General features: G+C 46.5%; 5 protein-coding genes and 1 pseudogene across 11 annotated transcripts in view; all 6 read left to right on the plus strand.

The window, feature by feature from the left end:
* The first annotated feature begins 9,091 nt into the window (after positions 1-9,091).
* Positions 9,092-14,210, plus strand: LOC120658698. Its single transcript, XM_039936936.1, has 3 exons — positions 9,092-9,814; positions 9,895-10,183; positions 14,191-14,210. Exons 1-3 carry the CDS (start codon positions 9,092-9,094, stop codon positions 14,208-14,210), a joined length of 1,032 nt encoding a protein of 343 aa, XP_039792870.1.
* A 4,134-nt stretch (positions 14,211-18,344) lies between these two features.
* LOC120659610 lies at positions 18,345-40,159 on the plus strand. Of its 3 annotated transcripts, XR_005669117.1 has the most exons (3): positions 18,345-18,538; positions 36,662-37,757; positions 39,682-40,159. XR_005669117.1 is itself a non-coding variant. In XM_039937806.1 (2 exons), the coding sequence occupies exons 1-2, from the start codon at positions 37,106-37,108 to the stop codon at positions 39,726-39,728; spliced, it is 699 nt and encodes a 232-aa protein (XP_039793740.1). In that variant the 5' UTR covers positions 36,662-37,105; the 3' UTR covers positions 39,729-40,159. The 3 variants fall into 3 exon arrangements, 2 of the variants coding, with proteins under 2 accessions (XP_039793740.1, XP_039793741.1); XM_039937806.1 differs by lacking the exon at positions 18,345-18,538; XM_039937807.1 differs by lacking the exon at positions 18,345-18,538 and having other exon boundaries at positions 39,703-39,790.
* LOC120659609 lies at positions 18,467-22,347 on the plus strand. Its single transcript, XM_039937805.1, has 2 exons — positions 18,467-19,647; positions 21,929-22,347. Exons 1-2 carry the CDS (start codon positions 18,561-18,563, stop codon positions 21,973-21,975), a joined length of 1,134 nt encoding a protein of 377 aa, XP_039793739.1. The 5' UTR covers positions 18,467-18,560; the 3' UTR covers positions 21,976-22,347.
* Positions 23,078-24,466, plus strand: LOC120662328 (annotated as a pseudogene).
* A 1,976-nt stretch (positions 40,160-42,135) lies between the features above and the next one.
* Positions 42,136-55,004, plus strand: LOC120659608 (tRNA ligase 1-like). Of its 4 annotated transcripts, XM_039937801.1 has the most exons (27): positions 42,136-42,338; positions 42,429-42,809; positions 43,513-43,563; positions 43,682-43,764; positions 43,842-43,941; positions 45,525-45,603; positions 46,195-46,318; positions 47,011-47,117; positions 47,212-47,340; positions 47,577-47,641; positions 47,737-47,901; positions 48,043-48,203; positions 48,278-48,309; positions 48,378-48,559; positions 48,887-48,966; positions 49,497-49,562; positions 49,641-49,930; positions 50,391-50,498; positions 51,752-51,849; positions 51,959-52,019; positions 52,524-52,600; positions 52,688-52,759; positions 52,831-52,907; positions 53,123-53,203; positions 53,475-53,577; positions 53,946-54,104; positions 54,314-55,004. In XM_039937801.1, the coding sequence occupies exons 1-27, from the start codon at positions 42,195-42,197 to the stop codon at positions 54,704-54,706; spliced, it is 3,468 nt and encodes a 1,155-aa protein (XP_039793735.1). In that variant the 5' UTR covers positions 42,136-42,194; the 3' UTR covers positions 54,707-55,004. The 4 variants fall into 4 exon arrangements, with proteins under 4 accessions (XP_039793735.1, XP_039793736.1, XP_039793737.1 ...); XM_039937802.1 differs by lacking the exon at positions 43,513-43,563; XM_039937803.1 differs by lacking the exons at positions 43,513-43,563; positions 43,682-43,764; positions 43,842-43,941.
* A 5,206-nt stretch (positions 55,005-60,210) lies between these two features.
* The window catches only part of LOC120659612, a 20,943-nt gene continuing 11,474 nt past the window's right edge, over positions 60,211-69,679 (plus strand). Inside the window, exons 1-7 of one of the 2 annotated variants that reach the window (XM_039937808.1) lie at positions 60,211-60,536; positions 61,041-61,213; positions 61,325-61,607; positions 68,412-68,637; positions 68,740-68,891; positions 68,981-69,195; positions 69,344-69,679. The exon at positions 69,344-69,679 is cut by the window's right edge and continues 66 nt beyond it. In XM_039937808.1, the coding sequence (XP_039793742.1) occupies positions 61,043-61,213; positions 61,325-61,607; positions 68,412-68,637; positions 68,740-68,891; positions 68,981-69,195; positions 69,344-69,679 (1,383 nt within the window). In that variant the 5' untranslated portion in view covers positions 60,211-60,536; positions 61,041-61,042. Of the gene's footprint in view, positions 60,537-61,040; positions 61,214-61,276; positions 61,608-68,411; positions 68,638-68,739; positions 68,892-68,980; positions 69,196-69,343 lie in introns of those variants that run through there. The other variant, XM_039937809.1, reaches the window with a different exon arrangement.

Below are 69,679 nucleotides of genomic sequence, written 5' to 3' on the forward strand. Positions count from 1 at the left end.
CCGCGATCCCCGACGGCGCGGCCGAGCACCACGCCCAGCCCAGCCCCGCACCCCGCTCTGCTGCGCCTCCCGGCCGGCCGCGATCCACGACGGCGGCGCCACACCGCGCCGTGCAGCCGCCCCATGCACCCCGCCCAGCCCCGCACCCTGCTCTGCTACGCCTCTCGGCCGGCCGCGATCCGCGACGGCGGCGCGACGTGCAGCCGCCCTACGCCCTGCTGGAGGGCTGCAGAGGAGAGACCCTCGCCGCTATCCCGCGACGAGTATTTGGCTACCTAGGAGATCGGCAGCGCGAAGCAATCATTGGGTGGCGTGAAACCCGAGCGCCCAGGCAGGGAACCGCCTACGTTGCACCGGCAAGGCTTACAAGATCACCAAGGTGAGTCCTGCAACCATTGATATGATAAGATGTAGTTTCATGTGCTATGTCAGCAGGAGTGTCGTGGCAAACGCATGAATTTTTATGGTAATACTCAATTGACATGTATTAGATCTGTAAAATCAATTGTGGTGCACCGGTGCCCATCGCCAGCCCCGCTCCTCCCAGACGACAGTCCACACCTTGACGCTGTGCTGTTTGCCCGGCACCCGTCCCTCCCGTTCGCGCTACCATCACTGGACCAAGTGATATGCAGCGGCAAGGGGTGGCCTTCGACGGTGGCGGCAGCGACAGCGATGAAGACGACGCCAGTGCCGCGCCGCAATCCCCGGACCAAGGCCATGCGCTGGAAAGGGCCTGGCCGGCGGCAGCGCCGGCGCCGGTGGCGGCGGTGGCGCGATGAGGCTTCCATTGTGTATTGACTGATGAATGAAAGGATAAAAGAACATAAGAGAATGAGAAGTACTAAAATACTCTTAAGATGTTTTTCATAAGTGATTTCTGGCCCACAAAATAATAGTTCTTGGCCCACATATTTGGTTCTTCATAACTGATTCCTGGTTCTTCATAACTGGTTCTTTCTATTTTTAAACCATTAGATCTGGAGCTCTCAACGGTCCATAAAAACTCCAAGCACTGTAAAATTTCTCATATAATGTTGGCTTACCAGCTGGCTTGTGCTTTGCAATATGCCAGCATGGCCACAGATGATCATGGCCGGGATGGTGTTGCAGGGGCGTTAGCTGGTGCAGTGGTGGAGCCAGCAATGGGATTCTGCAGAGGTGGCGTAGAGGCCGCTGTCGAGGTCCGTTAAGAGTTGGAGGGAGCCACAGGGAAGAAAGCGCGCCGGCGTGTGTGGCACTGGCCTGGCACCCGGGGAAGCAGGGGTGACAGATCGAGGACAGCTCACGCAGGCTGCGTTGCAGCTTGCAGGTGAGGATGTATCCAGCAGGGCAAGTTTGACGGTGACGTAGCTAACGGCGACGTGGATACCGTTTCGATCTGATACGTGGCACTTTGTCATTGGAAGCCCTTGGAGACACATGGACCATCCTAATTCCCATGCACTACTTAGTTCGTACACGGTTGAGATGAAAAAAATGGTAGCACCAAAGACATTGGTGACTGTAAAAAAAAACAAGTATTATAGAAGAATGAAGAAACAAAAAATGACTGAGGTCAATCCTCCACAAATTCTGCGATTGCATGATATTATTGTTCCTACTGGGCAGAAATAACCAATAAATTTATTGTGTGTGGTTTTTAATTTAACCTAAATGTTGGGTTACTCATCAATCCATATTATTGCAAATTTATTCACTAGATACACTAATTTAATATGGTCCACGAGGGCCCCTCCGTGTGCTACCAACAGGAGGAACACGTGCATTTCAATACCTACTTGTGGATGGAGCTTTTATTTGCGACGGTGACATATGTTGAGCGTGGAGGGAAAGTCGCATTGTTCAATACAAACACCAGGAATAATAAAACAAATTACTTTTTGTACTAATATTTGAGTCCAAATTAAATTCTTGACGTATATACAGTGAAGAACCAACGAGTTTTAAATTTTTAATATCATGTGTGCGGTGGGCTGGATTTGATCTCAGCACATCTAAGCACAAAAGATATATAACGGCGCCGCGCCAGGCAGACAAGTTTTTTTTTTTTCTGCAAACCTTGCGGAGAACTGTAACTTAAAAGCTTCACGGGCACGAACATATGTCAAGCAATATTGATGCCCCAGCTCATCCGATCAGCTAGCACAGTTTTCAGCCAGCACGCACATACTCAGTTTTCTAGCAAAGCACACAAAACTCTACTAGCTAGGGTGAAAGACTCTCTCTGATTAAAAAGGCAATGAACTTACCACTAACACTATACATGATAGGAGGGGATCGAACCCCTCGTTGTGGGTGGGTGGGGGGGGGGGGCTTGAAGGGGTTACGACTAAACGGAAGGCGAAAAACAGGAAGGACCTTTTTCACAAAAGAAGATTTTACGACGGAAGAGTGGTTCCTCTGCGGTTACTAGAAAGGACTCATCCCACTTGCGTGTAGGCCTGTTTTTTTTTTGCCAAGGTGAAGAAAGGGATGAGAACGTGGTCGGTACCAGGGTGTGTATTGTTTTGCGGATCTAATCTTGAGTGTGTAATTAATTTTTGCTCTTTATATGTTTTCTTTCTTGCATATCATTATTTCTTGTCTAGGCTCTCCTCGCGAAGTAATAAAATAAAATCAGAAAATAGCCTGCATGTTCATTTATAAAAGCACAGATCGTACAGTTTAATTGGCCCCCCCGCTATAACCCAAGCAAAAAAAATCAAATATTTCTTTTTTTTAAAGGAAAATCAAATCAAATATTTCTTCACCAAAACTTTACTAATTGCATGATGAAGACATCAATCTACAAAAAGATCTGCGGTGCAGCACAATCATTTGAATTTGCCATCATGACAACACCAAAGCTAAGGTTGCAAAACTTAAGTATCTTTGCAAAGCATAGGCAACTGAAACATATATTGAGCCATGGTTACATCCTAACAAAGATTACAGAAGCTGGAGCATGTAAGAATAATGTCTGGCCGGTTACATATTAAAGAGAGCAAACTACAGAGGTGGCGAAACTTTTGTAACTTACAACAAGATGAAAGCAGAAATACTACTACTCCTACTACATTCAAACTTGATTGATTTGGTGGCCATCCTCTAGAGAGGGTACAGTCTGTGCCTTCAACCTTTTCCTCACTCATCAGGTTCGAAGGACAATGCTTCATCATCAGTTTCTTCATCTTCAGTTTCGGAGCACGAAGATTCATCAGATTCGGAGTCGGATGATTCGTCCAAGCCCATCTCCCTGACTTCCATTTCGTACAGTTCGGAATAGTGGACAGACCTGCAGTAATCCGCCAGGACTTGAATGAGGGTGACCGGACGACGAAAGCAACCTTCCGGAGGACACCATCCGGAAGCAACATGGAAAACGGTCATGGTTGGAGGCTTGTAGTCGTCGCCTCGAAGCAGGAGTGGTTCCACGAAGTAGATGCAGCCACCTTTGATGCCCCGGAACTTGTCGGCGTCAATGGAGAGGCACCTGACAGGGCCGGCGAAGATAGTGCGGTTGCCGATGCTGCTGACAGGCTCGAGCACTTTCCTCTCAGTGTCTACCCTATGAACCACTACCGGCAGGTGATTGGTACTAGCAAAGTATGGTGGTCTGGTCACAAGCAACAGATCTCCCCCAAACTCCACGAGGTAGTATTTGCCGGTCCGTAGCCATGCTAGGTGACTTGTGTCAAGGCTGGTGTCAAGACAAGGAGTCATGGTGTCCATCGAGATCGTTAGCGCGGAGTGGCGCCTTTGTTCCCCGGCAGTGGCACTAGAAACAGCCGACATGATGACTGCTCCTTGCTGATCCGTGGCATAAACTCGGCCGGCAAAGGACGTCAAGCACGTAGGGCTGTTGTAGAGACTGCTCAAGTAGTACTTGAAGCAGTCACTATTTTGACCCGCCCACATGATCTCACCACAATCACCAGATATGAAGACCATCAATGGTAGTGGCGCCTTCATCACCGCGACCGCCCTCACGCCTACCATAGGCATGGGCGCCTTGAAGTGGGCGATCGAGCCTGTGAAGGGGTTGAGCACGCGAGCATGGTGGGGCTCCATGGCCTCCGCGAGGAGGAGGAGGCCGCCTCCTGTGGCGCCGATGAAGAAGTACCTGCGGAGAAGTGGGATGCTCTTACGGAGGAACCGGCCGGTGTCGACGTTCACGAGCGTGATGAGGTCGCCCCGTTGGTCAAGTAACACCCACTTGGTGGGCTGGAAGCAGGTGGGGTCGGAGTAGTCCGCCTTCACTGGGTAGTCCTTGGTGGCAGAGCGCCAGTTGTGTGAGGTGGCGCGGAAGGCCATGTAGTAGTCGATGTCGTCGTCGGCGAGGAGGCGTTCGCCAACGTTGTTGTAGATGTCGAAGGGGAGCGAGGTCCAGTCGCGGCTCGCCTCCCTCTTTTGTGTGGGGAGTGTGGAAGGCATGGTGACCACTGTTCTTGGTTCTAGATCTCCTTATGCTTCTACTTCTGCTTGAGTGGTGTGGAGTACTTCACGGCGCAGTTGGTGGCTATATATAGGCGTGAATAGCCCTAGGTCTGCACAAGAAACTTTAGGAGTCTCTGGGTAATTTATGTGAAAATAAACCAGGTGCTGTGCAGCTGTAAATGAATGGGCGGTGACGTGCATTGCTTCCAATTCTCACCCTCAACTTTCATCTATATGCATGCATTCATTTCTATCTAAAAGAATGGCATCATGCCCCGGGCAGCCTTAGTGACTTTAGCAAGAATTTATTACTGTATTTGAGTTTGATTTCTTTATGCTGCACCTCTCTAGTCATTCTTTAAATTTGGTTGGTGGCAATTAAAGATGGCTTATTTTTTGAAACATGCATGCGGCTTTAAATGGATGTGTGCAGGCATGGAAAACAAATAGGAAATATCAATAAGACCTAGAACATGCATGCTTGCTTGTTCTCCTGTATATGCCCTGCATTTTGAGGCCTAAATCTGGCTCGGCCATTGAATACCATGAGCAAATTATTACTTCTTCCGACTCAGAATATAAGTAATTTAGAATGTTCTGCAGTAGAGACTTTGGCCACTAATTTCAATTACAGTATGTCATCTTAAAGATTAGTGATAGTCAAAATTTAAAAGTACAATGGAAGTTGGAGGTTAAGGATTAGTAATATCAATTTGCGTTGTGGACATCGAGTGACAAAAAAATACATTTACTTTTAACTAATGGATTACTTCGATGAAATGACAAAATACACCTAATCTAATTTGTTATTTTAAGTTCTTTTTCAAAACACAAAAGGAAAATTGCATAGGATCTAGTTTCACAAATAACATCATAACAACAATATGAAAAAAGAGAGAATGGACCACAATTCATCCAGTTCAAGCTACTCAATGAAAGAAAATGACCAGTTTATGCTCGAATCTTTAGTTGCAGAATTGGAGACCTAGTGGCGAGAGCACTACAAAACTCGACCTCGGCAATTCGAACCGGCTGGTGGAGCCGGCAGCCCCAATTGATCCACCAAGCCTCATTAAAAGATTAGAACACAAGATAAAGAAGAAAAAAATATGCACATATATGGCCCAATACGAATACATTATGAAAATCGCGTGTTATTTGGAAGGGAGGAACTAGAATGGGATGAATTGATTTCCTTGGCAGGAAATAAGAAAGATGCGAGCGCCAGCTAGTGAAAGATCAAGAGAAACGGAAGGAGAAAGCACATGACAGCTTGGGAGGAGGAAACGGAAACATCATTGGCTACTTCTTAATTTCTCCTAGTCTAAGTTAACAACTGAGGGGGACCACTGTGATCACCCACATGGAACTTTCCGATATACGCCCCCTTCCGCCCCCCCCCCCCCCCCCCTCTTGTTAGATATATACCCTTATATATTGGACCACCTCTCTGCCTATTTGTCAACTTATTTTGCTTGCTGCCATATATTTCGATAAACAAGCCAAGGAAAACAACTGCTAGAACATCAAATGAACACAACCCCCCCCCCCCCAAAAAAAACTCATAAAATGCTAAGTACCCTATTATTGATTAATATTGGGACCAAAATCTAAACATTTGTTTTTGTTTTTTCATTACCCCGTCCGGCAATAGGTTAGCTTGCCAAATAATTGGCATAAGGTCAGTCACCCCTATTTCCCATGTAGTAGTGGTGAAATTTATGTTGGTGGAAATCAGAAGCATGCATTTTTGCATAATTGTACATTCGGAAAATGAAAATAAAAGTAAAAATTAAAAGATTATAGATGCGCATTCACTACTCACTTGCTCTTGTGCCCAATATTTCTAGGATGAAGTCCCATCGGTCCACAAAACTCGTTAACCTACTTGCACAAGCATTAAAGCCTATAGGGTAATGATTGATAATGTTGTTTACAAATATAGCATTTCTCAATAGCCCGAGCATGAGTCTCTTGTTTTGATCATCTCAGCTACTATGTCTTATCCCAACAAGGTTTTGGACCAAACAAGATGTTCTTTGACCATTTCTTGTACTATATATCTTTTGCGAAATAAAAAATGACAAAAGGCAGAACAAGTTTAACTAACAAAGAATGTAAAATTGATGGAATGGTGAAGACTATGATTTAAGGATGAAACATGCAAATTGAAGAACTTCAAATACATAGACTTACATATTCACCATTAAAGAATTTGAAAATGCATTGAACTCTAGTATCATCTTAATGTTCAATCCTGTCGAAGAAATTCCTTCCAAGAAGCATCTATGTTCATGACTAATTGTTTAATAATCATTGTTCCAGGAACCATGTGTATTGTTATGAACATCAAAGACGAAAACAATCATGTAGCATAATCACAGTATTTTCACTACTTGAACCAAGTCATCCACTAGTTGATTTGACCTAATAGTTAAAGTTAAAAAGTTGTTCGACTAGTTCGATGAATGTTCTAGGAATCTATTGGTTCTAATCCAGCATATTACTCGTAGTGTTAGTCCAAGTTGAATACAAAATGTTCCATTGATTAATATCAATGTTCATCGGCATTGAGAAAAGGAAAATACAAATATTTTGACTGACAATTAAATATTGCCTTGCAAAACAAAATATAAATTTCACTTAAAAAGGAAAATGTGTAGACAATGGTAATACAAAAAAGGAACAAATAAATCAAAATTACTTTGTATGTCTCCATGCAGCCAACAATATGGAATAATATAAACAAAAAATACAACATGTAACATTTCAATATGATAGAGAGAAAAATTGAGTACAACCACTACATATAATGGGACAAATTCTACAATACCACTTTTAAGAGTATAAAGAAAAGTACATATAATCTGAATATTAAAGTATAAAAAAAGGTATTATGTTTGCTCTAGGAGAAAGAAATTACTATTTTAATGGAAAAAAGAGAAAAGAATCAACACCATAATCCAACATTCAATGTAATTTGAACCATATGGCTATGTTTACAATCTGTAGTTAAGATAAAAAAAACTATTTTAAATCTTTTGCGGCACTCTAGTTGTACAATGCATCATGCATATTCTATCTTTACTTTTGTCTAATTTTTTATCCTAATTTCTATGATCAAAGTAATTCATATGGCTAGTTTTCATTCTCTATGTAGCATGGACTTTTTGCTAAACGTTTTGATTTCCAATTCATATGAAAATAAATATGTCAAATTATTTTATAACTTTTAGTTGTCGTGGCCTCCTAGTTTAATTAATCTAGAATGTTAGATTATAGCACCCAGCATGTTTTCCAATCCAAAACAAAAAAAATAACTTTGACTTTGAATTAGGAACTATATGAATATTTTAACACATGGGAGGGATAGGAATACACAGCGTAATTGACCATGATGAGTAAAACATAAACGTGTTTAACATGTGAGATCTCTTCATTTTTTTTACCCTCTGTCATGGGTCATGGGTAGGTCATGGGGCTGAGGACCTTCAAATTGGTGATTGAGGCGTTGAAAGGGTTGAGCACACAAGGGTGATGGGGCTCGAGGAATTTTCAAAGGTGTATTGTTCTATGGTATAATTTGAAATGTTTTGTTATTGAAAATCACTTTCTCTATGGTATGTTTTTTTATTTTTCAAGTAGCTAAAATACATTTTTATGTGGTACGTTTTGCATTATTTTCTTATTTATTTTTTATTGAAACAATTATTTATTATATTTTTTCATTTGCTTGTCTGTAAGAATAATTTGTCCACAATGTAAAAACAATTGTTCTTCATATTAAAATAATTGCTCACATGTGGATCCATTTTATAGACTAATTTGTTCGTGATGTTAAATTATTAGCTCACTTCAAAAACTAAATTGTTCCATGATGTGAACTAACATGTTCATGATGCTTAGTTTTTGAATGCTGACACGCTCCAGTCTTTTTGCTTGTCATGTTTAATCTATTGTTTGTCGACAATAGATTAAGACTTGTTCCTATTGTTTTTTTTCGACGAACCAACGGGGGGCAAGATGTCCACCTGAACTTGAATTCAATCGGAAGCTGCCGAGGCAGCCAAGTTTACAAGCGGCCACTTGTATTTTGGAGCAAGCGCCGGCCACTTGTTCCTATTGTGGAAATATTTGTTTAGAGTAAAGTTAAATATCTTATATTAAAAAGTGTAAAAAGTAATTTTAAAAAAAGTCTTCCAAATATAATCAAGTGTGGTCTTATTTTGAGTTAGAATCTTGTTGCTGAAACATTATGGTGAAATTGAAATTTAATTTGGATACTCGAGCTAAGATTTATAACTTCCTTTAGTTTTCAACACCTCTTGCAGGTGGAGTAACATCATCAATTGATTTTATTTTACTTTCAGTAGCCTGTCACTTTTCATTGTCCATGCGTCAATGGTGAGCCGCTTTAGGCAACAAGAAGACAATTTGTCACCTCGCCCCAACACCTCCCAAGTCCCAACCGTCACCACCGCTCAAAACTTCCATACGCCATGTTGTGCCTCCGCTCATAATAGCCACGACGAGCGCGCAACGCCCGGAGCGCTTCCCGCCCACTTCCCACGCGGCCACGCCCACGCGCACCACCGGCCGCCGGCATCCGGCACGACCGCGACACAGGAGGACCACGCCGCGGCGCGCCGCCGCCGCCGCCGCCGCGTCGCCGATGGAGCTGTTCGAGCGCGCCCGGACGGTGCGGCTGCGGAGCCACCACGACAAGTACCTGTACGCGGACGAGGACGAGGCGCACGTGATCCAGGACCGGAACGCCGCGTCCCCGAACGCGCGGTGGGTGGTGGAGCCGGTCCCGCACTCCCCCGGCGTGCTCCGCCTCCGCAGCCGCTACGGCCGCTACCTCTCCGCCTCCAACGAGCCCTTCCTCCTCGGCGTCACCGGCCGCAAGGTGCTCCAGACCCTGCCCCACCGCCTCGACTCCTCCGTCGAGTGGGTGCCCATCCGCGACGGCGGCGGCGGCAGAGAGCGCGCGCGCGGCGCGCGCCTCCGCACCCGGTACGGCAACTTCCTCCGCGCCAACGCGGGGCTCCCGCCGTGGAGGAACTCCGTGACCCACGACACCCCGCACCGGCACGCCGGCTGGGTGGTCTGGGACGTCGAGGTCGTCCAGGCCATCTTGACCGGACCCGATCACTCCTCCGCCTCCGCCTCCGACGCCGCCGCCGCCGCCGACTACTCCTCTCCGGCGCCATCGTACAAACCTCCCTCCCGCCCATCGTCGCCGTCTCCGGCTCCCGTGCCAACATCGGCGCTGAGGCCGCCGGCGCCGCCGCCGCACCACCGGGAAGAGTACTCAGCTCCGTTCAGAGCACAGCCCCCGCCGCCGCCGCCGGGCTATATCGCGCCCCCCGCTCCTGGCCTGTACAGGCTCGAGGTCTGCTGACGAATCGGGCAAGCTGCATCGCTGGTCCATGGCGGCATGGTGACTCACTACTGCTGCTTGTGCCTGCGCAGTCGACGGAATCCTTCTCGGTGCCGCTTCACAAAGTGGAGGGGCGGGCGATCCACTACCACATCGGGGACGACGACGGGGATGTGAGCCCGGGCGAGGAGCCGAGCTACCTGACGTTCAATGGGACAAGCCTGGAGGAGCTGCTGGAGATGCTGAAGCAGGAGACGGGGCTCCAGGATGTGATCATGTGCTCGCGTAGCCCCATCAATGGAAAGCTCCTGCCACTCCGTCTGCAGCTGCCGCCAAACAACGCCGCCGTGCACATCGTGCTCGTGCGGGAGTCGTCAAAAGGTGTGCTTTCTTCACCATCGCCGGTTGATGTTTGTAACATTTGATTCGCATTCCACACTTCCTTCCATTTTTTCTTGTTTTCACGCGCCTGAATGCTGCGCTTTTTGCTTAGGCATCCTTCTGAAAATACGGGTTCAAACAGGGGGCGTCTATTCCTCGCTCGCGCGAGCTCGCGCCGAGCTGTCGCAGCTACGCTCCGCCCCCCGCTCCCCCGCCTTCCTCCGCCTCCCAGGCTCCGGCGCCGCCCTCGGTGCCTCCGCCGCCGCCCTCCGCCGCCGCCTTCCCTAACCGAGCTCGCCGCCGCGCGCCGCCGCCTTCTCCTCGCCCCCGCCGCCGGCCCCGCCCACCGGTTGTCCGGCCCCGCCCGGCCGGCGGCGCTACCGCGCCGCCGCGCCCTCCGCCGGTCGATCCGCCGCCACCGCCTGGCCGCCGCCGCCCCCGACCCCTCCTCTATTGCCGGCGGCCATGGAGCCGCCCCGCCCCCCAACAACCCGGAATGATAAGGCCGCCACCGCCCTCCACCACCCCGGCCGCCGGCGACCTCGCCGGCGGCCGCTCCGCCCACCTACCACCCCTCCCCGGCCACCCCTCCCCTTCCCCTAGCTCGCAACCCCCGCCGGCGGCCGCTCTCCCCTCCCCTGCTCGAGGAAGACGATGAACAGGGCGAGCCGGGGGCTTCTGCGATGCGGCGCGATGAAATCGCGCGCGCTATGAATAGATCTCCCGGTTCAAACAGGTCAACCGAGAGGTTTCCAGTTACTGGCATAGATGGCCAGGGTGCCGGGTTACTATGTGACTTAGAGAGAGGGCCATGAAAGGAAGGCTGCTATGGTGGAAGTGGCCACGAGGCGGTGCGGTAAGGCGGCGGGCAACACCAGACCACATATTGGCGGTGTGAGGGGGTGGGGGAGAGAGAAAGAGGATGGGCAGAGCCGGTTTAGGGCAGAGGAGGCGATAGTGTGGCATCCTTGTCCATAGATGGCCAAACAAGCCGCTCGGCCCAGCATGGCACGGGCCCATCTTGGCATGGCCCATTCATGGCACGACCCGTTGTGGTATTGGTACGTTAACAGGTCATGTTGGGCCCCCCCGACGTGCCTCTCCAATGGCCCAGGCATGGCTTGAGGGCTAGTTAATCGTGTCGGGCTGGGCCACTGAGCGCGACAGCTGAGTGGGAGAGGTCTAGCAGCTGGCCAGAGGCCGGAGGACGACGCGTGGAGGCTGGGGGGCTGCTGGCGGTGGGAGGCGGGGCACAGAGAGGGGGCCATGAAAGGAAGGCTACTATGGTGGAAGTGGCCACGAGGCGGCGGGCAACATAAGACCACCAGATTAGCAAACGGGCGATGCTAGTTTAGGGCGGAGGGGCAATGGTGGCATCCTTGTCATCCTAGATGGGGGAGACAGGCATAGATGGGGGAGACAGGCATAGCAGGGGAGCTCTGTATGTAGAAAGAGATGTCACAACATAAGGGAGGGAGATAGCACTCTACATATGAGATTAGAGGCGAGTCATGGTGTGTCCAATCTCCATCCAACTGCCAAAATTTGTTGCCTGACCAAAACACAATTTAGAAAACTTGAAGTCAACCGTTAGTCTAATATTGGCATTTAGAAAACCTCATGTGGTCCAAGCATTATTGATATGTTTTGGGAAAAATCTAAACACCACTCACGTGTTTCATCTCCTTCTCGCACTTGATTTCTCCCTTCATTTGGATGCTTTTGATTCTAACAAATTCCTCCCCAATCCCCTCTTTCCCATCGAGTATGAGGTCATCTGCGGTGAGATTAGGATTGCTGAGGTATGGTAGGAGGGGTTGCCAGGATCAAGACCAGAATTTTCAGGGCCTTTACACGATAGGTTTGGAATCCAGCAACTTAGGGTGCATTGGGCATAAGCATAACATTTGATTCTCATTCCACACTTCCCTTCCATTTTTCTCGTTTTACACCGCTCCTATTTTTGACGCACTTGAATGCCACATTTTTGCTTAGGCCTCCTTGTGGAAATGTGGGTTCAAACTTCAAACACGTCAATATAGAGGTTTCACACGCCTGAATTCTGCATTTTTTTTTGCTTAGGCATCCTTGTGAAAATACGGGTTCAAACAGGTCAACTAGGAGATTTCCGAGTTACTGAGATTGGTGGTCGGGGTGCCGGGTTACTTTGTGACTTAGAGTGAGGGGCCATGAAAGGAAGGCTGCTATGGTTGAAGTGGCCACGAGGTGCCGTGGCAAGGCGGCGAGCAACACTCAGACCACCAGATTGGCACGCTTGTCATCCTACAGCTTGTTCGGCTGACCATAACCGGCTGGGCTGGAGCTGCCGCTGGACTAGCCAACCCAGCCATCATGTCTCTCTATTGTGTGCTGCTGCAGCCCGCGCCGTGTGCTGCTGGAGACCGTGCCGAAATTTCAGCCATCCGAACATGGCCCTAGATGGGAGAGGTAGGCATATATAGCAGGGCTGCAGGGGAGCTATCAGCTCTATATGTAGAAAGAGATGTTACACCATAAGGGAGGGAGGTAGCTCTCTACTCATGAAGACGAGTCATGGTGTGTTCAATCTCCATTCAACTGCCAAAATTTGTTGCCCGATCAAAACACAATTTGACTTTTAATATGATATCGTGAAATTTTAAGTTAACAGTTAGTCTAATATTGGCATTTAGAAAACCTTATGTGGTCCAAGCATTATTGATATGTTTTTGGAAAAATCTAATCACCGCTTTGGGTGTTTCATCTCCCGCCATTTGGGTGCTTTTGATTCTGACGAACTCCTCCCCAATCCCCTCTTTCCCCCATCGAGTATGAGGTCATCTCCGGTGAGATTAGGGTTGCTGAGGTAAGGTAAGAGGGGTTGCTAGGTTCAAGACTAGAGTTTTCAGGACCTTTTACACGATAGGTTAGGAATCCAGCAACTTAGAGGTACACTATTAGGCTACCAGCCCGACGATGGTGGTGAGTGCAGGAGAGTTGACACCACCGGCTAGGGGTAGTGGATGGCGGCGATTGGGAGGGGTAGGGTTGGGGGCTTCACTAGGGGTGCAAATGGGTGATCCTTAGCTAGGTGCACCTCTAACCCTTTTTAGTTCAAATATTTGTACTGCTTCTTTAAAATAAGATCCTATTTTGGAGAAGTAATACAAATATTTAAACTAAACAGGGTTAGAGGTGCATCTAAGGATCGCCCATTGCACCCCCTAGACTTCACGGTGTGCCTGGATTAATGCTGATGGTAGTGAATCTCGTTGTATTTCTGCCACCGGAGACGCCAACTGGAGGATGAAGCGGTGGCGTCGCAAAGCAAAGTCTTGCTAAAAGTCATTTCAGGTTTGCCTAAAGAATCAACATCAGCAAGAAAATGACACCCCAATCGGTCGTGCCATATAATAATAAAGCAAATTAACGATTTAGATCAAAACAATCGAGTATTCGGATGGCTCGAAAACAGTCCTACCATATAAGCCATTTTTTCAATCTTTGAATATAACATCTTTCTTAAGTATACCTATATAATAGATTTTCAAGACTGGGTCAATTTTGCCCGACTCATGCTTGTTTGTGCTGATGAATAAATGTGTTGAGCATTAAGTAAAGGAAAAAGATAAAATACAAAGGGCACATCATGGTTCAAACCAGTGACCTCTTGATCTGTGGTGAAATGCTCTGCCATTGAGCTATGGACCCATTTTATGCTTAATAAATAGTAAAATGCTATTTTTTTTGTTACCTAAAATGATACTGGATTACTAATGGATCAAGAAGCTACTCAGTAATATTGAAAAACTACATTTTGTGACCAAGATGAACCAAAATTAGCAATAATTGGTACAGTACAATCTGTAGTGTTAATATCATTACAGTTATTTTTGGTGTTATATAAATGGGTGTTTACATTGCATTGAGTGTTTTTTTTTATCTCGGTGGTGACTGTTTCTGCACATATGCATGCGCTATGTTATGTTGCCCCCTAACATAGCTTTTTCAACCGTTGTGGTTTTCAGTGGCAAAAGCTTTCACATGACGACCTTCCAGTTTACAAAATCTGAAGATTGTGGCAACAAAGGGCTAGCTTAAATCAAATGCAGGATTTGGGCATCTGGTGTGTGTATGAATATTGGCTTTCTGGTTATACCCGGTTCCACTAGCCAAACATAAGTAGATGTTATTATTCCAATCCGCCGCCTCCCATAGTTCTCATTCTGTATTTGGTTTACATGTAGATATGTACTATATCTCATTCTCAGAAGTCAGATTGATCTTTGTAGCTGAAATTGGGACCCTTGAAAATTTCTATACCACTTAATTTCTGAATTCTTAAAAGCATCTGAAAGTTGTTGAAGGTATTGCGCTAAAAAATCTGATCTTGAGAATGTATACCAAGCTACAATTTTCCGTACCTCCTTTGGTACTTTTTGATATATACTCCCTCCTTCCCTGTTTATAAGGCATACACGTATATCAAGATTCAAACCTTGTCATCTTTGACCAATAATTTGACTATTAAATTTTTATTTTTATAATGCAAATTTCATATGATTGGATTCATAATCAAATATATTTTACAATGATTATAAGTTTATAATCAAAAGTGATATAATATATGATAAATAAATGGTCAAAGTGTTGTTTAGAAGACCGTGTCATGTTCCACCATGCCTTATAAACGGGGAAGGAGGGAGTAGACAGTAAAAAGGCCATGGTGAACAGATCCATAACTGTTACCTCGGCAGGTAACAGTTGTGTAGTGCTTCCTATGTTCCTTCTTGTGGAATAATATCAAGTACCTAAGCCAGGATGTGCCCCTGAAAAATGCATGAATAAACGAGGTGACAATTTTGTTTTGTCAAAGACAGTCATTGGAACCATAGCAATATTGCTCATCGTATTCTTTTGTTTTTATCTCCTCCTAGTTCCTATATGTCACTAAGCCACATTCATTCCTAGATTTCCCATAAACCATTCAGTAATTAATTATGACAATACATTATGTATTTAATGGTAAGCAATATGTCCATCATATCAATAGCGAGACTTGTATGATAATTTAATCAATCTCAATTCTCAAGTTGTTATGTTCCTATATTAGCGCTTGACGAGTAAAATAGAAAAAAATAAAATCCTGATCAATCGACTCGTACTATATATGTAACTACAAAATACATTTAATCTACAATATATACAATTTTATATGATAATCAATATATTTATGGATATGGCCTCCAGTACGAATGCACGGGCATATTTGCTAGTGAGTTCGAAAAAAAATGAAGTTAGCCCAAGTGGCAATAAATAACCATTTTGCCCTATTTGTTGCAAATTCCATGCTTTCGTTCAGATTTCTAAATCGCTTGCATAGTGTACTAAATCCCAAAATGTAAAATATAAAATTTTTGTAAATCGCTTGCATAGTGTACTAAATGTAGTCGAAAAATAAATCGCTTTACACAAATAGATTGTAAATCGCGAGACGAATCTAATGAGCATAATTAGGACGTGATTATACACTAAATTGATACAGTAATGCTACAGTAAATATGCTCTAATAGTGGATTAATTAGGCTCATTAGATTCGTCTCGTAGTTTACAGACCAGATCTGTAATTAGTTTTGTGATTAGTTTACATTTAATACTTCAAGTATTGAAGATTCCCTTCCAAAAATGTAAAAATGCAAAATACAAAATGAACTAAACAAGACCAAAGATTAGAAGAGAATAAACACACGTGATGCTTTATTTCACCCCACCCGGTTCGTGCAAATCAAAGCAGCAAAGCTCGTTGCCAACGGTGCCGGTGGCAGTGCACCAGCATCAGAAATAAGCGTCCTCGTTTGGATCCAAGTGCTAATGGATAAAAGTGCTAACTTTTAGCACTAACAGGAGTGTGCTTATAGGATGAGCTTAAGTTTAACTATAATTTAAAAATTTTAGTAAAAATATAAGTGCTAATAGATGCAACTTTAGCCATCCAAACAGGCTCTGACCCATCCGCGCCGGCGCTGACACGGCCGGCAGATTCGGCCTCATCGGCCGGCCGGCGCCGTCGACGATCGTTCTACATATAAACGTACGCGCACAAGCAGCTAGCAACGGGGTACTAACCTCTGTAACCGCCAGTCCTCTGCCTTTCCCGTCGCCTTCTTCGCCGCGCGCTTTCCTCCGGAGGCTCTGATCCTTCCCTTCTTCCGTCATCCGTCTGGTCAGCGTCCCTTGTGTGAGTACAGTTCACCTGCTCTAACTGAGGAACTCGGCGAGCACGGTCGATCGAGGATGAGCGACCCGAGGTACGCCGGCTACCCTTACCCAGCGCAAGGTACGTGTTGTTCTTGTTGTCGTTGCTTGTTCGTGTGCTTGTAGCTAGCTATAGCTAGCTAGCTAGCTAGCTGCTTCACTGCTCGATAAGCTACCAATTAGCAGAGATCCTAACCTCATGTGCTTGCTTTCTTGTTGTTTGCTTCCAAAAGGTTACTACCAGCAGGGACCGTACCAGGGCCCGCCGGTGATGGCGCCGCCGCAGTACCAGTACGCGCCGCCGCCGCCGCGGTCGCCGGGATTCCTCGAGGGCTGGTACGTCGTTGTTCTACAACCTTGATGATTCGATTACTTCTACTTCTCTCGGCCAACTTCAGTTCGTTAATTCTATCTCACACCGATCGTTTCCTGTGCACCTGCAATAATCCTAGCTAAATATTATTCTTTCTCGCAGCCTGGCGGCGCTGTGCTGCTGCTGCCTCCTCGACGAGTGCTGCTGCGACCCCTCCATCGTGTTCGTCTCCTGAATCGAGACCATGATCTGCATCAGCCGTGTGTGTGGTATGCGTGATTTGTGCTTCCTGGATCGACTACTCATGTCCACCACGTTCCTGCTTGGTAATTCGTAGCAGATCAGAGCTGCTGCCTGTATGGAGCTTGATGGTTTCACTTACCTGTTTATTTTCTCTCTTTTTTTTGGATCGGAACTTTCTTTGTGAAACCTGTATGTGATGCTTTCGACTTGATTTCTTTGTTGCTACAGCATCTTGTCTTGAGAGGAAGAGGTGGAATCAGTGTATGAAAATTAAGGATCAAAAGACAGGGAATAAAGCAGCAGCCGGCCATGCATTTTCATTTTCTCATGCACCAATCTTGGGGGCACTTTATTCGGAATGGAGTTCCCGGATCCAATTATCAGCACGAATTGTTCGTGCAGAGTTCGCGGGCAATATCACTGGGATCCTAGCTGTAAAAGAGATTCCGGGACAATATATATCACGGACAATATCCCCCTTCACTTAGTAGCAATGTTATCCTACGTAAACGATAAACGATAAATAGTCAGTCATCCTTGATTTAGCGTTTAAACCGTTTAAATAGTGTTTAGCCGGGTTGAATGGTTTTGTATTATATCATCAAAATATGCATGTTCATGGCTTCAAAAATAACTATTCTAACAAATATATGTATTTATGCATGTAAACGATCAAGTACAAATATATATTTATGCATGTAACAAATTAAGTATACATACTTATTAATGTAAAAACTTATGTATAAGTATATGTATGCATGTAAGAATGCATGTCGATTTGCCTATGTCTGCCTAAACAGTGTGTTAAACGGCCGTTTAGCCTGTCCAATAATGTTTATTTTCGTTCCGTTTATCCTATTTAGAGCAAATTTAATAAGCAAACATACATTAGCAGGACTCGTCGGACATGTCAAAAAAAAAAAGACATACCTGGCGGAGAGAGAAACAAACAGAGAGAAGGGACAGACGAAGCATTAAAGCGCATGAGGTGGAGCGCGCGAGACGCTGGCGAGCGGGCGTGTTTATTAGACGTGCTGTTAGACCATTAACCTCGTCTTTTGACTGTTTAAACGGTTAACTATTTAATCACCATTTATAGCCTAAACAACACAGTTTATGTTTGTTACCGTTTAGACGCTGGTTAGACCAGGTAGACGAACGCTGATTAGTGTAGTAACCACTAATTGAATTTAGTGGGGGTGTAATAATGGGAAGCAAATCCTCTACGTTGGTCCCACTGCCGTGGGGTCACTGACTAAGTAATAATGGGGGTGATTACTTTGTTATTGTTGATTGTAGCTGATCGCTCCGCGCATACCTTGATGATTTCAGCTGAGTAAAAATTAGAAGCCAATCAAGCAAAAATTAGAAGCCAATCAAGCAAAAATTAGAAGCCAATCAAGCCAAACGATTCGAGCAACTACCGTCGGACGTCGAAGCGTGGTCCCACATGACAGAGACGCTCCCCCCTCGAGCTGCTTGAACTGGACCAACTGAGCCAGCCACACTCCCCTTCCCCTCCCCCTCTCGCACCAAACCCTCGCTCGCTCCGGCCGCCGCCGGGGGTTCCGAATCCGGCCACGCATCATGGCCGCGCGGCCGCCCCCGCCGCTGCCGGACGAGATCGTGGAGGAGATCCTCGTCCGCGTCCCGCCGGACGACCCCGCGCGCCTCGTCCGCGCTGCCCTCGTGTGCAAGCGCTGGCGCCGCCTCGTCTCCGGCCCGGGCTTCCGCCGCAGGTTCCGCGAGCTCCACCCGACGCCACCCGTGCTGGGCTTCCTTCGAAGCGGCTTCGACGGCGACGGCGACGGCGGCACCGTCCGCTTCATCCCCGCCTGGTCCTCCCGCCGGCCCCGCGCCGACCGCCGCGGCTGGCGCGCGCTCGACTCCCGTAACGGCCGCGTCCTCCTCCGCAGCCACCCGTGCCCGAGCTTGCTCGAACCCGCCGGCCTCCCCGCCCTCGCCGTCTGGGATCCAGTCGCGGACGAGCTGCGGGAACTGCCCGCGCTGCCGGATTTACCAGGCAGGTACACCTTCAATGCAGCGGTGCTCTGCGCGGAATGCTGCGACCACCTCGACTGCCGCCGCGAGCCTTTCACAGTAGTGTTCGTCGCCATTCAACCTGCGGGGATGGCCGCCTACTTGTACACATCCGAAGCTGATGCCTGGAGCGAGCCAACCTCTGCTCCGCACTCTGATTTGCTTTTCTGGAGGGAGCACGGCGCTCATGTGGGGAACTCGCTCTACTTTGTCTTCAAGGCTATCACTGGGCATAAAATAATCCTCGAGTACGATTTGGGCACACGGGAAATGACTGTGATTCACCCACCTCCTATATCCAATCCGCTCATCGTGCTCATGACTGCAGAGGGTGGTGGGCTGGGATGCCTCACTATTAATAGGTCCAGACTCCACCTGTGGTTGTGGGAGGCTGATCCTAATGGAGATATGGGATGGGCACAGAGCAGAGTCATAGATCACAAGACGCTGGTCCCTGTGGGTGCCTTGGTGCGGTCATTTGGTGCTGTTGACTTTGCGGATGGTGGTGGTATGGTTTACTTGGGCACTGATAATGGATTCTATGTTGCTGATTTGAAGTCCATGCACTCCAGGAAAGCAGAAGGGGTCAATGGCCTGGATGAAATTATTCCGTACATCAGCTTCTATACTCCAGGTACACCTCTGCTGAGTCTTTGATTTCACAATATTTTTGAATCGATAGTGTTTCGGTTATAGTAACATGAAAACATGGACGATACCATATGCTGCATATATGTGAAACAGTGTTACGTGTACCTAGTTTTTATTTATGGCAGTGGAATATTACAATGTCATATTAAGCAGTGTTACCGCTACCTAGTGCCTGTTTTCTTGAACTTATTATGGACCATTCTTGAAACTGTCTGGATATCTATGCTAAACAAATGGAGGTGTTTCTCTGGAATTTTGAGTCTTCATAATTTTGCACAAGTTTTCTGTCTGTTGGAAGACAAGTTAGTGCTGTTTAGTAGTCATTAGTCAAACACGATTTGCAACAATTCACATCTCATGCCTGTGGTAGCAGCCACAAATTTTCATGGGCTGTCTCCATATGAAACAACAGCACCGCCTCCTTTTCACTTTCAACTATCAAGAAGCATCAGCATTATCATCAAATTTGTTAACTTTGGAATACCAAAGGGTATTAAATTAGTATAACCTTTTGATTCAGAAAGAAATCTACAAATGATTAATTTCATAAGGAAAATAACACTCTGAATGCATTAGTGGCACAATTCAATAATATTTGTATGTGTTTTTTATAAGTGTGCGACCCTTCCTATACATAATTTATATGTCAAGGGCAAAAGGGCATTGGATATTTTGTTGTATATTACCTTCCATCACCAAAACCTGTAGGGTGCCATATGTTTACAATATGCCACTATGTGATCGGAATTTGAACTGTCTTGGAAGCATATGAAATAAAGAAATGAGAATTTGCATATACCTTGACAACCCCTATCGGATTGTCCAGGCACATTCAAAATCCCCGACAAGTCAAAATACCCCTCATTCCTGTTGTGGAGGGGATTAACCGAACAAGCCCTGAGGGATTATTAGGGGGTATTTTGACTTGTTGGAGATTTAATCCTTCCCAGCCCCTTCCAATCCCGTTCAAACCGAGCAAGGCCTTAGGAGGTAATTAACCGAACAAGCTCTTAAGTAGCTTCCTTCTAATATGTATAGCACAATAGTGCTGCACCACCACAGAACAAACCTAGCTACACAATGAATATTGGACTTCTAATATGTATAGTGCGATAGTGCTGCACCATCACAGAAGAAGCAAACCTAGCTACACGATGAATATTGGATATATTGCCTCCATGATTAACCTCATGCAGAATGGTGATGCAGACATACTGGTTCTACTTTTCTTTAGAACAACCACACTAGTTAATTTCTCCACATCACATTATCTGCAACAGGGATTGCCCCTTAATTTTTGAATGTATCACTAACTCCAGTGATAAAGCCCCCCCTCTCCCCCACTCTAACACCTGGGTTTACGAAGTGGCTAGAGGGGGTGGTCTAAGTTGGTATCAAAGCCAGGTCCCGGGTTCGAAACCCACCGGCCACGCATTTCTTCCGCTGCGCGATTTCCCCTGCGGGGTTCGCTGAGACCAGCAGCCAGCAACCAGCAGCCAGCAGCCACAGGCGCGGCGCGGCGCGGCTCGCTCGCCGTAGGGGGAATGTTGGTCCAGTGATAAAGCCCCCCCTCTCCCCCACTCTAACACCTGGGTTTTAGGGTCGGAGTGGCTAGAGGGGGTGGTCTAAGTATCACAAATATCGGAACAATGTAATGTTGTCACTTAATGCCTTAATGGGATCTAAAATGTTCTTCTAGTCACCAATACTTTCAAATTTGAAAGCCGACTCCAGAAAATCTGAATAAAAAGTTGAAAATTTTGGCAATTGTTCACCTTTCAATAGTGCGTAGATGGCAATGTATCAGCTCGTACCGAAGGGCTTGATCATGGAGCAAAGAAATGCTATGATGGAAGTGGCATGGCAAATATTTCAGCCAACACAACCTTATAGCATCGACAAAAAGAACAAGCAAAGTTTAACAGAATAACTCTTAGCTTATTCAGATTAAAAAAGTTCCGAGACATGCAATTATTTCAGTCATGCATGTAACAGTATTTTGGACTGTTATGTGGCATACATGACAATCTTGCATTAGGCAGAAAACAAGTCCAAACATCTTAAAATTGCAACTTACCGCATGGAAACAAGAAGCATATAAGGTGCTGCGGCTCTGCCTGTCCTGGACTTGCATGCATTTCTGTCTCTTAAGTTGTCAATAGCTAGCGCCAATTCGTTGGTGCATGTTGTTACTGAGCAACATCCGTTCATTGAAACCATATCGGCTCTTTGTTTTGCTCATGTTATCTTCAAATTTTCTGCAGCATTCAGTGTGGCTTCTACAGGTGAGGATCCAAGAGTTGATGCTTAAAGTTAGTGAAAAAAATTCAAGCTGCTAGTGAAGGTCTTCTCTGTGAGGGAGTAACTTTTAGGTCCTGTAATTTTTTTTCTGCTCATGTTCTGTTGGCCTGGAGACCACAGCCTATTAGTTTATATAATTCTCGGGCTTGTCAGTGAGATGGTAATGCCAACTCTACCCCACCACTCTCTGTGAGACTGAGCACTATGAAATTAAAGCTTGCAATGACAGTCAGAATGATAGTATAGTGTTGTTCAGGATTAGCTTCTTACAAACTTGGAAAGATAGCTTGGCAACATAGTAAGCCCAGTTGTACCCTAGTTACTGTGAACTCTAAAACTTAAGCTTGCAATGGAAGTCTGGAACTAACATTATTGTCCCTGACTACGAATGTCCCTGAATCTCTAAGAGTACTCTTGTTTCTTGAAACACGGCATGGTTTCTTCAACCGAAATTTAGTAAGATCCGTGGCTTTAAAATTAGCATGTCGCGGTTCCCCGTGTAGAGCTTGCTGCAGCAGCGGTTGCGCACACCCAAAGGTCAAAGTAAGGTTCAATAAATCTATTAGTAGCAATGTTATCCTAAACTAAATAGTCAGTCATTCTTGATTTAACGTTTAAACAGATTGAATAGTGTTTAGACGGGTTGAATGGTTTTGTATTATATCATCATAATATGCATGTTCAAGGCTTCAAAAATAACTATTCTAACAAATATATGTATTATTTATGCATGTAAACGATCAAGGCATCAAGTACAAATATATATTTATGCATGTAACAAATAAATGGCCGCTTAGCCTGTCTAATAATGTTTATTTTTGTTGCGTTTACCCTATTTAGGCATTTAATCCCATCTTTTGACCGTTTAAACGGTCAACTATTTAATCACCATTTATCTCTATTCTATATCTATACTATAAAAATTGAAAATTATACAAAAAAATTTCACCCAAATCGAGCCCGACATACCCCTCATGCTCGACCCACGTGTCAGACAGAGAGGGTGAAAGGAGGCGCAGACCCATATAAATTGAATGTTAGAGGATGTTTTTGCCAAAACTTATTTTTTTCTCACCCGATGCGGTTGTACCCGGCCGCCCCTCTTTGACCGCATGGCCGCAGACGCGCCGTTCCGCTCACACCTGCGCGTCCTCGGGTGGCTGCTCGCTGAGGAGCTGGCCGCCGGCGCCGACGAGGACTGGGTGGTGGCACGAGCTGCCGGGCCCAACGAGCAGGAGTGGATCGAGGCCGTTCCGTCGCGGGGCCGAGCCCGACCCGCAAAGGAGCAGTGGGGCAGCTCGACGGCGGCGGTCACAAGGAAGCGACGCGTGGAGGCAGGGGACCTGCTCGTGGCGTCGAAGCATGGGTTGGCCTCGGTGGCCGACCGCAAGACGGAGAGGAGGACGTCGTGTCCGTGCGCGAGGCCTTCGCCACCGGTGGCGCCGGGAGGTAGCGACCATGGCTGCTCGCATGTCGCCGAGGCGTGCCGGGACCGGATGCTCGAGCTGCTCACTGAGCCACTGAGGAACTGGCCGCCGGCGCCGACAAGGATGGCCCGGTGGCGAAGCGGGAGCCCGCGGCCTGGACCGCCGCGATGGAGCGGTGCTTCATGCGGATGGACGCCGAGGTTACCTCCGCGAGGCTGGCGCGCTAGCTGCCGGTACGACGCGCACAAGTGCGACCATGTGTGCTCCACAGCCGTGGTGGCCATCGTGGAGGAGCGCTGGGTGGTGGTGGCCATCGTGGAGGAGCGCTGGGTGGTGGTGGCCCAGTACGGCAACTCCCGCGCGGTGCTCTGCCGCGGGGCCGATGACGCGGCACCCATCGCCTTGTCCTCGGACCACAAGCCCAACAAGCCCGAGGAGCAGGAGCAGACCGAGGCTGCGGGCTGGCGGTCATCTTCTTGCAGGGCGCGCGCGTGCTTGGCGTCCTGGCCATGTCCCGCGCCATTGGGGATAGGTACCTCAAGTCGTACGTGGTCGTTGATCTCTGGCGGAAGAACCATTAGCTCTTTACTTCTCAAATGGTGGCTGCGTGCGACGCCGGGCGAGAGGGACAAGGACAAGAAGTCGTACCCGCGCCCCCGCCGGCGAGCGGGACCCGTGCAAAGAAGGCCATGGCAGATGAATGCCCGTCGGAGCCACCGACCAGCATCGACAACTCTGATCCACAGAGCAAACACTCCTATGATATGAATCATGCAAGCAAGCTCAGCATTGGGGCATGGGACAATCATGGTGAGCATGATGCTGGCACACATTCGTTGACGCACTGATGCTGTTCGATCGAATGCTTTATAGCCTTATTCATTCCCTTATGGATCAAACAAATTGAATCCATATAAAAAAAATCATCTTCAATTCTTGATTTTTTTCCTGATGTTGTAACTTACATGAACTCTTTTATTTCACATCTTAATGTTTGTCTTCCTTCTTTATGGATATCAAATTTTCTTAAGTTGTAGTAAACTGATATCCGCCACTTTGGTGGTTCTTTTTTTTTCTATGATACAGTGCTGAAACACAGACTTCCACCTTGAGTATTGTCACTAAAAATCATCTTGTCCCCCCTATAATGCCTCCTCAATCTTTTACTTAACATTTCAAGGCTTGTAGCTCAGGATCACTTTTGTGGATTATAGATTTGCAAATGAACAAGTAATTTATGTCCCTCTTTTACTTCTTGAAATCTGGCTAGGCACATAAGTTGTCTGGGGGCGCCACCGTGGCGAAGTCATCCTCCCGGAGGTGCTCGGTCGCCCCATCCTGAACAAGCCAACCAAGGTGGATGTTCGGGTTCGCACTGGGGCCTACTACGAGATCTGGGCTGATGATGTCGACGGCAACAGCTTCTACTTCAAGATTCCTTTTCAGCCACTGCGTACTGATGTCCGTGGTGACCAGAGGATGCTTGTTGTCAACCTTTGCTCTGCCTCTGTTGGGTTCCTCCATCAGGTTTGCTCTGTTGGTTCCAAGTCCTGCACCACGATCTCTGTCGCTGTCGTCTGTGCTGCCGTTGATGTGGCACCTCCAGCTAACTGCACCCTGGAGGATGCTGCCATGTTGTGCGAGGGGCTCCCGCGGCCGGACCATGACACTGCCCTGGGCTGTGCCATCGCTGGCGCGGAACCTGTTCCACTGATGTCCTCCGTCGACCCTCCTTCGGTTGCTGCAATGGCCCCACCTCGTCCCGCTTCCCCGGACCTGCGCTGCGACGTGCCCATCATCGGCGACCGACTCCCCCTGGTGGATCGCCGCCGTAGCGATTGCCTCAGCTGGGTGCCAAGGAGTCCATTGCTGCTGCTGCGGTCCGCATCAAGAAGCGCAAGATGGGGTCACCTACCCCTCTGCCGCCGGCTCCGGCACCCACCCCCACCGCAGCGTCCGTTGAAGGCGACGACGGCGACATCACCCCCTTGCCTGCCCCGGCTCCCGCCCCACTGGTTCCGGCTTGGCGTATTGAGGACCTGGTGCTGCTTTGCTGTGCATGCCAGTCCTCGAGGTGGAGCTCCAGGAGCTTGCGCTCGATGGATCATGTGCCGCTGTTGTTGACATGCTGGACTGATGCTGCCTCTCAAGGATGGATTGTTCCAGTCTGCTTTTGCTTTGGCTGCTGCTTCACTGCGGAAGCGTTGATCCTTGTAATAGGGCTAACTTTTGCTGAACCCTGCCGACTCCCTGCCCCAGGGGTCGCTGCCCTGGATGTGTATTTTGTGCAGCTGCTGAACCCCGCTTGCTCATCGCTGCTTTCTGCTTTTAGGTTGACTGTATTTCTGCTGTATATATTGGGGCCTCTCATGCTGAACAATCTTAGGCCGTGTTTAGATATTTTGCAAAAAAAATTTGCGATGAAATCTTGCGAATTTAAAGTACTAAATGAAGCCTATTTACAAAACTTTTTGCACAGATGGGTTGTAAATCGCGAGACGAATCTAATGATGCTAAATAATCCATAATTAATTAATAATTAGCGGATGGTTACTGTAGCACCTAAGTAGGCTCATTAGATTCGTCTCGCGATTTACAGCCCATTTATGCAAAAAATTTTGTAAATAGACTTCATTTAGTACTCCATGCATGTGTCGAAACATTCGATATGACGTTTTTTTTTTTTTGCATTTACGGGTTTATGGAGTGGGAACTAAACAGGACCTTACTTATGGATCGAGCTAAGCTGATGATCTCCATCCTCTCCTGGAATGTGTGTGGTATGGGTGATCGAGACAAGCGTGACAGTGTTCGTCTCGCCTACCCACGACTACCACCCTTTGTAATCTGCCTCCAGGAAACTAAGCTGTCGGACATCAACCATTTCAAAGCTGCTACTTTCCTTCCAGGAATGCATTCAGCCAGCTTCTCTTCTTTGAACTCAGATGGTGCTTCTAGTGGCATCTTGACTGCTTGGAACACCTCTGTTTTGGTTCTGCTTGACTCAACCCCCCGCCAATACACCCTCACCACCTCCTTCATGCTTCCTGCCTCTGGTCTTTACTTGACCATTACAAATTGCTACGGACCTTGCCATCATGCTGCCAAAACTGCCTTCCTGGATGAACTCTGTCTCATTCATGCTGGTATCCAGGGGCCTTGGGTGGACCTTGGTCCTTGGGGACTTCAACATCACTAGAGGCCCGGAGGAACGGTCCAATGACAACTTCAATGCTGGCGAGGCTGCTCTTTTTAATGAGGCGATTCATGATATCGAGCTTGTTGAAGTTCTACTTCAGGACCGGCGCTTCACCTGGTCCAACCGCCAGAATTCCCATTCTTGTCAAGCTTGATCGGGTCCTGGTGAATGCTATTTGGAATGTGGAATTTCCAAACTCTTTAGTTACTTCAAAGTCTGCAGCTGTTTCGGACCATTGCCAGGTTCTCCTCACGGCTGCTACCACGATTCCCCGGTCCAATATTTCAGATTCAACAACAACTGGCCTCGCATTGCTGGGCTCTTTGACTGTGTCAAATCTGCTTGGTTGAGTGCTGCCGACTCTGTGGCCTACGGCACTGCCCAGCTTTGCCTCTGCCTAAAACGCACAAGATCGGACCTAAAGGTGTGGCAGAAGTCTCTCCAATACCCCACTGCTATCTTGCAAAATTGCTCACTTGTTATTGGCATGATGGACTTGCTGGAAGAGTGCCGGCCTGTGTCACATGGTGAGTTCCTTCTCACATCTCTTGTTCGGGCGGCTGCCCAAGAACAAGCTAAACAGTTATCACTATACTGGAGACAAAGAGGGAAAATCAAGGATTGCAAGCTTGGTGATGCTAACACCAAATTCTATCACCTATCTGCAACAATCAAATTGAGGAAAAATCAGATTGCCGCTTTGACCGCCGGTGATGGCTATCTGGTCATTTCACATGATGGCAAATCTGCTATCCTGTATGATTTCTACAAGTGCTTGCTAGGGACTCCTGCTTCTTGCTCGCCAGCCCGCCAAACCTCCATGAACTGGTGTCCACCTCCTCTTTGACCTCGTCGCAAGCAAGTGCCTTGGTCTCTCCTTTCTTTATGGGTGAACTGAAAAAAAGATTCTTTTCTCCATGAGAACAGATTCTGCTCCAGGCCCAGATGGCTTCTCACCCCTGTTCTTCACGAAAAATTGGGACTTGGTGGCTCCTCAACTCATGCAGCTCTTGACTGATTTCCACAATGGCACTGCTCAACTACAGCGTATCAACAAGGCATACCTAGTTCTCCTGCCTAAGAAAGTGAAAGTGATCGGGTGCTCTAGCCTAAGAGGGGGAGGGGGTGAATTAGGCACTAATAAAACTTAGACCTATGGCTCCAACTAGTTTGCACAAAATTTAAACTAAAACATGCTATCTAGATGTGCAACTAGGTTGTTCTAGTGTGAAACCCTATCCCAAAAGAATTTAGCAACCTATAGCCTTTCCTATCAAGAAACTATTCTATGAAAGTAAAGGCACACATATTGCTAGTAAGAAATGTGGAAGCTTAATGAGCGGGATAGGAGATAGCAAACTCTTGACGCGGGTGTTTATCTCGTGGTTCGGTTAGCCACAAAGGCACACCTACATCCACGTTGTTGTAGCACTCACTAAGAGTATTGCTACTTGGCCACCAAGTCTCTTCCGTGAACACAATCACGGTCACCTTGGCCCCGAGTTCCACTAAGGAGCTTCTCCACAAAGGATGGGGGTCTCCACGTCCCCTGCACAAAGTGTCGTCGCCGCTCCACACCAAGTTGGAGGGTCGATGACGTTACCGGCGAGCTTCAAAGCTCCAAGGTGCCGGTGCACCAAGCTCTTGTTTTTGGTTCACTAGAGAACCACAGCACAAAGGCTCAAGACCTTGCAATCACACTCACTAAGAGCTAACCTTTACACAACACTCTCAAAGTGTGCTAAGGGCTAAGGATATGATCTTGATGCTCTTGTATGGCTTGGAGATGTTCTTGGGTGTGTGTGGGATGTCCAGCAACTCCAGCTATCTTCAAATGGCCGGGGTGAGGCGTATATATAGGCCACCAAGTCTTGTAGCCGTTGCTTCAACGGTCAGCAGAAAATCTGCGTATCATCGGATGAACCGATGCCTCTGGCAGGGGTAGCGTCGGTTCATCCGGTCACTCTAATACCCGAAGTAGCCGTTGAACTCCTGACAACTGACACAGTGACCACCGGTTGAACCGATGCTTAGCCGTCGGTTAATCCGGTCACTCACAGCACTCAACTCTTCTACTGACGTCATTACATCGATGGTATGCACCGATGTCTCACCGGTTCAACCGGTGCTGAAGACTTGACTCTTGCTCGGCTTGCATCGTCTCTGGAACACAGTACGTCCAATGCACCGATGCCCCTTTTTTGAACCATCGGTTCATCCGGTGCCTATAAGCTGAATTGGCTTCGATTCCCTTCTGCACCAAAATACCATAGCGTCGGTTCTTCCGACTACCATCGGATGCACTGATGCTCTTGCGTCGGTTCTTCCGGTGCTACCGACCGAAGAGCTTTCAGGGCGCTGCACTGAGACCCGCGAGGGACGGCTCCCCCTCGACCCCCGTCCGCTAACCGGGTAGCGGAACCCCCGTAGGGGCAGTCCTTCAGGCCTTGCTACGCCTATCTTGTCTTTCTCTTTGTCATCACTTGAACCTAAAAGTCTGAGAATGGTCATCTTAACAATCATATTAGTCCAAGTGTTGTGTTGTCATTCGATCACCAAAATCACTCGAAATGACATAAATGGTGCCATGTTCATTTCAGAAAGAACCAGCCTTGCATCCCAAGGACTACCGGTCTATCTCATTGCAGAATTGCATCACCAGGATCTGCACTAGGGGGATGACTACAAGGCTGCAACCTTTTATCCCTTCCCTGGTTCACTGTGATCAAATAGGCTTCTTGAAAGGCAGATGTATTGCGGAAAACTTCATCTATGCTGCTGACGTTGTCCAGGCCTGCCACAAGCGTCGTGCCCCTTCCGTGGCTCTCAAGTTGGATTTCAGAAAAGCTTTTGATTCAGTCTGTTGGGAAGCCTTGGATGATATTCTTGCAGCTAAAGGTTTTCCTCCACGATGGAGACACTGGATCTCCCTCCTCAATCAATCCAGTTAGACTACAGTTCTCCAGGTGGATCCAATGTAGGAAGGGTCTGAAACAAGGTGACCCACTCTCTCCTTATCTCTTCATCATTGTGGCTGACCTCCTGCAGCGTATGATTCTTGATGCTTCTGCAAGAGGTCTTCTTGAACACCCTCTTATCCATGACCTTACATGCCCTGTCCTCCAATACGCCGATGGCACCCTTATCATTGTTAAGGCCGACGCGGTGTAGCTGTCCACTCTGAAGGACATCTTGGATCAGTTCTCTTCCTACACCTGTCTTGCTATCAACTATGAGAAGAGTACCTTTGTGCCCATTGCAGTTGAACAAGACATTGTCGAACAGCTGGCTTCAATCTTTGTGGTTGCCCAGTTGCATCCTTTCCACAAACCTATCTTGGACTGCCTCTTACTGTAACCAAGATCAAACACAGAGACTTGCAACCGATCCTCAGAGCTGTGGAGGGATACATTCCACGATGGTGTGGAAAATCTCTAACCCCGAGTGGTCCCACAACCCTTGTTAATGCCGTCCTCAGTGCCCGTGTTGTCTATCCTATGTGCTCTATCCTGTTGCCTGCAGGGACCATTGAAGCCATTGACAAAAAGAGGCGGGCTTTTCTTTGGACTGGTGACAGTACCTGCAATGGAGGGCAATGTAAGGTGGCCTGATCGACAGTTTGTCTTGACAAACCACAGGGCGGTTTAGGTGTCAAGGACTTGCGCAGACAAAACCGTGGTTTGCTGGCTAAGTTCCTGGCCAAACTGCATCTGGAACCCTTGACCTCTTGGCAGAAATGGTTCCACCGTATGTATGGGAGTGGTGCTGGGCGGGACCTTGGTGACAAGCACTACCTGGACACCCTAACCTGGAGATCTCTACTGAACCTTCTTCAGGAATTTCGGGACTGCTGATCTAACTTCCTTGGTGATGGAGCTACTACCTCCTTCTGGCATGACAGTGTGACGGAAGCACCAAATTAAAACTCTAAATTAAGTGTAATGGTCATCATTTGAACACATCGGGCACATTTAGTTTAATAGTTTAACTTGACGGTCCATTCTCAACCCACAGTCCGATCGAAACAACACCGGTAGTCTCACGCGAGGGTTAGCGCAGATGGTACGAGCACAACACAATACTTAAAAATACAAAGACCATATGCTTATGAAACATTTAGTTTACAAACCGAGTTCGAAATACATAATAATATACAAGTGTGTCTGCCATTTATACAAAGTTTGATAAATATGGAATCTGCCAACTACAATATATAAGAATGGAAATGAATTACACACTCAGCCCACGAGTGTGCAATTCCATACTCTCCAAAGCTACACGCCTGGGTCCTCGACGTTCCACCCATCCGCGTCCAGTCAAACGAACTTGGTGCAAGACGAACAGAAGTCTACGTGTGCGGGTCCTGAAATCATTTTTGCAACAAAGCCCTGAGCAACTAATACTCAGCAAGACTTACCCGGCTAATGGGTATACTTAGCCCACATATCTAGACATGCAAGACTTTCTGGCTGGTAGTTTGTTTTGCAGAAAAGCATCTAAAAGTAGATCCTTGATTTTGAGATTTTGGCTCCAAATTAAAGCAATAGATTTGCTAAATATCTATGGTTTGCATGTCTATAACAACCAATGTGAAAACATAATTGATTAAGAAACATCAACATTTATCATATCATTTCGTTTCACTTCCTTACTACGATGTGACTTGAAGATCAAGGTGCTCATGTCCGAGAGCAACTGACGGCGAATCGATCCGTTTTAACCTTGCAAGGTGGACCTAACCAACACAGCACGCATAAGCCCCGTCGGACCACACACACCAAGCATTCCCCTCCCCGTCTCGAACTACAGGACCACCCCGCCAGCGTATAGTCAGCCGAGCTCAACGTGAGACCACCAAAAGTAAATACATGCATCCCCATTTCTCCGCGACTACTCGACTACCCTAAGGGGGTGGGAAGGAGTCCTGTACTTTCGAAGCAAGGCAGTACTAGGCTTACCGGTTTCGACTACCTCCTACTCCTGGCATGCGGTTAGTACAATTCAAACATGATCAGCAGGGCCAACAACGGTACGGTCCTCAATCGACACAGATGGGGCTAAGACACCAGGAATCCTGTCCGGTTGCTATACCTATATCTCATCATCATTCCCCGTCCGGTCTCAAATTTTTATCATTTCCACATGGCTTTCTATATCTCAACACTGAAGTATAAAGATAATTATACATCTCGCGAGTAACCGGCAATTTTGGAGTTTATGGCTTAGGGAAGGGGGAGAGCTCGTGGGGGAGAAAGAGAGGAGAAGTGAACGGTGTTTTGACGTGTGGGAATAGTCACAAGGCCAAAATGCGTGATATAACACTTCAGGTCCGGACTATCCGGAAGGAAATCCGGAGTATCCGGGTTAATCCGGAGTATCCGGGTTAAAACCCGGAGCATCCGGGTCCACCCGACTCCAGAAAATGAAACTGAGTTTTGATTCGATTTGTGACTCGATTTGCAACGGAACGAATTACGTTGCTAAGTATCTAGTTAATCCCAAGTTTAACACTTGAGTGTTACAGACAGGTGGCTTGGTGATCAGCCACTCTCATCAGCCCTCCCGGCCCTCTACTCACACTACCAGCGCCCAAACATCTCCATCACCCTCTCCTTTGTCAATGGAAGCTGGAGCTTGCCGTTGCAAAACCGGCTCTCCTCTGCGGCATCAGGTGAACTGCAACTTCTTATGCCGGCCCTCCAAGCTGTCGTGCCATCTGTGGGTGTCCCAGATCGACGAGGTGTTGGAAAGCAACTCCAACCTTTCTCTTCATCGGTTTTTTACTCTTGGCATATGGAGAAGTTGCCTGTCAAACTTTTCACATCCTCCATTTGGCACAATGCAGCCATGCCGCGTGCCAAACACACTACTATAATTCTAGATTTTGCGAGGCACTTAAAAAAGGCATCTGAGGCGGGCACAAAAAATAACCGCTTCTGTTAATGCCCATCAACAACAGATGCGGTCATTTTTTATTAACAGAGGCGGTCTGTTATCGCCATAAATTAACAGGTTAATTAATGGGCCGTGAGTGAGTTGGGCTTAATGAAGAAGTTGAAGGAGGCTTACGAATTGGCTCCTGCGTGAGCATTTGGGCCATGTGGGCCATGTATCTTTAGATTTAGTTCATATTGGGTTAGAGTTCGATATGGACACATTAGTTTAGATTGTTTCCCAAGTCTCTGGACTATAAATATGTACCCTATGTTATTCGTAAAAGGAGAACGTCATCACGTTTGCAATCAACAACTCTCGGCGCACCGCCACCCCTAATTCTAGAGTTTGATCCAAGTAAGCGCCATGCTGCCCTAATCGCTTCTTGCGATCAGGGTAGCGTTGTTCTTGCTTTTACCTTGGTATTACTCGTACTGAAGCGTTTTTGATGGCGAGTAATGCTAGTTATCCTGATGTTCGTAGCATGGCTTTAGTAGATCTATTGTGCTTTTGTTGTTTATCATCTACGAATATCATGTTATCTCTGTGCAAGTCACGTTTCAATCTTATGCTAATTCTTGTTGCATAGAATTAGTCGCACGGAGATAACACCCTGCTTCTTTTATATCTAGTAGATCTAGTCCGTTATGGTTTGCTCTTATATTCAAGAGTTGGCGTAATATCTGCTAGGTTAGGCCTTGCAAACGGGTTGGATGATCCGGTGACGTATTAGATGCTTTTCTTTGATCTTAATAGGGATTGATCCGGGAATCGGCTTTTGCTTATTCTTAGGCCTCTTTTCTGGTTAAGGTTTGGTTATCTATTACGCTCATTAGGCCTAATTACGTGTAGGATGCTCCGATCTAGCAGTGAGGCTTTTACCGTCGTGGATTAGATTAGTTAGATTTAATTGAAGCAGCTTTACAGTTATTTGCTTTATTTACCAATATCCGGATACAAGCAAATCCAATCTGACACCGGGACTCGATCGGCTCTTTAAAGCCGATGCAAGAGTCGTCCCGGGGAGCCAACCACGACTCGGACTTACGTTTCCACGTGTTTGTGTATGTAGGCAAATCGTTGAAAGCACGTTCGCACCTTCCTGATCGGGTATAGGTCAGGTGGCACGCCCTGCGTCTTCCAAAGCCGCGGCGTGTGCTGGAATTGCGGACCGTTGACGAGGGAGCAATGCCTGCCAGCTCCCCGGCGACCTCCCGGCTCTTCGTGTTGCATGTCGCTACTTGCCGGTGGGTTTTGACCGACAACACGGTCATGTGTAACGTGACCGCCTCAGTTAATGGGCCGAGCCCATTAAAATCCATACCCCAGCCAAACCCTAACATATCTCTCTCCCCCCACCTCTCTCTCTCTCTCACTTCTGTCTCCCTCCCTCCCTCTCTCGCCCTCAGACTCCTGGCCCTGACGCCGCTCGGCCCCAACCCCGGACTGACTTTCGGCGGCCGCGAGGGGGTGTGCCGTGGCGGCCGTGTGGCGGCGGCGCTTGGATCCGGCGAGCAGGGGCCGGATCGGGCCTTCCCCAGCGCCTGATCCGGCCACCAGGGGGTGTGCGTCGGCGGCGCGGAGGGCGTGCGGCGACGGCGCGGAGGGCCACGCGGCGGCCGTGCGAAGGGGGCGTCCGTGCGGCGGCAGACCACCGTGGCGGCGGCAGGCGACGGCGGCTGCCACGTCCGTCGGCGGCGCGTCCCAGATGGGCTCGTCGGGCCCGTGATGGGATCGGCGGGCCTGTCACGGTTTTTCTTTTTTTATTTGATTAACTGAGGCGGGCACCAAACCGCCTCAGAAAATGCTCATTTTCTATGACCTTAGGTCTGAAGCGTTTCTTGTGCCCGTCTCAGAAAACCAATTTTGCACACCTCTGTAAAGATTAATGTAGTAGTGACACTTTATATGGCTTCTTCACCGGTGTCGTCTCCCCACCTGCCTACTACATCGGCGCCAAATTGTGGAGCTCCCGTTCTGCAGCCGCTGCATGTGTGTGGAGGATCAAAATCATTTGCTACTTCAATGTCCTAATGCCTGCAGAGTGTGGACTGCAATTGGTTGGCGATTTGTTCCCCATTTTGCATCCTTTCACGATATTTGGGGAGCACCGGAGGTGGACGGGGCGTCCCCTAAGTCAGCCTCCACGGTGATCACGGCCCTTCTGTGGAACATTTAGAAGGCTCACAATTCTCTGGTTTTCCGCAGAGAGCACCAGTCCATCGCCCAGGTCCTAAGGGCGGTTGTTGCTGGTCTCCAACTGTGGGCTTATTGCGAAGCCGGAAGACTCTCTCTACTTGCACCGCTGGGCAAACGAGTGGGGACATGTAACCTAGTTTTGCTGTAAACACACTCTCTTTCTAACCCCCCCCCCCCCCCCCCCCCCTCTCAAATTGATTGTATGCAAAACCTCGCATCAATAAAATTATTCAGGCTAGCTCCTGGCCCGCCCTAGTTTTCCCTAAAAAAACATGAGTTGTCTAAATAAAATTTGTTAATAATATTTCTCATCTTCTCATTTTTCACATTTCTTATCTTTGCTTTGATAATTTCATGGATCCTCAGTTTTTCATGAGCAACAGTGTGCCTTTCTGAATAATGTGCTTGATAGTTCAGGATTTAATTAAATTAGATTAAGATGTGATGTTATATTCCTAGATGAAGTCATCTGCTATACTCATCCACGAAAATAGAATGCTACATCTGCGGTTAATATGTCATTCTCTATATTTGATATCTTCTCTATGAAAGATCATGAGAATTTTCAGGATTGGAGTTCGGAAGATGAGTAAGAAAAGGCCACTATTACCTTCAGATTAGATCAAACGTATTACAAAGCTGCAAATAACAATTGAATAGTCTTAATTTGTTGATTTTTTCTACCTGCTAATAATAAGTCTCGTGGCCTTTTTCTTCTTATAGTTCTTACTTTGTGCAGGTTTGCAATATGAGTGAGGTTCTACTTTGGGGTAAGAGAGATTTAAGCTAGTAATCTTTGTTATCTGATTAAAGTTTTTTATCACAATAATCAAATTATAGGTTTGATCAATAGCTCATGTTCTGCCGAAATGGACGTAATTAATTATAGGTACCATGGATCCACCTGTCTCCAAAATTTTCCAAATACATGCGGCAATTTTACTAGTAGCCTAAACAACACAATTTATCTCTGTTTACCGTTTAGACAGCCGTTTAGGCCATCTAGACGAACGTTGATTAGTGTAGTAACTAGTAATTGAATTTAGTGGGGGTGTAATAATGGGGGTGATTACTTTGTTATTGTTGATTTTACTCCCTCCTTCCCCGTTTATAAGGCATGGTGGAACATGACACGGTCTTCTAAACAACACTTTGACCATTTATTTATCATATATTATATCACTTTTGATTATAAACTTATAATCATTGTAAAATATATTTGATTATGAATCCAATCATATGAAATTTGCATTATAAAAATAAAAATTTAATAGTCAAATTATTGGTCAAAGATGACAAGGTTTGAATCTTGATATACGTGTATGCCTTATAAACAGGGAAGGAGGGAGTAGCTGATTGCTCATACGATTTCAGCTGAGGCCATGTTTAGTTCCCAAAATTTTTTTACAATACCCATTACATCGAATTTTCGGACACATACATGAGCATTAAATGCAGTTGAGAAAATAACTAATTACAGAGTTTAACTGTTTTGTACTAGATGAATCTTTTAGACCTAAATAGTTCATAATTAAATATTAATTATCAAATAACAACGAAATGTGCTAGAGTAACAAAATCCGAACATTTTCGCGAACTAAACACAGTCCGAGTAAAAATTAGAAGCCAATCAAGCAATAAGCCGGCTCTGAGAATTCGGCACTGAGATCCCGTGCGGTACTGCACGTGCAGTAACTGCCGCTGACATGTGGGCCCATGTGCTGTGGGGCCCACGTGTCAGCGGCAGTCACTGCACGTGCAGTGACTGCACGGGAACTTCGTCCGAGAATTCGCAACCCCAACGATAGGAGCAACTTCCGTCTGACGTCGCAGCGTGGTCCCACATGGCAGAGACGCAGTGCGCAGCTTGCTCCCCCCTGTCTCTCTCTCTCCCCTGTCCCCACACTCGAGCACCAAACCCTCGCTCGCCGCCGGGGGTTCCGAATCCGGCCACGCATCATGGCCGCGCGGCCGCCCCCGCCGCTGCCGGACGAGATCGTGGAGGAGATCCTCGTCCGCGTCCCGCCGGACGACCCCGCACGCCTCGTCCGCGCCGCCCTCGCGTGCAAGCGCTGGCGCCGCCTCGTCTCCGGCCCGGGCTTCCGCCGCAGGTTCCGCGAGCTCCACCCGAAGCCACCCGTGCTGGGCTTTCTTCGAAGAGGCTTCGTCGGCGACATCGGCGAAGGCACCGTCCGCTTCATCCCCGCCTGGTCCTCCGGCCGGCCCCGCGCTGACCGCTCGACTCCCGCAACGGCCGTGTCCTTCTCTGCAGCGAGCCGTGCTGGCCCTGGCACGAACCTGCCGGCGTTCCTGCCTTCGCCGTCTGGGATCCCGTCGCGGACGAGCTGCGGGAACTGCCCGCGCTGCCGGATTTCGCAGACATGCACTTTTTCAATGCAGCGGTGCTCTGCGCGGAATGCTGCGACCACCTCGACTGCCGCCGCGAGCCTTTCACCGTGGTGTTCGTCGCCACTCACCCTGCGGGGACGTCCGCCTACCTGTACACATCCGAAGCTGATGCCTGGAGTGAGCCAACCTCTGCTCCACACGCTGCTTTTCTTATTGAGATGGAGCGTGGCGCTCATGTGAGGAACGCGCTCTACTTTGTCATCTCGGGTATCACTGGGCCTAGAATCCTCAAGTACGATTTGGGCACACGGGAAATGACTGTGATTCACCCACCGCCTATGTCCAAATCCAATCAGCGCATCGTGATCATGACTGCAGAGGGTGGTGGGCTGGGATGCCTCACTATCAAGAGGTCCAGACTCCACCTGTGGTTGTGGGAGGCTGATCCGAAAGGAGATATGGGATGGACACTGAGCAGAGTCATAGATCACAAGACGCTGGTCCCTGAGGGTAAATTCGCGCGGTCATTTGGTGCTGTTGGCTTTGCGGATGGTGGTGGTATGGTCTACTTGGGCACTAAAAATGGATTCTATGTTGCTGATTTGAAGTCCATGCACTTCAGGAAAGCAGAAGGGGTCAATGGCCTGGATGAAATTATTCCGTACATCAGCTTCTATACTCCAGGTACACCTCTGCTGAGTCTTTGATTTCACAATATTTTTGAATTGATAGTGTTTCAGTTATAGTAACATGAAAACATGGATGATACCATATGCTGCATATATATGAAACAGTGTTGCGTGTACCTAGTTTTTATTTATGGCAGTGGAATATTACAATGTCAAATTAAGCAGTGTTACCGCTACCTAGTGCCTGTTTTCTTCAACTTATTATGGACCATTCTTGAAATTGTCTGGATATCTATGCTAAACAAATGGAGGTGTTTCTCTGGATTTTCTGTCTGTTGGAAGACAAGTTAGTGCTGTTTAGTAGTCATTAGTCAAACACGATTTGCAACAATTCACATCTCATGCCCAATATTATGCCTTTGCGGTAGCAGCCACAAATTTTCATGGTCTATCTCCATATGAAACAACAACACCGCCTCCTTTTCACTTTCAACTATCAAGAAGCATGAGCATTATCATCAAATTCGTTAACTTTGGAATACCAAAGCGTATTAAATTAGTATAACCTTTTGATTCAGAAAGAAGTCCACAAATGATTAATTTCATAAGGAAAGTAGCACTCTGAATGCATTAGTGGCACAATTCAATAATATTTGTATGTGTTTTTTAAAAGTGTGCGACCCTTCCTATACATAATTTACATGTCAAGGGCAAAATGGCATTGGATATTTTGTCCTTGTATATTACCTTCCATCACCAAAACCTGTAGGGTGCCATATGTTTACAATGTCACTATGTGACCGGAATTTGAACTGTCTTGGAAGCATATGAAATAAAGAAATAAGAATTTGCATATACCTTGACAACCCCTATCGGATTGTCCAGGTACATTGAAAATCCCCGACAAGTCAAATTACCCCTCATTCCTGTTGTGGAGGGGATTAACCGAACAAGCCCTGAGGGATTATTAGGGGGTATTTTGACTTGTTGGAGATTTAATCCTTCCCAGCCCCCTCCAATCCCGTTCAAACCGAGCAAGGCCTTATGGAGGTGATTAACCGAACAAGCTCTTAAGTAGCTTCCTTCTAATATGTATAGCACAATAGTGCTGCACCACCAAGAAGAAACAAACCTAGCTACACAAATGAATATTGGACTTCTAATATGTATAGCGCGATAGTGCTGCACCACCACAGAAGAAGCAAACCTAGCTACACAATGAATAATGGATATAGTGCCTTCATGATTAACCTCATGCGGAATGGTGATGCAGACATACTGGTTCTACTTTTCTTTAGAACAACCACACTAGTTAATTCCTCCACATCACATTATCTGCAACAGGGATTGCCCCTTAATTTTTGAATGTATCATAAATATCGGAACAATGTAATGTTGTCACTTAATGCCTTAATGGGATCTAAAAGGTTCTTCTAATCACCAATACTTTCAAATTTGAAAGCCGACTCCAGAAAATCTGAATAAAAACTTGAAACTTTTGGCAATTGTTCACCTTTCAATAGTGCGTAGATGGCAATGTATCAGCTCATACCGAAGGGCTTGATCATGGAGCAAAGAAACGCTACGATGGAAGTGGCATGGCAAATATTTCAGCCAACACGACCTTATAGCATCGACAAAAAGAACAACGTAGCTTATTCAGATTAAAAAGGTTCCGAGACATGCAATTATTTCAGTCATGCATGTAACAGTATTTTGGACTGTTATGTGGCGTACATGACAATCTTGCATTAGGCAGAAAACAAGTCCAAACATCTTAAAATAGCAACTTACCGCATGGAAACAAGAAGCATATAAGGCTCTGCGGCTCTGCCTGTCCTGGACTTGCATGCATTTCTGTCTCTAAGTTGTCAATAGCTAGCACCAATTTGTTGGTGCATGTGGTTATTGAGCAACATCCGTTCATTGAAACCATATCGGTTCTTTGTTTTGCTCATGTTATCTTCAAATTTCTGCAGCATTCAGTGTGGCTTCTACAGGTGAGGATCCAAGAGTTGATGCTTAAAGTTAGTGAAAAAAAAATTCAAGCTGCTAGTGAAGGTCTTCTCTGTGAGGGAGTAACTTTTAGGTCCTGTAATTTTTTTTCTGCTCATGTTCTGTTGGCCTGGAGACCACAGCCTATTAGTTTATATAATAATTCTTGGGCTTGTCAGTGAGATGGTAATGCCAGCTCTACCCCACCACTCTCTGTGAGACGGAGCACAATGTAATTAAAGCTCGCAATGAGAGTCAGAATGATAGTGTTGTTCAGGATTAGCTTCTTACAAACTTGGAAAGATAGTTTGGCAACATAGTTCATCCAGTTGTACCCTAGTTCCTGTGAACTCTAAAACTTGAGCTTGCAGTGGAAGTCCGGAACTAACATTATTCTCCCTGAATCTCTTTCTTTTCCTTTTGAAACGAATGTCCCTGAATCTCTTTCTTTTCCTTTTGAAACGAATGTCCCTGAATCTCTAGAAGTACTCTGGTTTCTTGAAACACGGCATGGTTTCTCCAACCGAAATTTTGTAAGATCCGTGGCTTTAAAATTAGCATGTCGCGGTTCCCTGTGTTAGGCCGTGTAGTAATGAAAAGACTGGAATTCGTGATCTCCGTGGCTATTGCTCCGAATTTTGGTCGAATCGTTGGAGACTGAATTTGAAAAATTATATTGGTTTCGATTTTGCAATGTGTAGGTTACAATGTATACAACTGTTTTTATATACCTTTCGTTTTAAATATATTATATATGGCAGCTTTGCTCTAGAAAATGAGATCAGTGTTGTTGACCCCCGAGACTTATATCGAAAACCTAAATGTCCACTACAAGCAAATAAATCAATTGTCTATCGAAAACAGAGATATCACACTATCAAATTAGACGTTTGAGTTCAATCGACAAAGGGCGTGTTAGGATCTTGAATTGTTAATAGCTGAATCATAAAAGCTAGGAAATGGTGCATCTCGTGGATTGTTAGTTCGTGCAGGCTATGGTAAAACAGCTTGTGAAACTGGGGAACTAGCTTGTACCTAATCTACTGGTTTAACTGTGTAAGCAATTAAACATTTAGGTGGTGTTTGGTTCGAAGATCGTTAACGCAAATGTAAAGAGAATCAACAACAGCGGTAATGTAAATGGAACCAGTATTTACTTGGTTTGTTTAGTTTTGTCAATTTAACGGTATTAAATAGCTGATGCAAAGATTTAAATCGCTCGTCTGCATCTACTCCCGCTCCTATGGCTGCCGTCTTGCCCGGGGGCGTCCTAACACCAGAGGTGCATGGGGGCGTCTATTCCTCGCTCGAGCGAGTGCAAGGTGAGCCCTCGCTGAAGAAGCTCACACCGCTCGCTCCCGCCGACGATCATATTCCCCATCTCTAGCGGCTCCCACATCCGCCGCCCGGTGTCGTCCTGTCTGAGAGAACGCCGCTCTCTCACTCGGCCCTGGCCTACCGGTTGTGCGAGAGAACACCACTCCTCCGTCCAGCCCTGGCCTACCGGTTGTTCTGTAGCGGGCTAGGGCAAATAATAATGATTTACTACTAAATCATGAAAAATACAAATAATAGACGCAAAAATATAGTAATTAATAAATTTTATAAATATAAATATATTTCTAGGGCTACAGGAGCAGCTCCAGGCAAGGAGCCGCACCTGGAGCCTCTTCCGGCTTCCACTGGAGAGGTGGAGCCACATTCCAAACGTCTCTGTGAGCAAGCACCAATACTAGAAGCTGTTTTGCCAAATATTTTTCAAAACAGCTCTAGCTCCACTACGGAAGCCGCTCTACTAGAAGAGTCAGAGCCGGAGCTGTTTTTGGAGGAGCCAGAGCCTTGCCAAACAGACTCTAAGTATATTTCAAAAAGAGTTTTGCTGAAACCTTCATGTTTGGCTGTCTCAAATCTCGGCTAGCTAATCCAATCTATCCTCTATAGCTAATTTTAGCATCTAACTACCACTCCCTCCGTCCCCTAATTATTAGTCGTTTTGATTATTTTAGATTCATATATTTTATTATGCATATAGTTATAATATATATGTAGATATGTAGTAATTCAGAAATCTAGAAAAACTAAAATGATTAATAATTTAGGATGCAGGGAGTACAATGCATTCAAGCAGGGTTTAACCAGGGAGTGTGGATATTACCATGTTAGGCTCAGACCAAAGTACCCTAAAATTCTAAAAATCAAGCAGTCGTCTAAACACTGGGCCGAAACCTTATCTAATCGCACGCCGCAGCTCGCCGCACGGCGCGCGTGGTGGAGCCCGTGGGCCAAACCAACCCAGCCAACAACACGACGGCCCACTATCTCCCTCAGCCCACCAACACTGTCACACAGCCCAAGCCAAGCAGTGGGAGGGGTTTCTGCTGCAGTCCCCTCCTCCATCCAGCGGTGAGTCCTTCCCTCCCACGTCACTGCACCGCCTCAGGTCGGCGGCGCCATCACCCCCCAACTCCACCGCCGCCGCGCGCCGCCTCGCCCTTTTATGTCGCCCGCCTCCTCCCTCCTCTCCCCGCACGCCCCCCGGCGAATCCTCCCCCTCCTCCTCCCCCTCCGCCTCTCCTCCTCCTCCTCCTCCGCCGCCGCTGTCTCCGCGCCCGCGCTCGCAATGCCTCCCCGACGCGACGGCGTACGCTCTTCTCCCCTCGCCTCCTCCGCCGTTTAAACCCGCTAAACCCTAACCCCGCCGCCTCACTCCCTCCCTCTCTATTTCTCGCAGACCAAGCCGCCGCCGCGCAAATGGAAGCCCAAGGCCACCGACGCCTCCTTCTCCTCGTCCTCCGCCTCCGCCGCGGCTGGGATCGCCGAGCCCGTCGGGAGGATGGCCCTCGCCCCGCAGGAGCCGCCGCGGGCGGGGCCCGCGCAGATGTGGGTGCCAAGGGGCTACGCGACCTCCGCGGCGGACGGCCCTGGCGCCGCCTCCGCGTCCACCTCGACATCCGCGGCGGTGACGGCGGAGCAGGGCGGTGCCGCGAGCCAGAAGCTCTCGAGCCTCTTCAAGACCGCCCCCCACTTCGAGGTGGACAACAGCACCTTCACCGAGGCCCAGATCAGGGCCACGTTCTACCCCAAGTTCGAGAACGAGAAGTCCGATCAAGAGGTGAGTGCTTGGGGGGCGCGTTGCTGTTGCTGCTGCTGTTCAATTTGTCATTCTCTTTATTGTGCCCTGACTTGTGACTGATAATGCCAAGTGTTCACCGAGAAATCTTGAAGGATTCACCCTGTGATTGGTAGGCTGGTTCTGATAATCTGATGCTTATTGATGTTTTCACAGCGGGGGTTGACTGTGGGTTTGCTCTGTAGGTTTTGGTGGGCATAGTTTAACAAAGTTCAACTGCTGTCTATTAACAATTCATTGTGGCGATATTGAGTATTGGAATTCCTAGAGGATTTTAGAGTAGAGAGTACTTCGACTGAAATTAGTATTTATACATTCTGTGATGATTTGAGTAATTGCATGCTTGAACATGGTATTGTTGCTGTAGAGCTCGTTTCAGGACTGGATAGAAATCATCCAAATTTTCAGCAATTGAAGGGCATAACCATTTAATCTTTCTCCTAAGAAATATTTAATTTGCATCTCTACTCAATTGACATTTTTATTGTAATTACATAGCTCTTGGTGGCTTTGATGTAGCCATAATTATCCTCTCCTAAAGGCATCACTTACTGAACTCACTGTGCAGTAATCCTTGTGGTTATAGATTATTCAGGCTTCTTTGGGTTTCTGTTCTTGCCATTTAGTCAGTGGAATAATAATTTTAGTTTCATTGAGAAGCTTTCCCTCACATTTGTGATGACAGACAAGAACCAGAATGATTGAGATGGTATCGCATGGCTTAGCAAACCTTGAGGTATATCTTATATTTTGTTTTGCCTTGTAATCAAACTAGTGGTTCTTTGAGTGAACTAATCAGTGGTTGTAATGATGATAATTTCCCTCCTAATATAATGAGAACATTGTTCCTCCAGGTTACACTCAAGCATTCTGGGTCGCTCTTCATGTATGCTGGTCACCATGGTGGTGCATATGCAAAGAACAGCTATGGGAATGTGTATGTTTTGCTGATTTCTCCTGATTATTTCAAGATCAATATAAGTGGTGTTTGAAGTTTTCAAATTTTGCTTTTAGATATACTGCTGTGGGCGTTTTTGTTCTGGGGCGTTTGTTTCGTGAAGCTTGGGGAAAAGAGGCTCCTAAAATGCAAGCAGAATTCAATGATTTCCTTGAGGTATTCAATGGTCAGGGCAATGCTTCTCAAGAACTTTATGATTTTTTTGTTTGTGGAGTAATAGATATAGCAGCGGTGTATGGCCTTAAATAGGGAGAATTAATTTTGTTTATTTTCTGTTGTGGTTTCAGTATAACACCTTAACTTCACATCTTAAGAAAGCTAGGAAGTCAAAGGAGCAATTCTAGGCTTGCTACTTTTTGCCAAGATTTAATTTTTTGCCATCCTTACGAACGGACAGCGTTCTAATGCTCGGCTTAGAAATGATCCTACATTTTTGCCAAATGAGGGAGAATGGGAGATGATTTCTTCAAATTTGCCAAATTCGCCTACATGGCACGGCATGTCGAACGTCTAGTGTGGCGAGGCGATGCAAAATGACCCTTTTTCCTTGCTAGGTCACGCCCTACTACCTCCCTCTCCCTATGACAGCCGGGCCCATTGTCATCACTAACCTTGGTGCACTGGAACCGCCCTGCATCTGTCGTCGCCAGTGACTCCCCTCCCCCGCGCCTCTTCCCCCTACGAGCTTAAGAGCAAGGTTAATAGTTCAGCCTGCTGGCTGTAAGGATCCTTGCAGCCAAGCTCTCAGCCCACCCATATAATGGTTAGCCCCTCACAATTAATATAAGGTCCCACTTGTCTCTCTCACAACATTTCTTGGTTCTTGTGTCGAAGCCGGCTACAAGCTTGCAGCCCGCTCCTCTTTTTCCTCTCCTCTCTCCTCCACCTCAGCATTTAGCCTTCTTGCAGCCTGTTATAATACTTGCTCTAAATCCCGCACGCGACTTCTCTCCCTACGAATTTCCTCCACCAACTGGCAGCTGCGACTGTCTCCAATCCACCAGCACAAGCAGGTGCTCCTCCAAATACAAATCCTCCACCAACTAGAGCACGTACACCAGCCACTGCTTCGCTTCTCCACAGCCCACAAGATGCGCACAGGAGAGAGGGAAGGAGCTTGAGAGGACTCAGCTTCAAGGGAGATCCATGTGCCGGCATCGAGATGCGCCCCTCGCGCGGCTCAGCCAGCTTGAACGAGTCATGGCATGCTTCTGAGGTCATGCAGAGGTGAAAGATGACAGCGAAGAAGAGGGAGAGGGGTATATTTGTTTTTTCGCATCCACTTGCAAAGCTGGAGATCTGATGTGTCGTGCCACGAGGTGAATTTGGGAAATCTGTAGGAAATCATCTATCTCATGTGGCAAAAATGTAGGGGCATTTCTAGAACTGACATTTGAATGCTGGCCGTTCGTAAGGATGGCAAAAAATTAAATATCCCTTTGCAATGTGGGATGTAGTTAGTTGTTGGAACCTTTGTTAGTATAAGAGTATAAGATTTTACTGTTACAGTCCAGAAAAGTTTGCTTTTAGCTTACAAGTCGATGAAAAAGGCAGAAGGTGTATGTGCCTTTGGAAAGTCATTGCAGTGCTAGTTAATATAAATCATATATTAAACTATTATTACATTAAGACTAATCATCATTTTAGCTTTGTTACTTATTTGCTTTCTTAGTCATCGAGGGTTTCTGGCTCTGCAATTTTCTTTCCGTTCCTAATTTTTTCCCGTTTTATGCTTCTAGAGAAACCGTATAAGCATTTCAATGGAACTTGTGACAGCTGTGTTAGGAGACCATGGGCAAAGGCCTAAGGATGATTATGGTACGTCCTTTTCTTCTATCGAAGGCAATTAGTGATCTGCTTGTAGTTTGCTCAACATCATCAGATATTTATCGATGTGGGTTACTTTGGAAGAACGAAAAAAGGGTTAGATTTTGGTTTCAGCTGGTTTTCTTTTGCACTCACAAAATCCACCATTTTGTTGTGTCACACTGTTGAAATATCTTTATTGGATAAATTTTCTTATGTATCACTGATTATTTCTTGGTTTCTTTATGTACTGGATTGCAAAGCCATTTTTTTCTTTCCCATTGTTGACTGTTAAAAGCTTCTAAATATTACATTGGTATGGTAATGACCAATTTGCCCCTCGTTTACGTGAACCGTGGAACTTCTTTTTCCTGCAATGATACATTTGGAAAGTTCTAATTGTCTTGTAACGTAACAGATCGACATATCATCTTTTTCTTTCTATTTACATTTTGTATTGCTGTTTGATATGATTCTGCTGGCACTTGTAAAGCAACTAAGTCCAGTAGCTCCTTCTCCCGCACCTTACATCACTGTAGTTTCATTATTTTCACCAATATTGATATGCTTATATTTATTTAAATTTTTTTTGTCACTATGCAGCTGTAGTTACAGCTGTAACAGAATTGGGCCATGGCAAGCCAAAATTCTATTCTACTCCAGAGGTGATTGCATTTTGTCGGAAGTGGCGCCTACCTACGAACCATGTCTGGCTATTTTCGACAAGGTGTCCATCGATAACTTTATACTCACAAAGAATTGGGCTGCTTTGTTTCATTTGACTATGTGAGGTACATTTGCATCCTTTTTTAAAATAGTGTGAAATGGTAACAAGTAACAACCTTGTATATGTTGTTTAGAGATGGACAGAATATCTTCTAGTAATACAATTGTTGATTGTGGCATCTACTTTCATCTTTTCCAAACTTGTTGTCTTTTTGTTGACTTTCATTACTATGCCAAAATTATCTTTTGCTTAGTGCTTGTCATAGTGGATTATCATATTGTCTGATAACCTATGCTGATGCATGCTCATTTTTTTTTGCTCTGCGCTTACCCTTTGCCAAAATTATCTTTTACATTTTTTTGTCACATTGGATCACTGCGTTGACTGATAGTCTATGCTGATGCATGCATTTTTTTTCTTTGCGCTATCAATTAGTGTATTTGCATTATCAAGGAGTATAGACTACTCTTAAGTTGCTTTGTCATGTTTACATTGCTTGCAAAAAATTTGTTCAGCTGTTAGCTTGTTATTGCATAATTTTTTTTTTCATTCTTGCATTCATCCATCCAATGGCCTGCACCCTGCAGGCACAATTTTTCATGTAATTTCAGGAGCACACTTACAACTGTTATGTGTTCACTGCTGATTCTGATCATAATATTACTATGCTTTCTGTTTGCATCCTTTACTAGGAAATCGGCCTCTTCTTTCTTTGCTGCTTACGATGCATTATGCGAAGAAGGAACTGCAACACCTGTTTGCAAAGCCCTTGATGAAATAGCTGATATATCAGTACCAGGTAAGAGTTTCTTGACTGTTCATCGTCGTACCGATGTCTAAATCAATCCGTGGTGGGAAGTTTGAAACTCACACTAAGTTCATTTTTGTTGTAGGGTCAAAAGATCATGTAAAAGTGCAGGGGGAGATCCTTGAAGGTCTGGTTGCCCGTATTGTGACTCGTGAAAGTTCAGTGCAAATGGAAGAAGTTTTGAGAAAGTTTCCACAGCCTCCGTTAGACGGCGGTACGCTGCTGAACTAGAATTCCTAGAATTTTGTATGGTTTAACTCATTGTTGGAGTGGATTATGTGAGCTTTACAAGAAACAAGAAGTTTTGGTTTTGGTGGAACAATTTGAGGAAAACTTCTATACACATTTGGGTTTGTTCTAACTTCTAAGAATAACTTACGACCATTTCAGTTATGAGCATGTAGTTACTTCACCTTTTACCATTCATTCAGATTTTCTTTTCTTGTGCAGTTGATTCAGATTTAGGACCAAGTTTACGAGAAATATGTGCTGCTAATAGGTCAGATGAAAAGCAGGTATTTATATTGTCAAGGAGTATTTGATGCTCTATGATATGTGCTTCATGTTGTTGAACCTTTGCTATACCATCTTTGTAATTATGCATGACCAGCAAATTAAAGCACTTCTGGATAATGTTGGAGCTTCAATGTGTCCAGACCATTCAGATTGGTTTGGAAATAGTGGACTTGATGCTCAATCGCGAAATGCTGATCGATCCGTTGTCACTAAATTTTTGCAAGCACATCCTACAGACTACGCAACTAAGAAACTACAGGTCAGTAGCTATGTTGGTTCTTGATAAAGGATAGATATTTCTTAACTGTGGTGGACATGGTTTCCTTATAAATAAAGTTGCTACAACAATGCACCAATAACTTTACAGATATGAAATAATTTATTTTGTTGATTGTTGCAGGAGATGATTCGCTTGATGAAGCAGAGGCACTTCTCAGCAGCTTTCAAATGTTACTGGAATTACCAAAAAATTGATTCTCTCTCAAATGACAATTTATATTACAAGATGGTTATACATGTGCATAATGATTCTGTTTTTAGACGTTATCAGCAAGAGATGAGGTGAGGTTTGTGAAGTCAGCCTTATGTTTTACCTTGATATCTCATTTATGAAAAGTGTATGCTGCTATTTTTAGGAAAAACCAAGGGTTGTGGCCTCTATATAGAGGTAAGCTGAGCCACTTCTGATCAGATATGAACTATGGTGCCTTCCACTGACATGTATTCCATGGTTAGGTTTCTTTGTTGATGTGAACCTGTTCAAAGCGACGAATAAGAAGGCGGCTGAACTTGCCAAAGATGGTGATGCTTTACTGAAAAATATCAATGGTGCCTTGGATTCAAATTCTTCAGCTGTGGATGGTCTGGCTGATGAGGATTCCAATCTAATGGTTAAGCTAAAATTCTTGACATATAAGGTGCGTCTTCATCAATGTTTTCAGCTTGCCTTTTGGTCTTATTTGTCACTTCTTGACACTAACAGCTTTAATGGTGATGGTTATGTCTGATTGCTCACTTTTATTTTGGTGTGCTTCTAAATTAAGTTTTGATGTTACTGCTACACTTATTTGTATACATGGTTGCACTATTCCTGTTATTGACTTCTAATATACTTATGGTATTTCTGTATGTACTTCCTTTCCCTCTGAAGTTATTTTATTTTTGAACGCTGTGAAGAGGTCTAGAACCAAAACTTTGTTGTATGCTTAATCCTCTAACAATTGTCTTATTTTGCTATTTGACAGTTACGGACATTCTTAATTCGTAATGGTCTTTCTACCCTTTTCAAAGATGGACCATCAGCTTATAGAACTTATTACTTAAGGTATGTTATGCATGCATGTTTTTAAGTTTCAGTCATATTTTCTGCAACAGATTGGGTATTAATGAAGAAATGAGATGAAAACATATTTAGTTTGCTACTTTCAGGTTCTACTGCTTTAGTTAATACGTCTCCAAAATATGTAATGAGAAAAACAGTGCTAATGCTCCCTCTAGACCTATGCATTGTTTATTGACGAGTTAATGGGCAATGCTAATATCTTTCAAGTATAGCCAGCCATGCAAATGCAGGATATATCCTTTTCTGGTATTCAAGTTCTTTTCTTCATCACACATTGATGCGGAAATTTTATTATTGTAGTTGTAAATTTTGTGTTACGAGTTTCGTACTACTATAATTGATTTTGATTCTGCTGTGATAATAGAAGTAGTTCTTGGAGATTTTGGGCATATATAATTGTAAATTATTTTTGAGCTGTAAATTGTGAACTACTATAGCTGGCCTTCTGTGCTACCGTAATTGTGAACTATACTATGCCATCTCTGATGTAATGCCCCTATATGTGTTGTTAGGCAAATGAAGAATTGGGGTACATCACCAAGCAAACAGAAAGAACTTAGCAAAATGTTGGATGAATGGTATATTATTACCACCTTCTTTCTCCCACAGAACCACATATGTTCCTTAATTTAATTTGATTGCATTACTCATTGCAGGGCTGCCTACATTAGAAGGAAGTATGGGAATAAGCCACTGTCTTCCTCAACATATCTTAGTGAAGCAGAGCCTTTCCTCGAACAATATGCTAAACGCAGCCCTTCAAACCAAGCTTTGATTGGGGCTGCTGGTAACCTAGTGCAGACAGAAAATTTCTTGGCCATACTAGATGCAGAGAGAGATGAAGAGGGTGATCTTCGGGTAGAACATGGGGCAGCACCTTCTAGTCCTGTGTCAACGTCTGTTGATGTGGTTCCCAAAACAGAGGGCCTTATTGTCTTCTTTCCGGGTAAATTAACTGCTGCCATATGCTTAACAACTTTTCAGTTTTTCTCATCATTAGAATAACTGAGAACTGGGTGTATTTACACTGATCCAGATTGAAAAAGATGAAAAAAGTTTATCATAATTTTATCCTACTGGTTTGTGGGTATCAAACTTTGTCTTCCAGCTTGGTTACTGATGTGATGTGCCACTCTGGTCGAACCTCGTGTTTATCTTAACTAATTCTAGGTCTTAGGGTAGGTTTTGGGTTTGTTTGATAGATTGTACCTATGAAGCCTATCGCCTGTGGATCAGATTAACTGAGTAATTGACAAAAACAATGTTGGTACAGTGTTTTTATTTATAGTTTTCTTACCAATTTTCATCTTGTTCATACATGAAACAATTCTAACTCCTATCAAACGATATTGTTTTATATTAAAAATTTCTCAGACCTTGATGCTGATTTTGTATTTTCCTTTCAGGTATACCTGGTTGTGCAAAGTCTGCTCTATGTAAGGAAATATTAAATACACCTGGTGGACTTGGTGATAATCGTCCTCTTCATAGTTTGATGGGAGATCTTATTAAAGGTATGGAGCATTTTCAACATTATTTACCTTATATATGGTTACTTTGTCTACTGGAGTACAACATGGCTTCAATGAGTAGCATGGACAGTGCTGTTCTTAGTTAACCTGAACACAGAATAAAATGTCCATTTTGTGGGTGTAATTTAATTTTTTAGGAAATCGAACTAATTGTCTAATTCAACCCTGTTTTTCGCCTTCTGTAGGACCATTCTATTGTGCACAATGATTATTAGCTTACCGATATATTCCTTGTTCCTGCCAAGATATTCTCTTGAGCATCATGTTCTACTGTATTAGCTGAGAGCCTTGATAAGAGTTTTCTATCTTTGTGAACATTTGTTCATTATGCTGGTGCCTAGTCATCAACTCATCATTCATATATCTCAACAATTGGCATAAACTTAACTTTTCCAGCTATATATCTGTAAGAGGACTGTCAGAGTCCTGTTCTAACACAAAGTTTTGGTTTGGAGAACTGAACATTTTGATTGGCCAAATACCCTCAAAACTTCACTTCTGGCACAAAAATAGGATTGCAAATAAGTCAAGTATGGTTCAAATAATATGCGTGCATACATGGGGGTAGGCTTTCTTTTTGCCTGCAAAGCAAAAAGAGAGAAAAAGGTTTCAAACATTCTTCTCTCAAGGGAAAACCTTTTCTATTGAAGTCAATACGATATGCTGTGGAAACCATCGGATATTGATAAGGGCAGATTGCCCTCTAATCACCAGGCTTCTCCCATGCTAGAAGATCTGGTCAAATCGGTTTTGTTGAAAAGCCCTTTACTATCTATATTATTTGCTTGATTCTTAAACGTAGATTTTGGCAGCCTTTATTTAAGAGGTGCCAGACTGGCTAAATTATGGAACATGACTCTGAATTAGGCTAGGATGCAGAGAACATTACTATGCATCTCTCACTAGCTGTAGGCTCACCTGAATCCTATGTGGTTGACGATCCAGGCACATTCAAGTACTTATTATTATGGTGGAAATCTGCTAGAGATACAATTTTCCAAAAGAAAAAATTTGACCAATTAAGTGATAATGTATGACATTCCTATTAGCTTAGCTTCAGTATCAATTTGTTTGGCATAGTTGCTCTGTTAATTCCATTATAAATGTATGCCTGTTCTGTAAAATTTCTTCCTGGTTTTAGGTCCTGTGATTATATTCAACTTATCACAAAAAAAATTGTTAGGCTTTTATAGTTGTTACATATTATTCAACTATTTTGTTAACTGTGGTTACAGGAAAATACTGGCAAAAGGTTGCGGATGAGCGAAAAAAGAAACCAGCTAGAATAATCCTTGCTGACAAAAATGCACCAAACGAAGAAGTGTGGAGGCAGGCAAGAGTGGCATTATAATATTGATAGCAAACAATTCTGTTTTGACTTTAAGACTAGTTTGATTTTATAGTAGAAGATAGAGATAGAACTGATAAATCATTTTTTCCAGATTGAGGACATGTGTGGGTCCACAAAGGCAGCTGCAGTTCCTGTGGTGCCAGACTCTGAAGGTAAATGTGCTTTATGATTTATCAGTCCCTTGTCTTCTGTGCTATTTTCTTTTACTTCACCAGTAACTCCTTTGTCTTCTGAAAGCTGGGGGCTGCACTTTGAATTTATGACAGAAGTGAAATGAAATGACAATGATGCTATAATCTGGAGCTTCCAGATTACATTTATTATGGCCTTGAGTGATGAACTTATTTTAGAGTATATTGTATAAAGACCTATTTTGGCAGACTGCTGCAGCAGGGCCTTAGGTTTAGTCCAAGGAGATTTTGCAGATTGCCAGATTCTAGCAGAAAATTGCTGACTTTGTTCCGTGATTTATTGCATCATTATTTTCTCGAATATGCAGGAGATCTGCATATCATTGCATTAAGATAAGAAGAGTTAGGCCAAAATAGCCATACAACACATGCGCGCACGCTGCCTGCCCCATTCACTGGGGATTTATTGCAGCATTATGTTGAATCATGTTTTGTAACTTTTGTTCTGGTTTCTTGATTTTGCAGGCACTGATTCAAATCCTTTTTCTCTTGATGCTCTTGCTGTTTTCATGTTTCGTGTTCTCCAGCGGGTCAATCATCCGGTGTGTAGTCACTCATGTATATATGTAACTGTCACTCATACTAACATTGTGAAATGCCTAACATTTTGTTAATCTTTAATTTGAAAGGGAAATCTGGACAAGTCATCACCCAACGCGGGTTATGTTTTGCTAATGTTTTATCACCTATATGATGGCAAGGTATGTACATGTGACATGTCATGTAAATCAGCTCCTTGAATTCACCAAATCACCCATACTCTCAATTCCAGTGTCGAAGAGAATTTGAAAATGAACTGTATGAGCGTTTTGGCTCCCTGGTCAAGATGCCTCTCTTGAGGCCAGACAGGTTGGAGATTTTCTTGAATTGCTTTGTTCCCTTTGTTTTTTCCAGAAATACCCTGAATGATTGAGCTATGCAATTAGGGAAAATGTTCAGGGAGGTGTTCAATACGCTTATTTTCCAAGAAAAGGACAGACTTTCGTATCGTGTGCAAGAAAAAGAAAATCATGATTAGGTGACTTTAACTCTAAGCTAGCAACTTGATCTTCTGTTGATTTCAGAGCTCCATTGCCAGATGCTGTGAAAACTGTGCTTGATGAGGGGATTAGCTTGTTCAGATTGCATCAGAACAGGCATGGAAGGTATGAAGCTGTTAGCCTTTTGATATATAACCCCGAGCCTTATTTGAGCACATTTTACAGACAAGAAATATCACGATAAGTTGTGTAGAATGAAAATTGCCTTTGTACCAGAGCACCTCTTGAATAAATAGTAATTGAACATGCTGTACAGAACACATCTTGAAATAGATGATCTAATTTATAGTGTCACTTCATCTGATAATTTTGGCAAAACCATTTCTACATTTACATGTCAATATATACTAGCTGACTAACAAACAATGTCAATCAGAGTGGAGCCATCAAAAGGTTCATATGCTAAAGAATGGGCGCGGTGGGAGCAAAGGTTGCGTGTGACCTTGTTTGGGAATGCTGATTATCTTAATTCCATCCAGGTGCCATTTCTGAATGCCTTTTATTACATATATGACTATCAGCAAGGATTATTTGGTTTTTTTTGGAAAGGCTTTTGGTTCAATCAAACCTACACCTTAAAGCTTCCCTTCATATGATGTTTGGGAATGGGGGCACTATTTTTAAATGCTATGGTTTTCTTTTATAAGAATCTAGCAGTAGCAACAAATGATCATTTTGAAATATCCATGTGATGTGCCATAATTAGGGAGTTCTATGGTTTGCTATACACTACTAATCCCAATCCTTCGTACGAAAGCCCTAAAGGGCTTCTTGCTTTTGAGGATACAACTTCGGCGCATATAACGATGATTCAGTTTTCGCTTAATGTTACAAAACTATTCTGTAGGTCCCGTTTGAGTCTGCTGTGAAAGAAGTACTGGAACAGTTAAAGGCTGTAGCAAAAGGTGATATCAAAACACCTGACACTGGGAAGCGGAAGTTTGGCAATATCATGTTTGCTGCTGTTAGATTAACACCAGCTGATATAGTGGGCCTCCTCCGTAAGGTAAGAACAGTATGCTCTATTGCCCTTGTTAGATATATAGAGTTGTATTTGTGTTTGTATTGTGTTTCTTGTAACCCAAGCCTATACGGCCTATATAATGAAAGGTCACCCCCCCTTCCTAGAGCCGTAAGGGAGCATCAAGTTTGTAGTTAAGAACTCAGGCTTACATGTTTGTTTGAATCCGTCCGTACATTGCATTACCGTGACAGGTGTCAGAGAAGGACACAGCCGTCAACACTTTCCTCAACGAGACCAAACTGGAAGACAGCCTAACCAAGGCTCACGTGACCCTCGCCCACAAACGAGGCCATGGCGTGGCTGCATTGGCAAGCTACGGCATCTACCAGCACCAGGAGGTCCCCGTGTCCTTCAACGCCCTGTACTACACAGACAAGATGGCCGCTCTGGAGGCGCAGCTCGGTGCCGTGAACGGCGAGCAGATCACGTCCAGGAACGAGTGGCCACACGCCACCCTGTGGACGGCTCCGGGCGTCACGCCGAAGGAGGCCAACATGCTGCCGCAGCTGGCCTCGGAAGGAAAAGCGACGCGGGTGCCGATCGAGCCTCCCATCACCATATCTGGGGTGCTGGACTTCTACTGATTCGCCGCCTGGGTTTTAGAATGTGGAGGTGCGGAGGTGAGCATAGTAGGGAGCTGGGAAATATAGTCGTTGGCTTCTGGTGGCTTTAGACGTTAACAGCTGATCGTGGCAATAACATGTAAATCTCACGCCACAATTTTGAGGGCTTATAGGATAGACGGGGGATACGTTTCTCTTTTGGTGACGTCTGTATGCCGTCTCGTGGCCCGACGATGGTTCAGGAGTTGTGAAATTCATCCCTTCCATTTGGGCTCTACGATTTTTTTTTTCCACGGTCATTAATCTACGATTGAACCTAGATGGAAGTGTTAGTCGAAAGCTACCTGTCGTAGCCAGTTTCGTGTCAGCACTTGTAAAGATAACGCTGACAAGCAACTTCCACGAACGGCATTGGACGTTGTGCCAGGTGAGTGGAAAATAGACTCGGCTGCGACTCTTTTTTTTTTCAGGGCCTGCACTATTCCAGCTGACATGTCTCGGGTCTCCATCCAAAATCTTGGAAACTCGGCGACGAACAACTTGCCACGGAATCTTGGCGTGTTGCCGCGGCCTTTCCCGCCCGCGACGTGAGTCGTGACGACTCAAAACGGAAAGGAAGGCTGTTCTTCTCTCGTCGTACCATCTTCGATGTATCCGATGCCCGTCTTCCTTCATATATCGCGTGCTAGGCGAATCTACGGGCCCCACCACATCACAACGATCACATCTCCGCGAAGGCGCGAACAATTTGATGCGAGCGAAACAAGTATGGCGTGTTGCAGAAATATGGTTTATACATCAACAATACATCATTTTGTACGCAGAAAGGGGTAATCGCAACGTGGCTGCGAGTGAACCCAATAATCTGAAACACACACTCTCTCTCTCTGCGCGCGCGCGTGCCAATTTACATGCAAGATCTTTTGAAACGATCACCTTTCCAATCTCCACCCATCTTCATTGTACATTTGTACCACACTACCACGCCATCAACATCATACTTACTATATTTTCACGTTATTCGTAAGTGAACTGCACATCTTTCCCTATCATTCTGTGCTTCAATCACCATGTCTCAACGGAACTAGTCTGATGACGATGATCCGGCCAAATTCCAGTCTTAGCTTACTCTCTGGCAAATAGTGACGGCATCTCAACCAACTAATCTTGGCTGTATGGAAGAATTTAAGGTAGCAAATTAAAGCAAACCATCTGAAGGTGGACCACTTAATCAACTGGAGATTCGCTGCAGGGGCTGGTTCGTTCCCGTCCCTGTTAACGTGTAGCTTGGATTGATTTGGAGGGCCTCTTTTCAGTGGCAGAGCTTGAACACTGAATCAGGGGTAATTAAGCTGACAATTCGATGAACAGTGCCAAAATTACTATTCACCTAGTGAAAAACTTGCATAGCCAGGGGGCCATGGCCCCCTTTGGCCACAACGTGTTGTTTTTCGAATAGGAGCTATGCCGAGGCTTAGACACCTTATGTTGCTTGGGTTGGGGAAAACGCCAGCAGGGATGGTGGTTTTGATTTGGGCCTGGTGAACCTTCCATAGCTGGGTCCATTTCCGATATGATGGCTCTAACAGGGAGGAATTGGAGCAAACCAAGTTTGGTTTGGCTCGTAGCACACGTAGCACAAACTTTGACCAATAATTAGGAGTACTAAATAAATGCTAGAAAACTAACTCCACAACCCCTGTGCCACTTCACGAGACGAATCCAATGAGGTTTTTGACCGCATAATTATAGGTCGGTACTGTAGCATTACTGTAGTCAATCATCAATTAATTATCATCATTAGATTTGTTGCGAAAAGTTACACTCATTCGTAAAAAATTTTTACAAATAAACTTCGTTAAATACTTCATGCATGCAGTATTCTTTTTGTAGCACGAGTAGTGCAACAGAACCAAACAGGGCCGCGGTGATGCGTTTAGTTCACATCCATCCCAATCATCCCACCCATCACATCTACACCAGTAGTTACCCATGAGGAAGGTGTGCTAGGTCTTGCTATTATTCCTTGTTTCTCTCCTTCCCCCTTTCATTATGAATTTAATTGCGTTTGTTTCTTCCGCAGTCTGTTCCTCATCAGAATCAGCTGGCGGATTTATTGACTGACTGATAGAGATGAAGGTGTGCCAACAATGTTAGCCTAAACGTTAAACGGTGAACGATTGGTCACCCACTGTGTAGCAAATAGCCGAAATATACGGCCGTTTAAATGGCCTTGTAAACGGTCGAAATGGGTTTATACGGCTTTACACGGCTAATCGGCCTACATGGCTACCCATCGAGTAGCGTTTACACGCCGTATAAACGGTGTAAACGGCAGTGTAGGCAAACAGCTGCCAACCTTGCTGGATCTGGTCTTGCCCCATTTCTTCTAACCCACTTTTCCCAATTTCTTTCTTCTAACATTAAAATTTCCTGTATTCCTGCCCAGAAGCAGCTCAAAAAGATGATTTGGAGACAAAACAAACAAGTCCGCAGTGGTTGCAGGGACAGTAGGGATGCAAGTTATTAAAATTTTCGGTCATTGTGTCGGCCCAAAAATTTGATAAAATAAATTAGGATGGTATTTCATTTAATTAATTTGGAAGGAAAAATGAATTAGAATGTTATGTCATTGTAATTAATTAGCTAATCTAGAAAACACCATTGGCTACCCACTTGGGGCAAGATCCTCTGTTTCCAAGTTTTCAAATATTTAATTGCTTGCCCATGGACTCGTTTTTCCAAAGAACCTGCACCTGTGAGTATTTGAATCCTGCACTCATGCGAGTGACACTAATTGTACATCTCCTCAGTAGTCAGTGCTCAGCAGTGATGTTATTTTACAGAGTATGTGATTGTTGCTCTAGGAAATGATGTATTTTTTTCTTCAGATTATAAAAAAAGGACGTACCCAGTGCCGTAGGCTCCCGCACTGTGCGGGGTCTGAGGGAGGTTATTAGCAGGAGATCTTTCCCACACATCGTGCAATGTGTAGAGGCCACCGCTCGAACCTGTGACCTCTCGGTTCACAGGCGGCAACCACTACCACTTGCGCTAGGCCACCCTTTTTTTCAGATCATAGAACTAGGAAAAATTGATGAATATATTTGAGTTGTCACACCTGCTGTGGTAAAGTCCTCTTCTTCAGGAGATGGCACCCTCGATTATTGGTGATTACCAATATGATGTATCTAAGCTGGAATTGATGTAAATGTTTGTTGGGTGAGTTCATGTTGAGAACACCTCGTACGAAATACTACATTGCTCGAAAAGTGCTTTGATAGAGAACTACCAGAAAGTTATTTCGCTGGGTGAGTACATTTTTGAGACCTAGCTAGACCATCTTGTGAGTCAGACTGTCTCTATTGCAACCGGAAGCTGTTTACAGAAGTAAAAAAAATCAAATCGCATGTAAGAAGAATCCTAAGAAACTTGCTTTACTTTAATTATTACTCTGCTATTAGCCACAACAACATAGGTTTCCGGCATTCCAGATTCATTCTTCATATAGTTCTCCAATGCAAAATTGTAATGAAGTCGTCCTAACTCAAGGCAAGAAAGGTACATTTCTGCGAGATATATATGGTGCATTCACAGCTATCTAGAAAGTGCAGAAATCAGCTGTCGTGTTTACGCGGTAGTATTGAAATAAGTCTATCGGCGTGCTCCAGAGAAGAACACGCGTGGACGATTATTTACTTACAGATGAGGATGAATGAAAATAACAGCAGTCCCGGCGGGATTTCTACAGCCCTTGTTAGCATCTATCACTACACTAATCACAGACGTCCTGAGTCCCTCTCCGTATGGAGATGCGAGACGTCAAAAGAAAACTGTTGTTTTCTTGCAGAAAGTTGCAGCGAGATGCTTGTTTCAAGGAGCGCAACGTGCATCCACGTTTTTCCCATTGGAGATGCAAATACTTTCTATTTCCAAGGAGTCCTACTAGCTAGCGCCCAAGCTGGCCAGCACTTGCAGCCGCACCAAAGGTGCATCGATCCATGCCCGGCATTTTTTTGTCCACCCCAAGGGCCAAGCCCCTGTTTGTTTCTGCGGCTCACAGTCACGCGAAAACGCATCGCGAATGCGGCTCCAAGCTCGCTTTTTGGAATCGCGGGTCCCCAGTTCATTTCTTCCAACTGCACAACGTGGGCGACTCCCAGTCGCGCGTCCGTCGCAGAACGTTCGGCGGGATTATTCCGCTTATCCCGCTCGCTCGAACGCCATCGCGAACGCGAGAAACGCGATTCCAAATAGGCCTCAAAGCTTGCGCTGCAACGCCTGGTTCTGCGCTGCAAAGCTATCTTAAGCAGCGCCGCTGCTACTGGCAGCTTCACGTGCACGGTAATTATAGTTTATTTGACTTTTTAACCTCAAATTTGACTATTCGTCTTATTTAAAAATTATGCAAAATATCATATTTTTTTTGTTGTGGTTTGTTTTATTAATATAAGTTCTTTAAAAATAATTTATATTTGACTATGTTTACTTAAATTTTTTAAATAAAATAAGCGGTCAAATTTGAGGTTAAAAAATCAAAACCAAATATAATTTGAAATAGAGGAAACAGCAGCATGTAATATCAGTGCTTGAAATGCTTGATCAGTCACGGCGCAACACGTACGTACGTTCCGCTAGAAAGCGATCCAATAAGGGAAAATTAGATGCATACCATTAAAAAATATCAAGTTTAGAAATATACCATCAAAAGATCACTTATTTGATATATAGCACCAAAAGGTCACAAGTTATTGGTCTGTACCATTCCATAAGTTCTGTCAGTTCTATTGCTATTTTCCGTCAGTTCCATTTTTTTCTTTCTTTCATTTCTTTTTCATCCTCACACAAGGCTGGGCGCTCCCTCTCTTGAAGCCAGAAGCCCATGCACGGCTGCACTCGCTGTCGTGCCTCCGAGCTCTGAGCTCTCATAGTGCCTTTCCATACCTCCTCCTGGCCCTTCTCTAGTGCGTGAAGCTCCTTCCAACATGGCTGGTGAGTTACCGAGCTCACCACCGCGACTTGGAGCAGCGCCGCCCGCGGCCCGTCGGATTTGCAGAAGAGTAGAAGACCTTTCTCCAGTCAGCTCATTGTCGATCGTGCGAGGGTGAGATGCAATCCTGTTGGAGCAAGGTTCAAACCGCCAGCTACTGCTTTGATGCTTCCTCAAACGATGGAGCTGGAGGCTTGGAGCAATATGCCCAACAGTTCACTGTGACATTCCGGGCGGCCGCGGCCAGCAGGAGACTTCAGGAGTGATAGTGGTTGGAGGAGGTCGTTCGGCTGTGGTGGTAGTAGAAGTGAGATACAGGCAGCAACAGCTGCAAGAAATCGTAGAGCGAGGTAGGGGCCAAGAAGCACGGAAGAAGATGACTCAACGGGCGGGAGCAAAATAATTTGCCGTTAGAAAGTTAAAGGAAGTGGTACAGATCAATAACGTTGTAATCTTTGGATGCTAAATATCAAACAGGTGATCTTTTGATGGTATATTTCTAAAGTTGACATCTTTTAGTGGTACTCATCCAATTTTCCCATCCAATAATTGCGCATCGCTTTCCCTTGCTACTGTGCGCAACACTTTCCCTTCTCGCTCCCTGCATCGCTACAGCACTCAGCTCCCCGTACTCTATCTGCTAATCCTGGAACCCCAAATTCTTCAGAAGTTGCTCTAGTGTATCGAAGATCAAAGACTGGCGGTGAGCGGAGCTGGCGCACGGTCGCAGGACAAAGGACTAGGAGAGCGCGTACGGCGGCGAGGGCAAGCGGTGGCGACTGGCGAGCCAGCAAGCCAAAATCACCGGCTCTCTGACTGTTGTCCTCGCCATCTGTTGCTCACGGACTGCGCTCCGGCCAGGTAACCATTTCTCTGCTGCCATTCGGTTCCAGATCTGATCCCTTCGTCCCTCTCCTATTTTCTCTGCTGCTCGCAAAGTCTCTAACCGGTCCATGATAGTTAATTAGTACTTAGTAGACCCCCCGTCGACTTCTTCACGAACACAGTGAAGAGCTCAGCTCTGTAAAATGATATATGTTCGACCCTGTTGAACGCAACGCACCACTGTTGACTTCGAATGTTTGTGTCGCACGTGTTTTCAGTATGCTCGAATGTTCGAATGTTGGACTTAAAAAAGCAGATCTGTGTACCTATAGAATTAAATTTATATACATAGATGGTTTACCTTCAATATTCCATTGAATTTAAGCTTTGATGCAAATAAACATATTCAGCTAATTCCGTGCCCCGTGGCAGTGCGTGAGCATCACCTGCTATGGTATATGTTTTTTTTTTGTAAGTATGGTATATGGTTGGAAGTGGTTACTTCGTTTCTTTTAACAAAAGAAGGCTCTGTGCAAACAGGAATGGACAGTAGAGCTTCTACCTTTGATGATTACAGGAAGCAGCTTCAGATGGTGCTTGAGGATCCTAGTGAAGCACCTGTACCTGTGTCACTGGATTTCTTGAAAGACATCACAGATGGTTTTTCTTCTGATCGACTAATCGGCAGGGGTGGGTTTGGAGAAGTGTACAGGGTAAAATCATTTCTTCTTTTCCACCAGTATTTTCAATTTCTTATTACAGGAATTCACTTTCAGATGTAACCAGCTGGTAGTGATGAAAGGCTCACGTACCATGTTCTTCAGGGAATTCTTGGGAGGGGCAAGTTTATTGCTATCAAGAAGCTTTATGCTGAACATGTGGTTGCTGATCACAAATACCAAGCTGAGCTCGATTCTCTATTGAGGATACGGCACCAAAATATAGTGCTACTTATTGGTTACTGTGCCGAGACAAAGTTGCAAGTGGTGTCACAAAACGGGGAACATATTATGGCAGAAGTACGTGAACGTTTGCTCTGCTTTGAGTACATAGGCAACGGAAGTCTTCGTGACTATGTTCCTGATCTCCATATATTTAAGAAAGAAGGTATATACAGTCCATAGATCATCTTTACTTTCTTTACACAATCTATCAATTTATTAGAATATGAGTATGCGCAACCGCACTGTCAATCAGTAAGCCATATTAGAGTTCGGAAAAATATACACCCAATTGGCTGTAAGCACCACCTGACGCAAAACCTTGAACTAATGTTAACTGATACTTTATTGTCTTTTGCTTCCTTGGCAACAGGGGGATGATTCCACCACCACCTTTATCTATGTATGCTAGCTTAGAAATAAATAATCTCCACATTTGGAAATAGTAGGCGTATGTTGTTTAGTTAGGACATAACTTTTGATCGTGATTACTCTGTTAATGTCATTTGTTTGATACAAAATCATATCACAAGTGAATTAGTTGAAACATTTAAAAAGCGTGTCTAATTCCATGTCATGTTGTGATGATTTAGCGTGTTAAAACATGTGTTTAGAAATCTCTTAACAGTTAACACTGAAAGAGTGTTAAATATTGTGAGATTTGGACGCGTCCTCGAAATTGTGTAATAAACATCTTCATGTTCCGGTGTAGATCATGCGCGTTAAAAAAAGCCTAGCTGCGGGGGGTTTTCTGGTAGTTTTGCGTTGTCTTGTTATTTTAATGGCTATTCCGATTGACAAGGAGCTCACTTCAACCGGTCCGCCAATCGGCCAAAATAATCGTGCCGACTTCAAGTAGAATTAAATGAAGAATTGCTTAAAAGTTACTCCTATGATGCCTTGTTTCTGAGGATAAATTTTTGTTGGTGTATATGTGAGCCCATGTATAGAGGCTCACGTCTAGGAACTATATATCCCACCCTTCTAGGGTTTGGAAGAATAGACACAATTATTCTCTCCTACATGGTATCATTAGCCTAGGTTCCCTCTCCTCCCACCCTCATGCCGCCGCCGCCGGTAGCCATGGCCGGCCACCAGCCGCCGGCGCCACCTCCCCTCTCCTCCTTCCCTCCCCTTTCCTCCTCCCCTGTTCCGGCCTCCTCTTCCCCTGTTCCGGCCGCCTGGGGCCGCTCTGCCGCCGCCGCAGCCGCTGGCGCGAGCGCGGGCGCGACGGGCGCAGGGGGCGCAACGCCGAGCACTGAGGGCGCAGCGGCCGCCGCGGGCGCAGCGCTAGGCGGCGCCGCCGCCTCCTCTGCTGCGGCCTTCGGTGCCGCCTGGCCCTAGATCCGGCCCGCCGCCGCCCTTGCCCTGCTCGAGCCCGCGCCCGAAGGCGGCGGCGCCGCCGCTACTGGCGCGGGTGCCGGGGCTGCGGGCGCAGGGGGCGCAGGTCCCCTGCCGCCGCTCCAGGCCGACGCCGCCCTCCGTGGGCAGCAGGCCGACGCCGCTCTCGCCGCGGCCCTCCTCGCCACCAAGTCGGAGGCTTCGGCGGTTTAGGAGCGGGTCCGCGTGGCTGCCCTCGCTTGGGAGCGCGAGCGCGCCACGGCCGACGCCCTCGCTCTCCGGGTCGCCGAGGCGGAGCACTACTTCCGCATCTCCTCCGGCCCGCTGCCCGTCGTCCTCGAGCACGGCGCCTCTTCCTCCAACCAGGCCCCGCCTGCTGGATCTGGACCCCGGCACGACCCGACCGACCCCATGGTCGCCCAGCTCCACCTCCAGGCGGCCGGCGTCCAGAACATCAGGGCCCTGGTCACCGTCCTCCTCGACCCCACGTCCTCCTCCTATGGACGCTGGCGGGAGCAGGTCCTCCTCGCCCTCCACCGCTACGCCCTCGACGACCACGGCCTCGTCGACTCGCCGATTGAGGCGTGGGACGTGGTGTGGCTACGCCTCGACAGCGTCGCCCTGTCCTGGATCTTTGGGACCATCTCCATAGATCTTCAGGACCTCGTCAGGACCCACGGCAGCACCGCGCGGTAGGCCTAGCTGGCGCTCGAGGGGTAGTTCCTCGGCAACGCCGAATTTCGCGCGCTCCAGCTCGACGCCACCTTCCGCACCTTCGAGTAGGGGGACTTCTCTGTTGGTGAGTTCTGCCGGCGGATGAAGGGCATGGCTGATGCTCTTCACGATCTCGGGTGTCTGGTGTCCGATCGGGTCTTGGTGCTCAATGTCGTGCGAGGCCTGAGCAGCACCTATGACCACCTGAAGACGTGGATCACCTGCCAGAGGCCCTTCCCCTCCTTCCTGTAGGTCCGAGACGACCTCGCCCTCGAGGAGATCACTAGGGGTCTCGCGCCCGGATCGTCCTCGTCCATCCCCACCGCACTCGTTGCTGCTCCACCGGCTTCCTCCGCCGCTCCTGCCACCGCCCTCCTTGGTGCTGCTCCCGCCGGGGCAGACTGGAGGTGGGGGGGAGGGGGGCGTGGACGTCGGCGGCAGGGGGGGAGGGACGGGGTGGTGGTGGTACTGCTGGCCCTGCGTCTTGGGGGTACCGGTACCAGTGGGGGCCGTCGGGGCGCGCCGACTCCGGCTCCCGCTCCCGCTCCTGCCCCTGCCCCTGGAGGTACGCTCTGGCCATCCTTCAACAACCCATGGTCAGGGCGCATCTCGATGTGGTCCTTCCAGGGTCCAGGGGGGCCTCATCCTCAGCTCTAGCCGACGGCCATGTTCACCGGTGCGGCTCTCCTCTTCGCGCCGTCCTGGACCCCGCCCACTCAGCCCAGCCAGCAGCCGACCTGGCCTGGGGGTGGGACCAGGCCGCTCTGGCGCAGTCCTTCAACACCATGGGACTCACGCTGCCGGTTTGCACCGAGTGGATCGCCGACTCGGGTGCTCCTTCCACACCACCCCAGATGCTGGTATCCTCTCTTCTGTCCGACCCCCACACCCCTCTTGTCCTTCTTCTATCATGGTTGGTGATGGGTCTTGTCTTCCTATCATCGCCGTGGGTTCTGCTCCTGATTCTTTTCGTCTTCCCAATGTCCTTGTTGCTCCTCAGATGGTTCACAACCTTTTTTCCATTCGCCGGTTTACTGCTGACAATTCTTGTTCCATTGAATTTGACTCTTCTGGTCTTACTGTGAAGGATTTGGCTTCCCGGCGTCCGCTCCTCCGATGTGATAGCTCGGGGCCCCTTTACACCCTTCGTTTTTCTGCTTCCGCTGCTCCGCCTTCGACTTCTTCTTCGTCTGCTGCTTTTGCCGTGACGCCGTCTTTCACCACCTGGCACCGCCGGCTTGGTCACCCCGGCCGCGACGTTTTGGCTCAGCTCGTCGTAGTACCGATGTTTCATGTACTAGGACTCCTACTGAGCACCTTTGTCATGCGTGCCAGTTAGGTCGTCATGTCAGACTTATTTTTTCTTTTTTTCCTTCGCATGTTGCACATGCCTTTGATCTTATTCACTGTGACCTGTGGACGTCTCCTGTACTCAGCATGTCTGGCTATAAATACTATCTGGTGATGGTTGATGATTTTTCTCATTTCTTTTGGACTTTCCCTTTGCACGCCAAGTCTAAGACCTTCCCTACCCTCCACTTCTTTGCCTGGGTGTCCACTCAGTTCGGCCTCACCATTAAGGCCGTCCAGTGTGACAACGGCGTGAGTTCGATAACTCCACCTCCCGTTCCTTCTTCCTCTCTTGGGGTGTTCAGCTGTGTGTCTTGTCCGTATACCTCCTCAGAATGGCAGGGCTGAGCGGATGATTCGCACGACGAACGATGTCGTGCACACCCTTCTGATCCAGGCCTCTGCCTCCGCGCTTCTGGGCTGAGAGCCTCCACACCGCCACCTACTTGCTTAACCGCCTTCTGTCCACTGCTTCTCCTACTCCCACTCCACACCACGCTTTTTTCGGCACCCCTCCTCGCTACGACCACCTTCGGGTTTTCGGGTGTGCATGTTACCCTAACATCTCCGCCACTGCTTCTCACAAGCTGGCGCCCCGCTCGACTCGTTGTGTGTTTCTTGATTACTCCCCTGACCACAAGGGGTACCGATGCTTTGACCTCACCTCGTCGCGTACTGATCTCCCGACACGTCGTGTTTGACGAGTTGGATTTCCCCTACTCCACCTCCTCCACACCTTCTCCTGACTTCGAGCTGGAGTCGTTGTTTTCGACTGACCTGGTGGTTCAGCCACCTTTACCTATCTGTCCTTTCCCTGCAGGTTTTTTCGGTGCACCGGAACCGCTTCCGGTGATCCCTGCTGCGCCCAGCGCAGCCCCGGTGCCCGCTGTCGTGCCACGCGCGGCCCCAGGATCTCCTGTCGTGCCGTGCGCAGCCCCGGGGTCTCCTGGTGTGCGACGCGCGACCCCGGTGCCTCTCCCTGCACCTGCGCGGTACGCTCAGCCGGTGCAGGTGTACCGGCATCGTTCGGCGCCGACACCAGTGCTGCCTCCGGCTTCGGAGGCTCCTGCGACGCCTACACCGGAGCCGTCGCCGCCGCCTCGCTCTCGAGTCGAGCCGGCGGTGTTCCACCCGCCAGTCGTCAATCGGGATCCTTAACATATCCATCCCATGGTGACTCGGCGGATGGCATCTCAGGCCGCGACTCTCTCCGCCACCGAGGGGGAGCCGCGAGTCTCCCCGGTGCCCTCCTCTGTCCGCGACGCCTTGGCGGATCCTCACTGGCGTCGCGCGATGGAAGAGGAGTACGCAGCTCTTCTTGCTAACCAGACATGGGACCTCGTGCTACGTCTGTCTGGTTGCAATGTGGTCACAGGTAAGTGGATCTGGACGCATAAGTGTCGGGCTGACGGCACACTAGAGCGCTACAAGGCTCGCTGGGTTCTCCGGGATTTCACCCAGCGGCCTGGTGTGAACTATGATGAGACCTTCAGTCCAGTGGTGAAGCCTGCTACTGTGCGTACGGTCCTCTCGCTTGCGCTATCTTGCTCTTGGCCTGTGCACCAGCTGGTTGTGAAGAATGCGTTTCTTCATGGCACTCTGTCAGAGACAGTGTACTGCTCTTAGCCAGCAGGATTTGTGGACTCCAGTCGTCCAGACATGGTCTGCCGGCTCAACAAGTCTCTCTATGGTCTCAAGCAGGCTCCTCGGGCTTGGTATTCTCGGTTCGCCACATTCTTGCTGACATTGGGGTTCACCGAGACCAAGTCTGATATGTCTCTCTTCATCTACCGCCGTGGGGATGAGACTGGCTATCTGCTGCTCTATGTCGATGACATTGTGCTCACAGCCTCCAGTCAGCAGTTGCTTCCGCGCGTCATCTCCTCTCTGCAGCTGGTGTTTGCTACGAAGGATCTTGGTCATCTCCTCGCCCGTCTGGCCTCCTCCTTCACCAGCGGCAATATGCCCTCGATATTCTGGATCGGGCTGGGATGACTGATTGCAAGCCCTGCTCCACTTCTGTCGACACTCAGGCGAATCTGTCTGCTGATTTGGGTGATCCTGTAGCTGATCCTACTGCCTACCGGAGTCTGGCCGGTGCCTTGCAGTACCTCACCTTCACCAGGCCGGATCTCACACTGTTCAGCAGGTCTGTCTCCATATGCATGATCCCCGGGAGTCACACCTTTCTGCGATGAAGCGTATCCTCCGCTACGTCCGTGGCACTGTGGACCTCGGCCTGGTCCTTCACCGCTCGTCCTCTGCTGAGCTGGTTGTCTACACCGATGCTGATTGGGCTGGCTGTCCGGACACTCGCCGCTCCACTTCCGGCTACGCCGTCTTCCTGGGCGGCAATCTGGTCTCCTGGTTGTCCAAGCGGCAGCTGGTTGTCTCCCGCTCCAGTGCCGAGGCGTAGTACTGGGCTGTCGCTAACGGCGTGGCGGAGGCGTCCTGACTACGATAGCTCTTGGCGGAGCTCCACAGCCCGCTTGCCAAGAGCACGCTCGTTTACTGCGACAACGTCAGCGCCGTGTATCTCTCCACCAACCCCGTTCAGCATCAGCGGACGAAGCATGTGGAGATCGACTTGCACTTCGTGCGCGACAGGGTCGCCATCAGCGATGTTCGGGTACTTCATGTCCTGACCACCTCCCAGTTTGCCGACATCTTCACCAAGGAACTACCCTCCTCGACCTTCTCGGAGTTTCGTTCCAGCCTCAACGTAGTAGGTGGCTAGTTGTGGCTGCGGGTGGGTATTTGCCCTGCGTGTACTTTCTTGTTGTCCAGTCTTGAACACCGCTGCGCCGGTTGTTCAGACTGCGGGGGGGGGGTGTTGGTTTTCTTGTTGTCCAGTCTTGAACACTGCTGCGCCGGTAGTTCAGATTACGGGGGGGGGGGGTGTTGGTGTATATATGAGCCCATGTATAGAGGCCCATGTATAGGAACTATATATCCCACCCTTCTAGGGTTTGGAAGAATAGACACAATTATTCTCTCCTACAATTTCGAATGGTTGGATTCCTTGTATTTGAAGGATGGAGGGAGTAGACATTAGTTTGGTGCCACTTAGGATAGTTTGATGACATGACAACGAGATAAAAACAGTATCTCCATTGAGATACAACTTGAATCATCTAAGAAAAGAGATACAGCTTGGACAGAAAAACCGAGTTTGGAAACTGCGCCCATGCCCATGTTTTGGGCCCATTGTTGATATAATACAAACTAATTCACTTGTGTTTTGTAAAAAATCAACACCATGATACCATGCATTGCAGCTGTAGTATCATGCTCTGATCATACGACATGATATCTTTAGACAATGTTGGAAGTGGTAGGCCCAAGCCCCTGTTGACCAATCTGATGCCATTAGTTTTGTATTACAAGATCATGTACTATTAATAAAGTTTAGTAAAGGCTTGTCTTAATAAAATGAAATTCACCAACTCATTTCAGACGAGTACATAATTGTTTTACCCCACCCACGTGCACAAAGTGGGCCCAAAATGCTACACAAAGTGTGATCATTAGAATATTGTCTGTTCATCTATATATTTGTTCTCAGACGATCAAGATCTTCCTGGCTGGGATAAGAGATACACAATAATGGAAGGGATCTGTAGAGGTTTAGATTTCCTTCATGAGGAATGCAAACTTACTCATATGGACCTTAAACCTGAAAACATACTGATGGATGGCAACATGGTTCCAAAAATTACGGATTTTGGTTTGTCTAGGCTCAAGGATGCAGAAAAGTCTCAAATTGTCACTCAGACGCTTACTGGAACACTGTAAGCAACGCCTAAAGCAACAACACCAATGTTTCTTCTATCTTCATTATCAGATTATTATATATCCTTGAAGTGTTTAATAACATTCAAGTTGGGCTGCAGCGGATACATGCCACCAGAATACCTACTCCAGGGCCAAATATCACATCAGACGGATATGTACAGCATGGGTGTTATAACTTGCGAGATAATCACAGGCGAAAAGATGCCCTTTGTCTGGAGTAGTGAGGCCACGAGTAGGAAATTCACAGAGAGTAAGAGCAACTAAGCAAAAGCCACTGCATGTATATATACCAGCCATCATTATTTATATGCTCTATATCTCACCTATGCAAATGTGCAGGAGCTTGCAGAAGATGGATGGAAATATTTGACAAGTCACTGAATGACGCGTCACTAAAGGAAACATATATGAACCAAGTAAAACAGCTGCTCGACATAGCCCAAAACTGCGTGAACCACGACAGGATGAAAAGGCCTAGTTCATCGAAAATACTTGAAGCAGTTTTTAATCAGAATCCATCAAGCTTGTGTGAATTAGATAGCAATTATGGACAGGTATAACCTCTCTCTTGATCCTCATGCCGCGAGCTCTCGCCAAACATTACGTGCGGAAGAACATGCCTGAATAATAATAAAAAAAACCTCTATCACCTTATGAATTTGTTATCAGCTGACTTGTTGGCCCTCTTCTTGACGACGGCAGGTTAGCGAGCTCCTCACCGTGCATCCACTGCAGCTCGATTTCTCTTCACCTGACACAAAAGAGCTAAATTGCAGCTCATGCTCGCTGCATTTAACCAACAACATGGATATACCTGTGGCCTTCAGGCTCGTACCATCGTCTGAGACTCTAGTGGCGCATTATTGGTGGCCGCGATCCGCCGTGGTGCCACCGAAGTGCAGGTACACACTCGCTGTCATAATGCGTCCATGGCGAAATCCAACCTTCGGCAACGATGGCTTTTTTACACTCGAGAGCACCAAAGCGAGGATAGTTCAGGACCTACGGGTCGCCAACGACCCAGAAGAAATATTTAAG

This window comes from Panicum virgatum, chromosome 2N (genome assembly GCF_016808335.1).
Source record: "Panicum virgatum strain AP13 chromosome 2N, P.virgatum_v5, whole genome shotgun sequence".
NCBI lineage: Eukaryota > Viridiplantae > Streptophyta > Magnoliopsida > Poales > Poaceae > Panicum > Panicum virgatum.

Excerpts from the sequence above, each read along its gene's own strand:
- LOC120658698 (XM_039936936.1), top strand. The coding sequence starts at position 9,092 with ATGGAGCTGTTCGAGCGCGCCCGGACGGTGCGGCTGCGGAGCCACCAC. Across the intron at positions 9,815-9,894 it reads CTGGCCTGTACAGGCTCGAG|TCGACGGAATCCTTCTCGGT; the intron begins GTCTGCTGACGA and ends GTGCCTGCGCAG. Across the intron at positions 10,184-14,190 it reads CGTGCGGGAGTCGTCAAAAG|TGGCAAAAGCTTTCACATGA; the intron begins GTGTGCTTTCTT and ends TGTGGTTTTCAG.
- LOC120659609 (XM_039937805.1), top strand. The coding sequence starts at position 18,561 with ATGGCCGCGCGGCCGCCCCCGCCGCTGCCGGACGAGATCGTGGAGGAG. Across the intron at positions 19,648-21,928 it reads CATCAGCTTCTATACTCCAG|CATTCAGTGTGGCTTCTACA; the intron begins GTACACCTCTGC and ends AATTTTCTGCAG.
- LOC120659610 (XM_039937806.1), top strand. The coding sequence starts at position 37,106 with ATGCACTTTTTCAATGCAGCGGTGCTCTGCGCGGAATGCTGCGACCAC. Across the intron at positions 37,758-39,681 it reads CATCAGCTTCTATACTCCAG|CATTCAGTGTGGCTTCTACA; the intron begins GTACACCTCTGC and ends AAATTTCTGCAG.
- LOC120659608 (XM_039937801.1), top strand. The coding sequence starts at position 42,195 with ATGTCGCCCGCCTCCTCCCTCCTCTCCCCGCACGCCCCCCGGCGAATC. Across the intron at positions 43,765-43,841 it reads AAGAACAGCTATGGGAATGT|ATATACTGCTGTGGGCGTTT; the intron begins GTATGTTTTGCT and ends TTTTGCTTTTAG. Across the intron at positions 47,341-47,576 it reads ACAGCCTCCGTTAGACGGCG|TTGATTCAGATTTAGGACCA; the intron begins GTACGCTGCTGA and ends TTTCTTGTGCAG.